The sequence below is a fragment of the Prunus avium genome, chromosome 1, assembly GCF_965620075.1.
Source record: "Prunus avium chromosome 1, drPruAviu1.hap1.1, whole genome shotgun sequence".
Classification (NCBI taxonomy): Eukaryota; Viridiplantae; Streptophyta; class Magnoliopsida; order Rosales; family Rosaceae; genus Prunus; species Prunus avium.
The window spans coordinates 37,268,174-37,339,603 of NC_142284.1; the positions used below are offsets into that span (position 1 = coordinate 37,268,174).

Consider the following 71,430-nt stretch of genomic DNA (forward strand, 5'->3'; position numbering starts at 1 on the left):
AACAATCTTTTAAGTTTTCTAATTACCTTGTTTTACAGAGTCAGTAAAACGTTTGTGGGTATCGTATCTGTTAAACCCTCAGGAGACACAACTCCTCCTACTAGGGATGCCTAGAGGTTTAAAGGCTTGTTGCATATGCTCAATGCAATCGAGTTACCTACGAAAGTGGTCTAGTTAACTTCTTGTTTGTTTTTATCTTTGTTTTCCTTTTGTTTTGCTCGAGGACTAGCAAAATCTAGGTTTGGGGGTATTTGATCGGTGCATATTTACATATCATTTTGTACCCTTCTAGCTTATGATTTGGTTATGTTTTTGAGTTAAACTTGTGCTTTTAATCCTTTTTGTGTTTATCTTTCAGTTCATTGAGCTTTAGGTAATAATGAGGGCTTTGGATAGTAAATGATGCAATCCATGGATGTTAGGGCCTAATTTGGATGAATGGATGAAGAGCTTAAAGACAAACTCAATTTTGGCTACAGTCCCCTGCCAGCCCAGTTTCGTAGGTCATATTGCAAGCTTTGTTTCAGCAACCTACATAGCTCGGATGAGGCCACATTCTTCATGAAAGTTGTTCCAATGGGTGTTTAATATAACATATCCAAAATTCAGCCCCATTGGATAAATATGGAGTCTGTTACCTAGCAAACACAGAGCCATGCTCAGGATGGATTTTATCAGCGCGCAAAATGAGTTAGCAATTTGTTTTGGCCTTAACTTCCTCCTCCGACCTTGGATTGGCCCAAATGATATATGGCTGGCAAGAAGACATTCTGAACTTCAAGTTTGAGTGCTTAAAGTCTTAATTTGCTTAAGGGAAGCCCAATTCGTAAGCCCTTGAAGTTGCTGGTCATGCTGACCTCAGGATGAGCTATTATTTCTGGTTGGAAGCTTGGTCATGGTGACATGAAGATGAGCTAGGGCTGCTGGTGGGATTTATTAGTGAAGTGCATCAACCATTTCAGATTTTATAATGGAAGTGTTGTATGCATTAGTGAAGTGCATCAACCATTTCAGATTTTATAAAACAAAGTGTTGTATGCATTAGCCATACTTAATTCAGATTTTCAGCTTCCTTAGGCCTATATATAGTGAGGTTTCCCAAGCTTGTAAACACACCCCAAGGGGGGGAGCTCTCAAACACTTCTCTAGAGCTCCCTTCCCTTCTCTCCCTCAAATTCTCTTAGTTTCTCTTTCTAGTTTTCAATTGTTGTAATGAAATCTTTTGTGTTGAAATTTTCCTTAAGTTTTTCCAAGTTCTACTTAATTTTCATTGTTATGTAAATTCTTTTCTTTAGTTTCAAGTTTGATTAGTTTCCAAGTTTCAATTATGATTTTTGTTCTTATTCATTATGCTTATAAGTTAATATGCTAGTTTGAATGATTGATCACCATTTAGGCTTGCATGTTAGCTATCTTGGTTTGAATTAAGAGTAGACACCATGCTTTAATTCGAATTGAACTATGAATAGGAAGAGTATGTATGGACATTCGACAACAGGGATTAGATACATGCTTGGTTGTTTAAATTGTTCTTCTATGCTTAATGGGTTCCTAATGCTTAATTTTAGGTTAGACAACAAATGATCAAATTAGGGAATTAGGAACACAAGGTTATGACCAAACACCATGGCTTAATCATACTTTAGCTAGAATCAATCCGTTAATCTAATTGAACTTGGGAACTTATTTGCTTGAGTTATTTCTTCCTTGTTTTATTTATTTCCTTTCTTTTTCATTTCTGTTTTGTGTAGGGAAACTAAATTGGATCATTCAATCACCAATCCTCGTGGGATCGACCTCGCACTTACATACGCTATACTACCGAACGGCTCGTGCACTTGCGAGTATCACAAGTTGAGGATGCAACTGAATCCATTTTGGTGCAGCTGTATCTACACAACACAGGCCACCAGCCTTCTTTCGATGCTCGCTCAATAGCCAGCGCCATTCGCAAAACCTCGCATGGATGTTCAAGGCCCGACGAACCTTAACCATGTCTAGCCCGAGATCCAGCTTTTTGCTGATATCCTTCTCTGCAAGCAGAAGACAGAAGTCAGTCAGCCACACATCAAAGAATTTAAATGAATTTGAAGCAGATCAATAGATTAAGACATACCATTGTAGTAGGTGATGGGAACAAGTAGACCGTCACCTACTTTGCTTCCCACTTTCCGCTTACCTCCAATACATCAGCATTCCACACATGGTCTCCTTTGCTAAGACTGTCAAATAACTTAGCATTGCTCACACAAAGTTGGGCATACTTCTTGCAACGTCTCACCTCGAAGAAGTAAAAGAACTCATGCACAGTTAAGCACAGCTAAAAAAAGCAATTCAGGTTATCAAAGCATATGATCGCCCGGTAGACATTTGGAGTACATTGGCTTGGGAAACACTCCATAGCATAAAATACCCTCCTGAAAAACTTTGACATGGGAAACATGAAGCCCAATGAGATGGAGAAGGGGCGGAATGTGATAATCCTAGCATCCAGATTGTTCAGGTCCACACGAGACATATCATCAGTATAAGGCTTCGCCAAGCTGACATGCACATCACCAAGTATAATAGAAGCAAAGGTAGCGCGCCACTTCTAAAATTGAACATCAGTTGTGATACGATGCAAGTTCACCACGAAACTTTTCTTGTACACCTTGGAACCTCCCCACAGGTACAAAGGCACTTGTGAACTGGGTGATCGGCTACCTTCGTCAGAAGACATTATGGTTGAACAACTATGAAAAGGGAAGAAAGTCGCAAAGTCAAATTGCAAGACAAAAAAGCTAACTTGCGATGCAAGGCAAAAACAACAATAGGGAGGAGCCATGTTGCATGAGCCGCATGTGCAACCCCTCGGCTTGAGCCGAGTGCAACACCCTAGCAGGTCACAGCGCAGCCTAAAAAAAACAAACAAACAATAGTCGCGCCCACTACAACGACAGTAACCTCCTCCTGCGACCTTGGTGCAACCAACATAGGCTGGTCCCGCGATCGGTCCAAGCCTAAGAGCCAACCAGCATGCCTCGGTTTAGCAAAAGTCGACCAGCTGGCCTACACCGAGAAGAAGAGGATCACGCAGCCATCTCAGCAGCTGCCCGACGATCCCCACTCCAACTGATCCTCGCGGTCACGGCCACATCTAGCTAGTCGCGTAAACTGGACCTTGTTGTGAAGAGCAAGAAAGAAAAAAAAAGTAAATCGTGGCAACAGTCGTCGTTAGTCACTCCAGCCTTTGTCGTCGTGTCATGGCAAGAAATGGCATGGCCCAACCAGCCAATCCTCGCCGCGAAGAACAAAAAAACCAAGTGTGACCTTGGTGTGCACGACAACTCCTCTCCTCGACAAGCAGTATGGTCTTCCAAGATCTCTCTCACAAGCTATAAAGTAGAGGAAAACAAGTTTGCAATTTGAAGATTAGTGAAAAGAAGCCTTGCATTTATAATGGTTGGGCATCCTAGGTCAAGAAGTAATCAAAGGCCTAATCCAATTAGGAGTCCAACTCCAAGAAGAAATTAAAAGCCTCCTCCAATTAGGAGCCCAATTCACAGAAGGAAGCCCAGATGCAGTTGGAAAACCAATCATGAGGTGCCACATGGACAATTGGAATATTCCTTAGTTCAACAGTTGTGTTCCATCTAATTGACCAATTGTTTAGACTTAAAAATAGAGATATCACCATGAATTATGGATTTGATTTTCATTAAATCTCCCTAATTTATCCAATCTATTCATTTAATGGAGAGAATAATTTCCTTCCATATGGGAATTATTCTCTGAAAAACCCTAGAAGGCAAGAGCTTTATAAATACATGGCTACACAACACACATGAGGTAATTTTAAACACACACACAAAAAACCCTAAGATCTCTCTCTCTCTCTCTCTCTCTCTCTCTCTCTCTCTCTCTCTCTCTCTCTCTCTCTCTCTCTCTCTCTCTCTCTCTCTCTCTCTCTCTCTCTCTCTCTCTCTCTCTCTCTCTCTCTCTCTCTCTCTCTCTCTCTCATATGGCTCCGCCACCCAGTTCCCTTTTACTGTAAAGAAAACTCTGATCTTCTCTATTATTTTTGTATCTTCCTCAAGATCATATAACTGACTTAGGCATCGAAGGACCTTTGGCCAACACCCCCCGGGTGTGGTTTATTTACTCCAACTTTTTTCACAGGAATCGAGGAAGAAGAGAGAAAAGGAAGCTTGAAAGGTGAAGAATCTCTTACGAATATGCTCCCATGAGAATTTTGCTAAAACAAACAGTTGTAGGTCCAATTAATAAGAAGAAAAAAAAATAAAAAATATGAAAGGAATAATTATGTGTCAAATAAGTTATCTGATCAATATCTTTTTATTCCATCCAAATATTGGGTTGAATAGAGTCCTGCTTGAGCAAACTAACAAAGGTTTTATCAGATTGAATTTTGTTGAAAATATCTATTTGAGGACTTGTGAATATACAACCCATAATGGAGCACAAAATGGAGGGAAAGTACATTATTACAAGCATTTTGTAGGGACTGACAGAAATTTTAAAAGAATTAAATTACAAAACCTACCCAATTCTTAATTATCAATTTAACACAAAATAGAAAAGAAATGTATAACAAAATTATGCTATGGGAAATTGCTTGACTTCCAAAAACGATTTGGGTCTTCGAAATAAATCTAGATGGTAGAGAAGACTCTGAATGCTACCACCATCTATCAAAATTCACCATGTGACAAATTTCAATCTGCAAATTCGTCAGGTGAATGTGGGAATTTCTTGGCTATATATAAATGTGGATCCAAACAAGAACCATTAAATTCTCTCACGTCCCAACCCTTTCAAGATTTTCAGAGACAGTTTTCATCCTGGGCCTAACCTCAGGATCTGTCTCAGTACATGCAAGCGCTACATGAAAGGCTGCTAGCACCTCTTTCTTGGCATGCACTTCTTGAAGCAACATAGGGTCTACCATATCTGACAAAGGGTTTTCGTCCTCAAACCCTTTCCTCACCCACCTCACCAAGTCTGGGACTTCGACGGAAGTTGATGTGGTCGGAGAGAGCTCGGGGGACTTTCCAGTGAGCAATTCAAGCAACACAACTCCAAACGAATACACGTCCCATTTTTGGGTGGGTTTGTTGCCCGGGACTCGGGCCTCCGGGGCACGGTAGTTGTTTGATCGCTCTGTTGGGACTGATTTTAGGTAAGGCAGAGCTCCACCCATGAAGCCACCTGAGGAGGGGTTGTTGCCTGTGATGGTTATCAGTTTGTTGAGTCCAAAATCGGAAATGTAGGCTTGAGATTCATTGTCAAGAAGAATATTGGAGGGTTTGATGTCTCCGTGCACAAACTTTCTTGGGCTGCATTCGTGGAGGTAGGCCAAGCCCCGGGCTGTTCCCTTGGCGATTTTTAGCCTCGTGGTCCATGAGAGGCATGATGATAACTGGCCATTTCTCCCTGCAAATTGAAGTACAGTTTCCAGTTTCATTAGCTTTCTTATTTAAAAAATTAAAGGAAGAAATTAATTAAAGAAACAGTTAATATTGTAGCCAAAAGTGACATACAAACAAAGTCTATAATATTGTAGCCAAAAGTAAAATATTAAAATGTACAAGAATTGCAATATTAAGCCCATGCCCATGGCCCATGGTAGTTGTAGTGGCTGTGGCTCCATGCCATCAAGGAAACGTAAAATGAAATGCAAAAAGTAGGATGATCATTTCAGGGCAGAAGAAGGACAAAAGAGAACAAAATCCGCCCTTTGGTTGTGAGAAAGGCCACAGAAAATAAGACTCATCGTCAGCATGAGGGAGGGATGATCATCCTGACCTACCATGTTGTGATTGAACCCTAAAAATGTGCAAGCCCCACAACACAGTTTAGTCACTCGTGTCCCATCGCAGCACTGATCCACTGTCCACATGCAAAGTGCTCTACCCGTGGGCCACTCTTCACATACTCTCACGCAACAGGCAAAGACACCTTGTTCCTAACTCAAACAATACAAGCTACAACTCTTACCCAGAATTGAAGAACCAATAAGAGATCATGTCTTTTTTTTAATGAGAAAAAGTTTACGGGGAGGGGAGGCTACCCATCGCTTGGCCAAGGGATACAAAGGTCTCTTTATGGACTTACATAGGGGGTCTTAGTCCCTTTTCGGGTTTTTACAGATTACCCACCAAGGGGGATTATCAGCAGAAGAACTCAAACCTAGGCCTCGATACTGAAAAGAACGATCGTTACGAACTCAACCAACCCTCGTTGGCAGATCATGTCATTTTTCTATTACTTGCAAAGTTGTCAAAGATTTATTAGTTTCAATTTGGTCTAATTTTATGAGCTATCTGGCCCATTAGGAAAAAGAAAATGATGGTTAAAAGAGACCAACAAACAATGATAAGAGTTGTCTCTCCAAACAAACAAAAAAAAAAAAAAAAAAAAAAAACAATGATAAGAGTTGAGAAACATAATACAAGATCATCATTCGTGCACTACGCGGGATAATAATTAGTTCCCGCTGCCCATTAACGATCGATCCAGGCCTAACCAATAACAACTAATTCAAGCTTCTACAATAGCCCAAATCTAGGCATAAATAAACTACCTAATCGTGGCCCAGCTGCATTATATGCGTTCAACAAAAACTATCAGTCAACTAAAAGACTCCAACCAAAACACGACACATCAGATTCTGACTCACAAACGACAAAACCACGTAATTCAATTCACGCAACTGCATACAAACAAAACAAAACAAACAGAGGAAGAAAAGAAAAAACTCACCGCGAAGAGCAGAGGCCAAGTTGCCATGAGAAATGAAATCACTGATCAGAAGCTTCTCATCCGGAGCCCAATAATAAGCTCTCAATTTCACAACATTCGGATGTTTCACTCTCCCAATCGCCTGAACCTCGGCCGCAAACTCCTTGTACCTCTGATCACCGCCCTCACCCAATCTCCTCACAGCCACAGGGATGCCATTGCCGAGCACCACTTTGTACACGATCCCCAACCCGCTCTTGCCCAGCACATAAGCCGAAGCTCTCAGAAGCTCGTCGAGCTCAAACGTGAACCCTTTATCAATGGCCACGAGATCTCCCTCCCCCTTTCCCCTCTCTGCTTTTTCTGGGTCGCCCTGTTCCGAATCCTCGTTCCCAAACCCGCCATTGATGCAAGCGCAAGAACAGAGATGAAGCTTCTCGTTCCCTCCAAATTTACTCTTCCCTGTACAGCTACAGCCGCTCGAATTATCTTTTCTTTTCCAATAGATGTAAACAACGACTAGCCCAATAAACGCCACTCCCGCAGCGTCAGCCACCGATATTAAGATAATCAAACCTGGACTCAAACCCTTTCTCGGACCGTTTTCGGATCCCGGTCCCGAATTCGGATTACCCGGGGAGCTCTGCCCCGGGTTCTTACAAGTTTTCTGAATCGGAAACCCGCATAGCAGAGGATTGTTCAGAAACGCAGTAGGCCCCTGATTCGAAAACGACCCTGTTTGGGGAATTTCCCCGCTCAAGTTATTGTTTCGGAGATCGAAACTCACCGTCACGGGTAAATTGCCGAGAGATTTCGGAATCTTGCCCGATAAGTGATTGTACGAGAGGTTGAGGGTACCGGACAGGGACTTCAACTCGCCGAAATCCTCCGGTACCGATCCGGTGAACTCGTTCGAGGAGAGGTCTAATTGGATTAGATTCTCCATATCGGACCAAATTCCCGCCGGAATATCGCCGCTGAATCTGTTCCTCGCGAGAATCAACCGCTGCAGTTGCTTGCAGTTCTTCAAGTACTCTGCTTGGAGCGAACCGGAGAGAGAGTTGTTGGAGAGGTCGAGGTTCTGGAGGCGGGGGAGGTTGCAGATCGAGGGAGGGAGCGAACCAGAGAGGTTGTTACCGTAGAGGAAGATGCTGTGGAGTGAGGTGGCGTTGAAGAGCTGGGAAGGGATAGAGCCGTGGAAGTTATTGCTGTGGAGGTTGAGCCGCCGGAGATAGACTAGGGTTCCGAGCTCGGACGGAATATACCCGCGGAGATTCTTGCCAGAGAGCGCGATTCCGACAACGCGGGGGTCCGGGAAGCCGGTGACGTTCATGCAGGAAATACCGGTCCAGCGGCAGGGGGTGTCGTCGGTGTCGAGCCAGTCGGAGAAAGCGGAGCCGTCGGATGGCTGTTCGACGGCTGATTTTAGAGAGAGGAGGGAGAGGCCGTCTGGGGTGAGAGAGAGAGTGAAGTCAATGAAGATAGAGATGAGGAGGAAGAAGAAAATGGAAGGTTCCATAATTTGGCAGAGAAAAATAAAAATGGTAGCGAAATTGTAAATCGAAATGTGGGTTCTAATTGAAATGCATGTTGTTGTTGTTGTTGTTGTTGTTGTTATGGAGAGAGAGAGAGAGAGAGAGAGTGGGAGAGAGTAGTTGGAGGTATGGGTGGGCTGGTGCCCGGCGGTATTTATGAGACAGAGACTTGGGATGGAGGAGATTTGATTGGTGAGGTCCACCTCCCGCCAAAAAGAGAGGGAGAGAGAGAGAGGACTGGCTAACAGAATAAGAGGGAGGGAGGCAAGGAGGGAGTAGAAGAAAAGCAAAGGCATTGAGAGTGGTGGCTTTTGCTATGTGTTTTTAAAGCATGAATTGAATATGATGCTGATGTTACATATACTATATGGTCAGGTCCAGTTATAAATAACATTCAATCATTTTCTGGACTCTTTGTTGGTTTTATCTAATTTCTTATCCTAGGTTAACTAATAAACCAGGCCTTGCTTGCAATATTTTTATGTTTAAGAGGAAAATGCTAGGGACGGTAATTCCGCGCCTCCCCGTCGTCGAAGAGTCTAGCAACATTGTGAGAGTCACATTCATCAACGACAGTCACGGTATAAGTGTACCAGATAAGTGTAAGTCACATTATAAAATACATATTCATCATCAATGTGCGACTATCATAACAAAACTCATATGTTTAATTAGCACCGGAATCAGTTGTTTATAATAAGAGAATCATTTGTTTGATAAGATTCTATGAGCATGCACGGGAATTTTTGGAACTTAAACTATCAGAATAAAGAAAATATATGCCCAGACACAGTCACACAGTCTATCTGTTGTGGCTTCATTGGTCCACAGAAACAGCAGCAACGAGCAAAGCGACTACAAATGAATGAAGCCAGTAATGGTCACTGGCAGGAAAAAGAATCTCCAACTAAAAGTCTGACTTATGTTGACCAAAGAAAAAGAGTCTCCAAATAAAATTACTCTAATGCACGGGATGTGACCATAAAACGCAGCCGCATAATTAATCGGAGGCCTTGCGAAATTGCAGGGTTTTTTTCCGAGATATTTTTGGCTAATCATGTAAACTAATTACATAATTGTTAAGTGGAAACTTGCATAATAATGATATCTTATTCTTAATGATGAAAACATGCTTCGAAGCTAATAAAGCAGGGCTAAATTGCTCGAGCTTTGTACTATCTTTTCATTATCCTCCTGTCTTCATTCGAGTAGTTGCCAGATTGGGATCTATCTACACATCATTTTCATTTCGGTGGAACAATGTATTCTACGGATTATTTTGTACTTTATTTTTTTAATGGACAATTAATAATTGTCCCTTAATTTAATGGCTATAAAAAGCAGACTCCCCTCGCTTTCTGTATTTGATTTTTTTATTCTGGGCTTAGAATATATTTGGTAGCAAGCATGTAGTGATGACATCGTGTGACAAAAGACAAACCCATAAATAGGCAAAAATAATAATATTATTATCCAATGCTTTGTACTTAAGGGATGTAATTGATTGGGCTTGAATCAAAAGTTAACTCAACCCCAACCCAATCAGCCTGCCTTTGGTTTGGTTTTGGTTTGGTTTGGTTGTTCAACATGCTCATGAGAAACGTGGGGCCCATTTATCGCAAAATTTGGTTCTCCTCGTTGACACATTTGATTTGAGTGACCTCACTGAGGCATGTTGGGGTGGTAGGTCTGACTCTGATTAAACCTAAAAAGAGTAGAACCAAAAAGTGGTAGAGAAAAGTCCAGTGTTTGCCTTGTATTGTAATCCACAACTTCTAATTTGCATATGTTTCACCTTTCTTAATGATTTGCAGACGTGCCCAGATCGACTACAAGGGCAAAGAAATTATGTTCAATTGTTGAATAAGCCGAGGAAGTTTAAATCAATGAATTTAAAGGAGATTTACTTATTTGAATCATGGTCGCTAAGTTCAAGATAAATAAATAAATAAATATAATGGATTAAAGGTATGAAGGAAAAAAAAAAGAGTTTCAAGGTGAAAACACAAAATTTCTTAATATCTAAATTAAAAAAAAACCTTAATTAGAATCTATTTGAAGCTAAGGCACATAGAGAAAATTGAAAGTAATGATTAAAATTAAACAGGAATATAGAAGCAGTTTGTAGTGTTGAAACTATCACAGGATGTTCCAATAAAAACTTGGTCTCAGTTGAACGGTTAGGTTGCACGCGACGTAGGAAAACCATCCATCAATCTTTTTCGTTCAGGCCCCGTTTGGTTCACGGAATGAATTTGATGGGAAACCATTTCCCATGTCATTTCCCTTCCCATGTTTGGTAATGCCGAGAAAGTGATCCGGAAATACCACTTTATTTCCTTTCCCATGTTTGTTTTAAGTAGGAATGGAAAACAAATTTTGTTTAGTTTCCCAATTGTACCCCTATTAAAATAATTAAAAAAATACCAATAATTGTTGGATAAAAATTGTAATTATGAATTGTTAGTAAGGACAAATTAGTCAAAAAAAAAGTTAGTCTTACTTTCCCATAGGAAGGGAAAGTGAAACCCAAGTAGGAAGGAAGGATTCACTTTCCCTCCTACTTTCCCATGTGCTAGGCAACGCTTTCCCATGCCTGACTTACCAAACATGGGAAAGCAATTGGTTTCCCATCCCCAAAATTCCTTTCCCATGAACCAAACGCCGCCTCAAAGCAATCGCCAGGTCGATACTGCAAGAGTGAGCAGCATTGGGAAGCACAGGTTCCTCAAACCCCATAGTCTTCCAGCCTTCAACAACTGCACTCTGAAAAATGGTGGTGTACTTGGGGTGTTGGTGAAATGCTGTCGGTCTATCAATCAAAGTGACAAGACCAAATCTCTGGTCTTGACAGTATGCAAAGACTTGGTTATCAATCAACTAAAACTGGTATTTCTGGCAAGGGTTTGTGAGGGAGATGTCGAGGGTAAGGTTATAGGAGAGAGTATGGTTGGTTTCGATGTAATTCAACTGGTTAAGATAAGCACTGCTGATACTGAATTCGGGTTTTTTGTATGACCTTGAAATGCTTGTTGTGAGGCAGACGACCAAGGTGCAAATACAAGCAACAAAAAGGAGCAATAGATTGCCTTGACCGCCGATACTCTGAGCTTTTGGTTGCAGACATGGCTAACAAGAAGCAAGCAAGAAATTGAAAGAGAGACTGCCCCACTCCAAAGCCTTATTAAAAGAGAGATTGAAAAATCAAGTACTTTGGGGGAGAGAAGAAAGAAATAGACGTATTGAACAACAAAACAAATAATTTCAATGTCAAGGACTCAAGATGTTGGAGCAGATGGAGATCCACCGCTGATACTGTAAAAGTGAGCAGCATTGGGAGGGTTGGATATTTTTCTTCGGTTCCCCTAGGACTGTTAATGATAGTATTGAACCGGAAAACAGCACTAATCAGTGGTTGCAAAATACAGCACTAAGGAAAGATGCTCTCATGTATGGTATGGGTAAACAATACATGTTTATGGCCCAAAATCCTCCACGAAACTGTTTTAACGTTCAATTGTTAAACAAGTGAGAGGAAGTTTAAATCAACGAAAGAAGCATGCAGCTATGACCAAACTATTTTGATCCAACTATATGGCACAAGATCTATCATCAAAATAGTAACTTATTTCATTTTACCACCCAATGCCCATGTCAACTATAAAAAAAACACTCGCCTTTTCCATTTTCTCCCATTGGATTTAGATTAGTATTATAAAATACGAACATGCCAGGAGTATGAGCATTGTGAAAAAATATAACCCAGTTTGACCAGGGTTTAACTAAAATGGAAGGGCATCACCAACAATCATTAAAATGTAATCCACAATGGAAAGATGATTATCAGAAAGTTGTATGACATCAAACTTAAAATCCCGATTCTAACAACATATCAACCAAACAGGTCATGAAATCCTAGTCTTGTGTCTCCATCTGCCATCAGATACATGAAGGGGGGAACAACACTTCAAACCTGGTCCAGGTTGTGCAAGATTCTTAGGCCGCAGCTACTTCAACCATTTCCTGTTCAACTGCACCTTGGACTACAGGATAGTAGTGATAGTGAAGCTCCCCAACATCGTCGCCAGAAAGCTTCTTCCATCCATTTGGTCCCACGTGATAAACTGATTAAAAACACCAGTTTGAAACCAATATAAGTAAAATGTGTGTTGTGTACTCTGTGTGTGTGTGTGTGTGAGAGAGAGAGAGAGAGAGAGAGAGTTACCGCTCGCAACTCCACCACTGGCTCCATCACGGAATGTTGCATGATATATAGCCCTTCTAGCCAACTCAGCAGCTTCTTCAACAGACATATCGTACCGGTACCTAGCATAAGCAACTACAGTCAGTAGAATGACGATGCACCAAAATATAAAAGTTTGCAGAAAACAAGCAAAACAAGCAATGCATCCATACAAATAAAACTCAAATATACTCAGAAAATTGTAGGGAACCAAAAATCAGAGAAAAACTTTATATATTTGATGCAACAAAGAAAAAGAAGGCCAATTTCTAATCTATTGAGGTAAAACAGAAAGCCATAATTAAAGTCATAATAAGATAACTTTGATGGGTAAAAAGCAGAATAGTTATAAAAACAAAATGTGGTTGTGCTGCAACCACAACATCAGAGCAAGGGGATTCAATCATTTCATAATACAGTTATCCCAGAGATCAATCGAACCTCTAACAGAACCAAAGGAAAAGAATAGCAGGAACATAAGTGAAAGAAATCTTATGTGGACAAAAAATTTCCCATTTTATTAAACTCCCTCACTTATCTTAATCCTTTTAATTGTTTTTTCATTTCCCCTTTTTCTTTTCCAGAGACAAGTTCCCATGACATTCAAAGTTTTGAAACGGGCGTTTTTTACACGTCCACTTGCTTGTAATGCCTTATCTATAACTAAATCTTATGCACTTGTAATTCTTGTGTTCAAGTGTTCAATGCTTAATAAAGGGAAGACACTGCAGAAACAATGGCTCAAAAAATACTGCACCAATAGACAAACAAAAAATTAAAGGAGTGAAAGTACACACCCATTATCGAGAACACCATAAGCATATGGTGAACCAGATCCAACTGAAAACCGCATGCCTTTCAATCTTCCTCCCTCACTGTCCACATAATATAGTCCAGGACCCTGCACCCAGAAACAGATGCAGATCATGTGAGTACAAGTGACTGCACCAAAAAAAAAAAATTCATGTGATAAGATTTGTATTTCATTACCGTTTCATCCCATCCAGCTATCATGGTCCCAACAGAGAGACCCATGCCACGGTAAGAGTACAGAATGTTTGCCAACAGCTTTGATGCCCCTGTAACTGAAATTCTGCGCTTGTTTGCCAATTCATGCAACCGGCACTGAGTTATTTCAAACAATTGATTGTTAGTAATCCATATAAGGAAAGATACAACAAATAATAATCTACTTTAACAGTATACTAAGCCAAAATAAAGAGCATAATAATCATGCCCTTAATAGGTTAACACAAATACGATGCCACTACTATGACTCATGATAAAGTTTCTCGAACATATTGACCTTCCTCGTCCTTGTAAAAACAACATGATAATAAGTATAGAACACCAAAAAAATATATTCACCCCTTCAAAGTTGATCATAGCTGACAATTCTAAAATTGTACACTACAAAATAAGAAACAAAGTACAAGGACTACCTTTATCCCCAGATTTCTATGCCAAAACTGGCAGTCAGCTGCTCCTCCAGCCATTGTACCAAGCATGTAAGGATTGATTTCAATAATTTTCTTCACAGATTGTGAGGCTGCAAAGATTAGCAAGAAGATTGTAAATGTGAACCCACGTTCCATAACCAAAGACAAGGTACATGATTAACATTAGCAAAGACACTCTAAGACACCTAAACTAACATGATAAGAATATGCCAACGCGATGAACAAAGCACTTAATCAAAATCACTCTAAAAAGTGAAGAAGCCACATCTTCATGGAAACTACTAAGTTTAAGCATCACTCTCAATTAACCCAATAAAAAGTTCATGGGACAAAGCATAGCACTATCAAATATTTGCAAACTATTTGAAGTAATAAAATATTACATATATATCCTCCCATGCTAGCTCGAGAATCAGCGGCAACCATGACGCCTTCTTTGAAGATAAAAGCAAGTGTGGTTGTCCCCTTGGCAGGCTTCACCATTTGAATAGCTTCTTTCTGAAAGCCATCAAACTGAAGCAGGAGAAATACTCATAATCAGAAAAATGTTACCACAAATAGTCTATGAGACACAGGAAGAAAGCATAACAAGCACATCACAACTCACATCATTGGTAGTAGGAACCTCGAACGATGGAGCATCTGCAAACCCATCGAGAAACCCACTGCTCGCGCCAACCAGCGGCGCAGATGATTCAAGACCGCTAGTATCAAGCTTCATCTCTCTTAAATTTCTGAGAAGAAAAGCATTGACCAAAAAACAAAATTAAATCATCGACAGCTTTATCAGGGTTCCAGATTGAACCCTAGAAATCGAAAGCTGGTTCAAAATGTTCAATTTCATGAACTCTGTAATGAAAATAGACAAAATTGGAACAAACTAGAGCTTGTGAAAATACCTGGACGACTGATAATCACGCAAAGGAAGAGGAGGTCGAAGAACGGTGACGAAGATCGAGCAGAGAAAATTAATGGAAGGAATGCTTATTTAGACAGAGTGGGTTTCTTGTGCTCGAGGAAAGTGTTAATAGTGATGGCTAGGAGGCTGCTTTGTCGACTTTGATTTTATTTTTGGGCCGAGATGGTAGGCCCAAGTTGGTCTGAAAACTGAAAATAAATTGGGCCTTTGTATTTGGTAAAGAAAATAAATTGCGCATAATTGATATATTTAAAAAAGAAAAAGCAAAATAAATACGATAGTTTGCTGGCTATGGGGTTCGAACCCATGCGCACTTATGTGCAGAAGATCTTAAGTCTTCCCCCTTAACCTCTCGGGCAAACCAGCAGATGGTGAGATATTGTAAACTTCACATATTTATACGTACAAATCAATAACATATTTTGTTTTACTTTTATTTTTTGGGGGGTATCCAATTAGTGTAGCCCTCATGGACTCTTTTAATTGTTAGAAGTAGATTTCATGGAGAGAACGTGGACAATATCGATCGACACTTTGAATATCACATGCAATCTATGACCCACAAATACAACCATATATATAGAGAGGGAGGTTTAGTTGAGAGATTCCTCAAATAAATATTTGAGGGACACTCTTGTAGGGCTCACTCCGTATTGTATTTCACGAATCCAAACTATCTATTTTGTAGATACTTATTCAAAGATTATCTCTACAAAAAATTACTTGAATCCGATATCATTTGACCACTCAATTGAATTATTGAAATTTTAATATTTTCTTGAAGCACTGTGTTCATTGATTTTGTAGAACAATTGGATATTGAAACGGTTTCCAATTTGTCTAATTTTTTGCAAGAATGATCCATGAATGTAAACTTTAAAAATAGATTATTTGGATTGTTGAAAAAAAATTCATAGGGATCCCCCAATATATATATGAAAGTTGGTTCCCTATATATGTAATCTAATTGATACAACCAAAATTATTAAAACAGAATTAGCTAGAACAGCTTTATGCAGTAAAATTACTTCCATACAATTAATTGTTTGATGAAGTAGCTCAAAACTTATAGTATATATGGGAAGCCACAATATATCTAACAATATAGGCGGCTGTGGGATTTTAAGGGCCGTTTGGCAAAATAGTAATGGGACCTCTGAAATCTAAGTCTTCAACAAAAACCTCAATTTGTCTCGGCGATATCAAAATGGACAGACCAAATTATTGCCTTTTAAGGCAGGCAGCAATAATTAGGGCAAAAATGAAAGTTCACACATGTACAGACGCCTAGCATCAACTAGTTTCAAGAGAAAAACGTCAGGAGGACCACCTCCAATGATGATGTACGGTCTACACTACACACATTCCTGCATTGTTGTGATGATTACTAATTTACGAAGGTTCTTGGAATTGCCAAGAATAACCTACAAGACATGGAAAGAGCTTCGAATTAATGCTTAGTTCATAGAAAATTTGTGTGTATGAACTTTGTGTGCCATATACTTACCACTTACCCTACCACCTAATGGCTACATGGGTGTCAAAAATAAAAAGTAAAATTTTACAAAAAACTCAAATTGTCAACTTGTTGACTACATCTGGTTGAAGCCACCAGAGTAAACAATCATCACCTTATACCATGTAAATTGTAATAATATCTATGTTTAATTTACTCAACCTTGGTTAATCACTAATATTTATTTGTGATAGGACATGTTTGTGTTGTGTGGCCGGCACTGAAACCACATCGGCAGCCCTAGAATGGACGATGTCCCAAGGGTGATGAAAAAACTTCAAAAAACTGAGGTAGGGGCAAAGGCGGGCAAGAAATATAGACATATTAACAGAGGATGATTTGGTCGAAATGCCCTACTTAAACGCAGTGATCAAGGAGACTCTTCATCTGCATCCTCCAATCCCTCTATTATTCCCTAGAATGTCTACCCCAGACATGAACATAGACGGCTACAACATCAAGGACAACACACAATTCATAGTGAATGCATGGCAGATCGGAAGAGACTAGGGCTGGAATCAGTTCAGTAACCGAACTGATGAGCCAATATCGCTGACCAACCGAGGGTAGTCGGTTTACCAAAAATTGAAACCGTCGCCGACTGATTTGCAGTCAGTTCCCCCAATGTCGGTAGTACTGCAAGTAGCGGTCGGGCCGGTTCAATGGTTGGCCTACCGAAACAAACAGATTGGTTTGTTTTGACCAAATTTTTTTAGCCCACTTCACATTTTTTGGACTGCAATTTGATATTTGAATGCAGTTTTTAATCCAATTTTATTGGGCAATGTTTTAAGGATTGTTTTTGGATAATCACTTGGGCAAACATGATAAAATAAGAAATTTAAGCCTAAAAGCTAAAACTACAATTAAACATGCTCAAAACATAAATTGAAGCCTAAAACTAAACAAAACATCCAAATCCAAAGTACGACATAGTTAAACTTAAACTTAAGTTACAACCCAATAAAAGAAGAAGTTTGAATTAGTTTACAACCCAAACAAAAGTAGGCACTTCACTTGAGCATTACAAATGTGATGGAATTGGAGGAAGCAAAATGCTTGTTGAAGCTGAAACTTGAGCCTTAGTGGCCACTACATGAAAAAAATAAAAAATAAGAATATGTACATAATTGTAGAAGCATTAAACCATCAAAGCATCAATAAAATCTAAAGATAAATAATTGAAAAACTTACTTGCTTGAATTTCTTCAAGTTCCTTATAAAAAGGAAATTCCTCATCCGTTGGTTTCTTGTATAAGTTAAATCATCTGCCCTAAGCCAATCATACACTAATGCCTCTACCATTTTTGGAGTCAAGGAGCTTCTAAAAGGATCCACAATCCTTTTGCCTAGGCTAAAAGCATTCTCACTAGCAACCATAAAGTAAGGGATTGCAAATATGTCATTGGCACCCTTGGAAAGGATTGGATATCTTGATTGATTCCCCTTCCACCAATCCAAAAGGTCAAATTTTTTGTTCCTTGGGTTTTCAAATGGATCGGCAAAATATTTATCAACTTCATTAAAGATCTCCATTTGTTGTTCCTTCTTCCTTTGAAGCAACATCTCCCTCAACATTTGAGAATGAGCATCATCACCAAGCTCATCTTCCAAACCTTCCTCATCCCCCTCATCTAGTGTTTGTAGAGGACCCAAGTTAGCAATCCCTTTATACTCATTATACAAAGTAAGTAAGGAACTTTTGACTTCATCCCCAATAGTTTCAACCTTTGAAGGTTCGGCTCCAAGATTGCGGAAGCTAATCTTGAGCAAGGCAAGCTTCCATCTAGGGTCTAACACATTCCCTATAAACACAAGTTTGTTGACACCCTCAAAGCTACCCCAATACTTATCCCACTTGAGCTTCATTGAAGAAGCCACCTTTGTAAAGTTTCATCCCCATTATCTTTAATTTTTCTTTCAATCTCAACTTGTAACCCAACCAATTCGGTAAACATGATATTGGATTTACAAGTTTTGGCGGCACTAAGCTTTAGGATGGTATCATAAAACTTTTAAAGAAAATGCACAAAGGCTTGTGCATTCTCCCAATCCGACTTGGTTGGTGGCCCAACTATCTTCACAAGGTTTTTTTTTTCATCCTTCTCAAGCTCATTAAAGTAAGCAACAAATGGAGCATTCTCGTCCACCATCCTAGCAAACACATTTTTATACTTAAATGCACCATCAAGCATCTTATAAGTGGCATTCCACCTTGTTGCCACATCCAAAGGAATGTTTGCCATATTATCCATGCTCTCTAAAGGGCAAAATCCCTAAACTTATCCAATCTTGATGTTGAAGAATGTATGTACTTCACACAATTTCTAATCCCCTCAATTGAGCTAGAAAACTCCTTCAACCCATCCTTAACAACAAAATTAAGAATGTGACAAGCACACCTCATATGCAAATATTTTCTGTCAAGCATAAGAGTGTTCAATGACTTAAACCTCTTGGCCATATACTCCACCGCCCTATCATTTGCACTAGCATTATCAACCGTAGTGCTAAACACATTCTTTATCCCCCAACTATTCAAACAAGCATCTAAACACCTCCCAATGTCATCACCCTTGTGACTAGTGATCTTAACAAAATTTATTATCCTCTTATGCAACTTCCATTCTTGATCCATGAAATGGGCGGCGACTACCATGTAGTTGATGTTTTGGATAGAGGTCCCACTACTACAAAAAGTGAAAAAGACGACTAGAAAAAAAAACGACGGTAAAATAAAATACCGTCGTTGTGTTTAGAAAGACAACGGTATGTGCCTTTGTGTATCTCAAAGACACAAAGACATGTACATCGTCAAGTTCTAAAGAATTGTCTCACTCACATTGGTGATTCGATTATGATGAGGAACAGAATTCCCAATGGTAAGATTTGATTCTAATTACGATTTTCGATATAAACCGTCGTATAAAGCAAATAAATACGGCGGTATTTTTAAGTTCACGACGTTGTAAAGTAAAATTATATGTCGTTAATTGAACAAACCTACGTGGTTAGTGAAACTTACCAGGACAGTAGAGTAATAGATACCGTCGTAGTACCCTTTGTACAAAATGTTGATAAATTTATCTTTACCGTCGTGGTACATTGACTTAGTACGGCGAAGTTTTGTAATATACCGACGTGGATTCCTTTGAAATTATACGACTAAGAAAATTTGGTCGTGTTTACTATTAAATGTCGTATTTATATAAAGACCGCCGTGGATTTTGAAGATATTTTGTATAAATTTTTGGCTTTTCATGCGTTCTTTCAGTTTCAGTTCCAACTTCTTCTAGCCATGTGCTCTCTCTCCAACTTATTTTGTGGACACTTTAGCTTCTTATCCATTTGAAATCTGAACAGTCACTTGTTGAACAATTTGAAGGGCGAATGAGATTACTCATAATACATTTCAGATTTAAAGTGGATAGAAGCTAAAGTGTCCACTAGAAACCATTTGAAGGGGAATTTGGGGCCTTCAACATCGTCTCCTAGAGCTGAACAGTCACTTTGGTGGTTCAATTATGATCAGGATCCAAAGATCTGATTGGTAAGATTTCATACATGTTGGGACTTCATTTTAATTTTCATGTGACGATAGTTTTCTATATAAACCGTCGTGATTTTTCTCAGTTCTTGTCATTTTGTTGATCTACCGTCATGTACAACATTAATACGTCTTGATATATAATAAATATGACGTGGATATTCTAATTTACATGTCGTTATCTACTCTTATGTTGTCGTGGTTCTCTACTACTCTATACGACAGTAGTGTTGTAGGTACTGTCGTAGTACACTCTCAAATAATAAGTCGATAAATTTAGTTTTTGCGTCGTGGTACATTGATATAACACAGCGTTTTTTTTGTAATATACCAACGTGGTTATTTCAAATTCAACGACTCCTTGTTTTAGTAGACCGTCGTGGTTAATTGAAAGTCAACGCGAAGGTTCACTGATATTGTCAATCGTATAAAATTAATATAGAAATAGACGTCGGCAAGTTACGACGTGGGAATCTTATTTTAACGTCGCTATAACTAAAAAACCGACGTGGTTATTGTCATAAATAGCCACCTTGGTTTTATACAATTAGACGACGGTATTTATATAAGGGCCGCCGTGATTTTTGAAGATTTTTTGTATAAATTTGACGCTTTCTTTCAGTTTCAGTTTTCATTTAGGGTTCCAACTTCTTTTGACCTCTCTGGAGGCTCGTCGCCCTCTCTCACAAACACACATACATCATCACTCTCTCTCACATCTCTGGAGGCAATAATTTGGGTGTTAACGATGTATGTGTTTTGGTGTATCTCAAAGACACCAAAACACACACATCGTGAACTTTCAAAACATTGTCTTTCTCAAAGTTTGTCATCGTCAGTTCAGTTCTGGTTTCGTTTAGAGGCAAATATTTTGGATTTTGATGCGTATATGCCTTTGTGTATCCCAAAGACACAAAGACACATTTGTCATCAATATTTAAAATATTGTCTTTCTCACTTTGGTGGTTCGATTATGATCAGGATCCAAAGATCTCACTGGTAAGATTTCATACCTCTTGGGATCTCATTTTAATTTTCATATGACGACGATTTTCTATATAAACTGTTGTGATTTTTCTCAGTTCTTGTCATTTTGTTGATCTATCTATTGTCGTAGGCTACCAAAATTTAAAATAAATAAATCTTAAAAAGCAATAAAAATTAAGACAGCGGTTTACAGAGAAGGCGTTGTTAAAAAGCAATAAATCGAATAAATACGACGGTAATTTTAACTTCAGGATGTGGTAAATAAATATTAGACGTCGCTGATTGAACAAACCGACGTGGTTATTACTATTTTACGACCGTCATCGTGTCAACATTAATACGTCTTGATATATAATAAATACGACGTGGATATTCTAATTTAGACGTCGTTATCTACCCTTATGCTGTCGTGGTTCTCTACTACTCTATACGACAGTAGTGTTGTAGGTACCGTCGTAGTACACACTCAAATAATAAGTCAATAAATTTATCTTTCGCGTCGTGGTACATTTATTTAACACGACTTTGTTTTGTAATATACCGATGTGGTTTCATTAATATTATACGACGCGGACTAAGAATAGTTGGTCGTGTTTATGTAAGAGTTAACATGGCGGCTGTTTTGTTGAACCGTCGTCTTTACTTTATACGTCGGTGGCTTCATACCTGCTGTCGTTGTTTTTGGGTCAGAATTTAACTCTGAAGAAAACATTTTTAATAAGACGACGCTTTTTTATTTGGATGCGTCGTTTTAAAAAAATATTCAATCGGACCTCCATTTTTTAGTTGTTTAAGTTACTTATCCATGATGGTTTTCTGTAAAAACCCTGAAAATACCAAGTAAGGGAGGGTATGCATCCCAGCAGTAATCCTAGTGGCCATTGTCTTCAAGGGCCAAAGTCAATGCCCCTTCGATCCCATGGAGCAAGTGCGAGTTGATCGTGCGGTTGTGGAGAGCTTCTTCTTGTTAAAAATGTCCAAATTTTCTATTTGTTTTCTATTGTTTTGGGAGTTATCTTTGGATTTTGGAGTTTGCTTTTGTTCTTTTGACCCTTGATTCCTTCACGGTTTTGTTTCATTTTGGTCTTGGAATGTCCCTTTAGTTCTGGCTTGTTATTTTTTTTGGGTTTAGGTTAATTTTTTCTTTGGGTTTCAATTTCATTTGATTTTATGAACAGAAAGGTTGAATAGGAGTGAGTTTATCTCCTCTAAATCGATTTCTTGATTTTTTTTTCTTTTTTTGGCTGAGAATCCTCCAAATTGATTTGAACACTCGTGTATCTGCCCTTTGTTTTCTCATAAATCAAACAACCTCTTCATCATTCTAGCATTTGTTTTACGTAAAATATGAGTTGGTTTCATTTGTGATTCAAATGTCTTGTTCTTATGGATTGTGATTCAGTCATGTCTCATATCTCTTTCATTTTGTGATGTATCTATATATATAAAGCAAAAGACAGAGAATGGTAAAACATTCAAAATATAAGAAAATGCCCTTGATTAATGCAAACATTAAGAATTGAAATTATTAATTAAATTAGGATAATATGGTGAATTCACATTTTTTTCATATTAAAAAAATTAAAATTAAAAGAAAAATCAGATAATATATCCTATTTTTATAGAATACAACTACCCATTATCTTTTTTAATTATAAAATAAATTTAAATTTTTTTTAAAAAAAGCCTCTGGCAGGCGCGGAAGCGCGTGTGGACAGGCTAGTTGGTTTTTAAGTTCACTGCACTTTTGTCTCAGGGATATTTTTTTATTTTTTAAGAATTTTTTAATAATAAAATAAAATAAGTACTATGTTAAGTTTTATGACACGTGTTAAATAATTAAAGAAATGACACAAAAAGGACATCAAATTAGGGACACCGGATCCACTTCCGATTCCCTCAAGTCTTGTACCTAGTAAAAATAAGGTGCGGTAACTTTAAACTCTTCTGAAGCATTTTAAGCATTTTAACCACTAGAATTTGATCATCCAGTATAAGCCTTGAACTGACTCACTGTCAGTGATGATGATGTGAGCGATCCAATAAATGTACGACATCTTTTTTGGTTTCTGTTTTTGTTTTTTGGTTTTGTTTTGGGTATGAGCTATCCAATTAGCACACCCCCTTATTGGCCTCTTTAATTGTTGAAGTAGTTTTCATGGAGAGAACGTGTCACACACTTTGAACATCACATGCAATCCATGACCCACTAATTTAATTGATACAACCAAATTATCACAAATATTTTCCTCAATCTTATAGCATGGACCAACAATATTATCCAAATCCACGGACCAAATTAATGAGAGCTTTCATTTCTTATACATGTTCATATGCCCGAAGTGTATCATCATCATTGTTCTCAACACTTATATACAAATTCAAAATAAAAAGTTAATTATGGTTATGTTCATGAACGCATAACAAGTACCGAGAAAAGTGATACAAATACACCTTAATGAGTAAAAATATTCCATATATCCGCCTAACATCAATCATAGCATGGCATGCATCGACTAGTTTTCAAAAGAAAGTGAACGTGGTCAACCCAATATCCGTGTAGTTTGGTTGGACCACCCCCAATGATGATGTGCTACAGACATGCATGGTTGTGATGATTCATAATAATTATTCTCTTAAGTCTCCTTACGAGGATGTAATAAATTCCACTTCCTCCAACCTACTTATCGTGTTTTTCCAAGTGGCGTTTGCCGACATGTTTTTTTTTTATTAAATTTTTTTCACTTTCGGCAATTGTTCGTTTTACCTCTTTAGGTAAAACACACAGCTTTAAAATCATGATTATTCATAGCCTTTCAAAAATGAAAACAATATTTGGTCAAAGTGAGTGAAGAGAAGAAAAGCTAATCACTTTCCGCGCCACTTTAGAATTTGTTTAATTCTAATAAATTCAGAATTTGACTTTGAGATGCGACATTTTTGTTGCTATTCATTCACATCCCCGGAAGCAAGGAGATGAGTTTTAGGCTTTCAGCTTGGGTCGTCGTCATTGCCCAACAGTTTTGGCCCCACCTTTTTCATCGCTTGGTCCAGTTTGCACCAACCTTCTTCTGCCTTCTTTGACTAATAATTCTTCAGTATTTTCCTCCATTTTCTTTATACAAATTTATTTTCTGCTATTAAATTAAAGTATTCAGCTCACCCCCGAAAAAAAATGTTTAATTCTTGTTTTTATTGGAAATTTGGACAATTGCTTGGCACGTCTAATTTAAGTTGCATTTGACTGAGATTATGTGACTAAGAAGAGGTTCAAATCTTAATAGGTGTCATAATATCTGATAAACAACTCTCATTAGAGATATCATTAATTAGCAGGTAAACAACATAAATTCCCAACACGATTCTTCAACTGACCTCTTTTCTTTTTTAATTTTGAGTGTTGCCCAACTCAAGCGATTCTATGTTTAATCATGAAAAGGACATACACACTATGAATTTGTAGTTTAATTGATTAAAAAAAATATTTTTTTTTTTATGAAGAAAAGTTTAGGAGGAGGGGAGGCTATCTCATCCCAAGTTTAGGGCATATTAAGGCATTTTTGAGGACTTACAAGGGGGTTATATCCCTTTTTTTGTTTTTACAGATTACACACCAAAAAGGATTGTCAGTAGTGGGACTCGAACTTAAACCGGATAGTGAAGAAAATAATCCTTATTAACTCAACCAATTCTCATTGACATTGAATAAAAATATTTACTCATGCATCGAAGTTCATAGATTTGATTTTTATTCCGTAATTATTTACTCTGAGTCTACAGCTTCATTGACCCTGAGGTTGGATCTGCACAGAAATGGACGATATATTAAACATGCACATGCACTAGTTTCAAACTGGCCATAATGATATAAACCCTTTTGGCATTACATCATGCCCAATTCACTGTGGCGAATCTGGACAAGTTGCTTCCAACCGTCCAAAAATTCAAAACTTTGGATTTTCCCAGAAAAATCAAGCCATGCGAGTACCAGCGTTCTGCCATGAGCAGAAATTGCGCATAACTATAATTATTGTCATGCAAATTGTCGCCACGTGTAATTTGCGCAAATCATTGACATGATGTACGTGTCAGTACTTCCCGCAAAAGCTTTTTCATCGCCATGAAACAATATATATAGAAAATAAATAGATCATTGCGCTAATTTTTCAACATGTATATATAATATACTAATGAGGTATTACAAGGACTTCGTTGCTCCTTTTGAAGATCTTTGTATACTAATTTATGTTTTTAATTGGTTAATATATACGTATAATATATAATTATTATGAACACACCTTTCTTCTTATCCCCCTTCTTCTTTATGCTTGTATTAATATATATATATATATATATATATATATATATATATTTTAAATGGGTTAAGGTGATCAAGAGAACACTAGGTCTAGATTGGTGTGATTTTCTAATTGGTTTTCGTATCACAAAATCAATAAGTTTGACTTCTAAGATACTCATATTTTGAGAGAAAATGTTCTAAAAGTATGTCATATTGATATTGACATGAAAACGTGACATCCTCTAATTTTCCCTCCCTCGTCTTTTTAATTTTTAATTTTTATTTGGAGAGGGGAAATCGAATTTGGAATCTCAGGTGTAAGGATAATTGCTCTTAATCACGTAAATTACAAAATTATGTAATAAAAATAAAAGATTTGATTTTAAAAAACTATTACATATTTTGATTACGAAACTATCTGGAAAGAAAGAAATTATTATTTTTTAAAACTGAGTAAATATCAAAATATTGATAATTCTGTAGACATATACATGGTAAGTTCATATGATGAAAGCGACGGTAAATTTTAACATTTTAACCAATTGCATCCTCTAGTTAATGCATTTTAACCACCGCGGTTGGGGGAGCAACAACAGCTGAATCCGTGATCTATGGATCTACGCGAGGTGGAGGAGGAGACTGTTAAAATGGGTGGTGAAAAACAGCACCACGTGGAGCGATGCTGAGCCAACGTTTTTATAATCACACAGAATTGAGGATTCCTGTTCCCGTACTCCCGCTTGGAGACATCCGCTGCAAATGGAATCAGTTTGAACATGGATTAACGTAACTACCCTCTCATTTTCCCCACCCCTAATTTAGTAGGTTATTGTTATATTTATATTATACATGTCAATCTTGAGAAACTAAAAACAAATGTCATTTGGCTAACAGGATATATCCAATTGGAAAAAATGTCTTTACTTGCAAATGAGTAGTCTAAGGTTCGAACTTTCATGACACCTTGGTATTGTATGAGAGAAATCCTTTTTCTTATAGTTTAAACTATCACTTGTATTAAAAAAATATATCATTTTGAATTTCAAGATATATAGATTATAGTGACCCTAGTAATTATTATCATTTTATATTTTTATATTTTTGGAATTCGAGGGACCCTATAAATAATTCACAACTTTTGGAAGTGACACAGTCAATCTAATACTAATGTGGTTATTCCTTCCTACACTTTTCCAAAAGAAAATGTCATTATTGGTAGTTGTCACTAGCCATGATATGATGCAATAGTACACCTTTTTGTTTGTTTTTCCTTCTTCTTCTTCCTTGAAAAAAGGTCTGATGAATGAAAGCCATGTGAATTTTCATTAGTTGGTTAGATACAATACTTTGTGAGCAAGGGAAATAATAGCTAATCTCAAAATTTGCACAATTAATAAGTTATCCTCTCAAGATCGAGAGAGGTCGTAAATTTGAATCTCTTGTTTCTCATTAATTAAAAAAGGTCATGCACAAATAAGTTTGTATTATCATATAAAGAAGATACTACTATCGTATATTATTGATTGTGAAAAGTACACAATCATAAATTTGCCGGTGCATATAATTGCCCAACTTTCTATTATTATTGCACATGAAATTGCCCAATACTCCTTTAATGATCTCCTTGAATATGGTTGCTAGCTACAAGGTAAGGTGTTTGACAACATGCCTCAAGAGGTTGAGGTATGGTAGAGAGTCAAATCTAACTAAGTAAAGTAGCGTGTCGGCTTATCTTTGTATTTAAGAAGAAAAATTTAATAACGTATACATTAGAAGAAGCATATAATTGAGGATAATAATATTTATTGATCCAAAAAAATATACGTATATTGCTTTAATTAAAGTATTGATATGATATATGGCAATGGATTAGATTATAAAAGGATGTAACTAAGTTTGGTCACAAAATATATGCATAATATTAATATAAATGTTATTGGAATGTCATAGAAATGCAATAGGAAATTAGGAACCAATAGTACCCGAGAGGAGTGAGTGCTTGTGCAGTACAAGTCACTCTACTCCACCAGAATTTTCAATTGACATGGCAATTTCGTCATTCGCGCACATTTATGACAGATCTGCAAACCGACAAACGAGGAGGTCGGCAACTGTCGGCCGGTGAACCAGGGAGACAAAAGCGGCGAAAATAAAACAAATAATACAGACATTAACAATTAAAAAAATCTAAAAAATAAAATAAAATAGAAACATATGTCCCAAACCAAAACTCTCCAAAGTCTCGAATTATTTTATTTTTTCAATTATTTCCAATATTCCCTACTATTTACGCCCACCCGCTCAGAATAACCAAAAATCCAATATATCTCCCTCCCGAAAAACTCCGAGAAATTCGGTTTCTCTATTTGAATCCACAGACCTAAGTGTAATGAAATGGGAATGTACAGATCATTGGAGAAACCCTAATTTTCTGTTTGGTTGCTGGGAATATCCTAAATGCTCTTTTATGAAGCCCCCTTAGTTCGTTTCGTTTTGGTTTTTTGGTACGCACCCAGCTCCAAACCCTAGCTGCTTATCTCCAGTCAAAGACTTGGTTTTTCTTTTTAGGCACATTGAGCTGTAAATTTCCAATTTGTCATCCGAAATTCCGTGTTTTGTGTGCTTCTGTTCCGCATCTGAATAGTAAGCAATTGGCGCGTTGTGGCTGTAACTTCATTTTTAGAGCTTACTCGCTTCTATAATTGCGGGGTTCTCACATTTCTTATCTCTGTGCGCGGAGGTTTGGAAATTTTGATTGGCCATGTTGATTTCCGGGAAGGTCATTTTCGATTTTGCTATGCCTCTTTTATTTGGGGTCTTGTCTGAAAGTTGGAGTTTTTGCGAAATGGGTGAAATGTCCCAATCAATCTGTGTGTTTTGCTAATCGACATTCTTCTCTCATATTTTGTATCTTTGGCCATTGAATGAAATGTCTAAATCAATTTGTTTTTTCTTTTTGATTTTGTTTTTTGAAAATATTTTTCATTCTTCTGAAGTATTGTCTGAATCAACTGTGCAGTCTTCTTTTTGGGTTTTTCCATTCTGTTTTTCAAGGCCTTATCCTCGTTTTTTCTTGTCAAATTTCCAATCCTCTGTTTGGTTTCTGAGAAAGTGAGTGTTCCAAATATGGGATTTACTTAATAAATATTCCAATCCCAAGGAATGAATGGGTGGGGATATTACAATTAATTGCCTCAGTGGAGGCTTCTTCTCTATTGCCACTTTTTGATTTTTCACTCAATCATTGAAAACCTGGAAAAATGAAGTACAAGTTAGATGCTTATGCTTATTTCTGTTTTCGTTTAATCCTCAGTTTCCAAAGAAATCCAACAGTGCACTGTGTTATTTTCACTGCCATGCCTATTTAGTCGATGCAGCCAAAATTTAAACTTAGTTGTAGAATTTTGGCTTATTTATGTTTAATGCTCTAGACATTTAATGAGAAGCTTCCTTTATGCCTTTGCTAATTCTGTTTTACTGTCTTTTTCGGCAATGCAGATGTATAAACTTTCATCATAGTTATCAAAGTGAGCTTGAATCATGGATCTTACTGAGGTTGAAGAAAGTTTATTTGCTGCCAGCGATGCCAAGGTATGAATGAGATATGGGTGGCAATACATTTAATGACTGGTATTGTTTTTTTTTTTTTTTTGCAAAATATTTCAAACTCAACATAACTTTGTTTTTTTCAACATTTATATTTGCTGACTTCCTATGTGTTTCCTGAAATTACGTGTGTGAACTGTTAATCACCCAAGTTCCTGGACTACGTAGGTAATGCTAGCTAGGAATTGTTAGTTAACTTAAGACAGTTATTTTAGTTTATGGGTTTTTCTTACATATACTCCGGGTCCATGCCATTCCTCGGGAGGGTGTAGTTGCATCTATCAAACTTATTTATTCGGTTATAAGATTGGTAAAAATTTGGAATCAGAGAAGTTTGAAGTCATTGTGAGAGTACAAGGTTTTGGTGAGAATTTGGTCGTGTGCTTATATACATATAGGTAGTTGTGTATATTCTTTTCGAAGCTGGCTTGCATATTCTTTTTGGAAAATTTACCAGCATGGATCCCCCATTTCTAACCTTTTGAAAGTCTGTATTCTGTCATATGGTTGTATCAGTGTATATAATTGATCACCTTTGTTTCCTTCTGCAGTTGCATGGAGAACTGTGCAAGGAACTCTCTGCGATTTATTGCAGAGTAATGTCAATTTTTCCTTCTTTGGAAGCAGCTCGACCTAGGAGCAAATCGGGCATCCAAGCTTTATGTTCATTGCATGTAGCACTTGAAAAGGCTAAGAATGTTCTTCAGCATTGCTCCGAATGTAGTAAACTTTACTTGGTAGGTTTTTCCTCAATATTGCGTTGGTAATTTATTCAGTAGTTGTTACTCCCATCCCCAGAAACGTCAAGTAGACTTTCCCCTTGTACCATAGAGGAATAGATTTCTCGTTTGTTGTCTAAATTTGTTTCCATTCTAGATGAGGTTGTGAATTAGTATATTGTGTGTATAACGGAGAACTTACTTTTTATCATTCAGGCTATAACTGGGGATTCTGTGCTCTTGAAATTTGAGAAGGCAAGATGTGCTCTCATGGATAGTCTTAGGCGTGTTGAAGATATTGTTCCACAATCTATTGGTTGTCAGGTAATTATTTTTTGAGGTGGTCGTTGGTAATTTCAGTTGAATGCTTTTTATATCATAATTCATTATTGTGCATGCCCTGGTGAAGATAGTTTCCACAACTTTGCTCTTAGCGAGTAGACGCAAGCACGGAGTTACCGTTATACTTATACATCTAGTTGTGATTGTTGAGTCAACTTGATAGGGTCTTGGAATGTCATGACTTGGCGTTTGAGGTCCATGAATCGCTTTTCTGGTTTCTGACCTTTTAACAAAGTCTTAAACTCCAAACTGCCTCATTTTTGAAATGCATAATAGGAAATTTACTTTGATTGCTGAACGTCTGACCAGTAATTTTCAGTAGAAGGTTACTGTGAATCCCAATGGTCCACCAAAGGGTTGAGGTATTATTAATGTGGTTTGTTTCTCCCCCATATTCTAACCTAGGAATTGACCGGAAGCTTTCTCTATTATTCAGTGTGGTTCTTATATGGTCATTCACTATTTTCCTGTGTTGGTTATCATGGACCTCATGGTTCATCCGTTCATGACCTACTAGAGGTTGAAGTCTAATCTGATTGCATGTGGTTCCCTACAATGAAACTTGGTCATGTCCAGCCTTTTGTTATCTTGGGCGAACTGGTTTAGTGCTGCACAATTGTATAACCCATTTACTGGTCCTGGTGCATGCCTATATTTGTTAATTTGGTGCTTTACAATACAAGGCATCTTTCTTTCCATATAACTTTATGTTTTCTTAATAGAAATTGTTTGAAATTAACTGGTGATGCTATAATTCCTTGGTGATCGTGTCTTGTGGTTTTCTCTTGCTATTACACTTGTGTATATCACTTATATGTGTTCTTAACATCATTTAGTGTTGAACTTGTTTCAGATTGAAGAGATTGTTAGTGAACTTGAGGGTACTGTCTTCTCACTTGATCCATCAGAGAAGCAAGTTGGTGATGAAATAATTGCACTCCTCCAACAAGGGAGAAAGTTTGACAACTGTAATGACAATAATGAGCTGGAATCTTTTCATCAGGCTGCTATCAAACTTGGTATTACCTCTTCTAGGGCAGCTCTTACTGAGAGAAGAGCTCTAAAGAAACTCATCCAAAGAGCCCGTGCTGAGGAAGACAAGCGGAAAGAATCAATTGTGGCTTATCTATTACATCTTATGAGAAAATACTCCAAGTTGTTTAGAAGTGAAATCTCAGACGACAATGATTCACAGGGTTCCGCACCTTGTTCTCCCACTATTCAGGGTTCAATTGAGGATGCTGCACCTGGGGGCAATGGTCATGCATTTGACCGACAACTGTCAAAACTTGGTTCTTTTAATTTCAAGAGTTCTTTTAATTCCAAGCCAAACAATCGGAGGTCAGGTCAGATGCCTCTTCCACCTGAAGAGTTGAGGTGTCCTATATCACTGCAGCTTATGTATGATCCGGTCATCATTGCTTCTGGTCAGACCTATGAAAGGATTTGCATTGAGAAATGGTTCAGCGATGGGCATAATACCTGCCCAAAGACTCAACAGAAGTTGTCTCATCTTTCTTTAACTCCCAATTACTGTGTCAAGGGTCTCATTGCTAGTTGGTGCGAACAGAATGGAATTTCTGTTCCTGATGGTCCCCCGGAGTCTCTTGACCTCAACTATTGGAGGCTTGCGTTGTCTGAGTCTGAGTCTACTAATTCAAAATCTATGGGTAGTGTTGGCTCTTGCAAGTTGAAAGGTGTCAAGGTGGTTCCTTTAGAGGAGAGTGGCACAATAGATGAAGCTGTTGGGAATGAAACAGAAGACGTGTCTCCGGTGGAGGAAGAGTCTGAGCTTGATGCTTTTGAAAGTTATCAGGGTCTTTTAACTGTCTTAAATGAAGGTGCAGACTTCAGGAAGAAGTGCAAGGTCGTGGAGCAATTAAGGTTCTTGCTGAAGGATGATGAGGAGGCCAGGATGTATATGGGTGCTAATGGGTTTGTTGAAGCACTTCTATGCTTTCTGAAATCAGCAGTGCGTGAAGCAAATGTTTTAGCTCAGGAAAGTGGAGCCATGGCTCTCTTCAATCTTGCTGTCAATAATAACAGGTATAGTTCAATAAAATTTCCAGATTTTATACGAATCCGATGTGACCACAGGCTATGTTTGATAATATTTTAATTTTGAATTAAATTGCGATTATGTGGTCTGCTAAATGTCTGGAAAAGGTCAGAGGTCTATTAAGAATCAAAATATGGCTCACTAATGTTAAGAAATTTTCTGGGAAATGGGTGCAACATAGCGATTAATTTTTATGTGTTGATATTTCCATTGCATCATGGGTCGAGAGGATAATGTGTTGTCTCTCAGCTCTTATTCTTGGACTAAAAACTTGGAAATTTATCGATTCTTTATTTTTTTCCTCCAGAAACAAAGAAACGATGTTAGCATCAGGAGTAATTTCATTGCTAGAGGAAATGATCTCCAATCCCAGTTCTCATGGACCTGCGACAGCCCTCTATCTGAATCTCTCCTGCCTTGAAGAAGCCAAGCACATAGTTGGCACAAGCCCTGCTGTCCCTTTCTTAACCCAGCTCCTTCAAGCCAATATTGAAATCCAATGCAAGCTGGATGCCCTCCATGCCCTATACAACCTTTCTGGCATTCCATCAAATATTCCAAATCTACTTTCAGCTGGTATTATCAGTGGTCTCCAAACCCTTCTTGCGAACTCTGGTGACCTTACATGGACAGAAAAATGTACAGCTGTTTTGATAAATTTGGCTTCGAGTAGCTCTGCAAGAGATGAAATGATATCAAATTCGGGTCTTATCAGTGCGCTAGCAACAATTTTGGAGGCTGATGAACCCATTGAGCAGGAGCAAGCTGTCTCATGTCTCTTTTTGTTGTGTAATGGGAATGATAAATGCAGTCAGATGGTCCTAAAGGAAGGGGTGATACCTGCATTGGTGTCGATTTCTGTGAATGGTACATCAAGAGGAAAAGAGAAGGCTCAAAAGCTTTTAATGCTATTCCGTGAGCAGAGACAAAGAGACCAACCGCCTGCAGAGGCGGAGGTGCATTTGTCTGTTGAAAATAGCGACAAGCCAATGTCTGTTCCAGAATCAAAGCCACTATGCAAATCAGTCTCAAGAAGAAAGATGAGCAAACCTTTTAGGTTTTTGTGGAAGAGCAAAAGCTATTCTGTTTACCAGTGTTAAGTCCCACGGTGCTGTAAATTTCTGTTGTATCATCTTTTCATTTCCTTTGTTCTCTTCTTATGGGCATTCCTAGTTATTCTTTTTTATTCTCTTTTCTCAAAGAGCAGAATGTACAGGCCCCTGTAATCTATGGATTTTGGTTTACTTTTCTCTTTCAGGTAGGAATACATGTATTATGTTTATCATAATTCAAGTGGTTAGTTTTAGTATAAAGCTCTTCTACTATTTTTATCATACTTGCTTGGTTGTTTTGCTCATAGGGACTGAGACCATACGAAAGATATGGAAAGTTGTAGTCTGCAATATATTTTAATGAAATCGGAACATAAATTATTTGAAGGAAAGGGAATTTCTCAAGTTATTCAACTGAAGGTGGAGATTATTTTCCATTTCTCTATATATTAGCTCCTTGTTTTCCAGGCATTATTTCTCTTGTTCATGGACTTCTTTTGTTTCTTCAACATTGACTCCTGCATTACTGTCCATCTGTTTCTTGTTCTTGAGGAATGCAACAAGTCCTCCAAGCACCGTATCGGTGTCTTCACTTTTCATGAGTTCTTCCGCAATCTCTGCGGGAGTCACCTCCACCTCCCTAATGGATGCTTCAATTTTGTCAAAGAAACGGTGAGTTTTTATTCCGAGGTAGTTTGAAGCAAGGATCTTGAATCCCCCTGGTGTACAGTAGGACATGTGAATGTGCATATCCATGCGGCCTGGTCTCAACAATGCCGGATCTAGTTGGTCCTTGTAGTTGGTCGTAAACACGATTATCCTCTCATCTCCACAGCTTGACCATAACCCATCAATGAAATTCAGCAACCCAGATAGAGTTAACTGTAAAAAGGAGAGCTTAATTAATATAAAATCAGTCAGAAATTACTTGCATGAAAAACTTGTTGCTCTTGGTCCTTACCTGGCTGTCATTGGGGTTGCCGCCTCCAAATTCTCTGTCCTTCAATTCGATGCTACAATCAATATCCTCAATTACCAGTATTGATCGGTTTGCAGTGGAGACTAACAGCCTCCTGAGCTCGGAGTTGCTACGCAGATGCGTAAGCTCCAAGTCATAGATGTCAAACTTGAGGTAATTAGCCATGGCTGCAATCAAGCTAGACTTCCCTGTACCAGGAGGGCCATACAACAGGTACCCACGTTTCCATGCCTTGCCTACTCTCCTGTAAAACTGTTTTCGCCTCACGAACCTGTCCAAGTCATCAATCAACTCCTCCTTAAGCTTTGGATCCATTGCCAATGTGTCAAAAGTAGATGGATGATCAAAGATGACCGATCCCCAGGGACCTGCATTATACTCTTCATTAAAGTTCCCCAGAGCATGAAGCTTAACCACTTTTCTTTCTTCTTGTATGGCGTTTGACCTGTCTACAACATATGGCAGATAAGTGCTCAACACCTTCTCTCTGTATGTCTTATGGAAGCTGAGCTGAATTGACCTGTGCTCAGACACTTCTGTTGAGGAAGAATAGTCTTCATAGTCATGATGTGTGCTCTTGGTTTCAGTACAACAGAATTCCCATCTCAACTTGATTCCTTCGAATTCATCGATAAGCTTTTCGCCTCTGTTGATGGTAACAGAGAAGTTGTTCTGGCTTGGAGCCTTGGAAACCTTAAGCTGTTCAATTGAAGGGGCGATCCTTGTGCTTAAGTAGATTTCTGAGGCCTGGTAAATCTCATTGACAGAGAGGCCACTGCGTTCATCAATGATAAGAGTCATTTGAGAGTTGGGAAGATTACCCAAAAGGCCTCCAATTGTGGCAAGGATTTTGTCTTGGAGTTTTTGGGGAATGAACTGGCTGGTTATGGTCTGGACCTCATTGATCACTGTCCTGAGCAGCATTGCTCCTGCAGCGAAGGTGGTGTAGGTTGATAGGACTGATGTTGTTGAAGGCATGCTTGTTAGAGAAAACATCTTCAATTGTGAAATAATTGTGAGGGAATTGTAATGAAAAGGAGGCTTTTTGTGATTGCTGGCTTGTTGAGTTGAGTTGGAAATTGAGGTAAAGGGATTTTATAGAACACAAAATGGGAAATCCAGCTTCCACTTGAAGCTGTTTGAGTAGATATACTAAGTTGATGCTTAAAATATTAGCAAGCTTTCCCCGAACTTTTCAAACCTGGTCAATGTTCCAGATGAGAGGAACAAGCTTCTCAAGCAATTTTCAAAAGAATATTACGTCTTTTATTTATTGTATGTACCTGGCCAAAGCCCCAATCTTTCTCTATGGGAACAGCCCAATCAGTTATGAATAAACTCTTGTTTTTTGAAGCCCAAGAATTCCAACCGGGTTAACCTATTTTTGGGTCCCTGAAGAAGAAACCCCCAAAATGAAACAAACTCTTAGTTCAATAGGCTTATGCAAATCGTCACTAACCTAACAACCTGAAGCAAGTCAAGACCTTTTTCTATTGAGATAAACTCATCGGCAACGATTTTTTATTATTCGAAAATTATTATTATTATTTATTTACAGTAGGCTTATACGTAGAAAAGACGAGGCTACTAGTCCCTCCAAATTCCAAGAGGAGTAGCGTCGTAGTTTGGCCACGACGAAAATGGTACAATCTGAGTGGCCAATTGAATTAATCTCATTGTTAGTGATTGCATTGGCCTTTATATAAAACAAATAGCTGCCTAATTAATCGACAAACAAAAAATTAAATTAAAATAGCTACCTAATTCACACTAGTTGAGGCAATTATCCAATGCCTTGTTGACACGTGCCTAACAGCAAACAATAATTGCTATAGAACTGAGTGGAACGTGAGAAAAGTACAGCAACCAGAGAGAGGAGTAATTTTTGGGTGTTCCGGGGTACACCAGGTGGCTGGTGTACCATCCTATAGATGGAGGACATATGAAATATTTCCAATGCAGCCCGCCACATGTAATAAAAAGAAATGCAGTAAGTTAAATAATAATTCCACATGTCTTATGTTTATTGAATAGTACACCAGCCACGTGGTGTACCTGGAACATATAAAGAGTAATTTTTGGGTGTTCCGGATACACCACGTGGCTGGTGTACTTCACGTTAACAATTATTTAGGACGTCGAAGGTGAAAAGGTTTATGCTCTCCCTTAACTTTTGTTTCTGTCTGCAATTACAACCAGAGAGAGAGAGAGAATGGATTTCTTGAGTTTTTGTATGGTCCTCCTAACCAGTCCTTTTTGTGTGTTCTTGTTCTCAGTTCAAGCCCTCAGAAGCAAAGCCAACCCCAAAAAGCATCTTCTTCCACCTGGACCAAAGCCACTTCCTTTCATTGGAAATCTCCTAGAGCTTGGAAACAAACTCCATCTCGATTTCACTAAGCTTTCTCAAATCTATGGCCCCATTATGACTCTGCAACTCGGCCAAGTAACAACGGTGGTTGTTTCTTCGTCAAACACAGCCAAACAAGTCCTCCGAACCCATGACCAATTCTTGTCCAACCGAACCGTGCCAGATGCAATCAAAGCCAGTGACCTTCGCGGAGACAGCCTGCCCTGGATACCAACTTCACCCAAATGGAGAAGCCTTCGAAAAATATGCAACTCTCACTTGTTCGCCCCCAAAATCCTCGACGCCAACCAACCCAGCCGCCGCATGAAAGTGCAAGAGCTCATATCTGATGTCAATGAAAGCTTGGTCAAAGGTGAGGCGGTAGATATTGGAAGGGCCGCTTTCAAAACGACGCTCAATCTGCTGTCGCGTACTATCTTCTCTGTGGATTTGGCTGACGCAAGTAGCGAGATGGCCAGAGAGTTCAAGGAGACTATGTGGGGTTCGATGGAAGAGGCAGGGAAGCCAAACTGGGCTGACTTTTTCCCTGTTCTTAGGAAAATTGACCCCCAGGGAATTAGGCGGCGCATGATCAAACATGTCCAGAAGATAGAACAGGTCTTTGACCGCATCATTAGCCAAAGATTGGAATCTAGAAAAGCCCATGATTATGTCACAACCAATGATATGTTGGATACTCTTTTGAACATCAGTGAAGTGAACAGTGAGGACATGGACATGACCAAACTTCAACATCTGCTTCTGGTTAGTTTTTACTTTTTTTTGGTTTTTACTTGCTCGGTCATTACAATTTGTTATACCATTAATTTTTGTGACTTATTATGTGAATAGATTCTATTTACTGCGGGCACAGATACAACCTCAGCCACGTTGGAATGGGCAATGGCTGAGCTGCTACGCAACCCTGAAAAGCTGTCAAAAGCTCAACAAGAGCTGGAGAAAATCATTGGCAAAGGAAAACCAGTAGAGGAAGGAGACATTGCTTGGCTTCCTTACTTCCTGTCTGCCGCGCAGATCTCACGGCCTGGAGTTCCGGGCTGAGGGGATGTGCGTTAACACGGGGTTTCCTGCTTTTTGGGTGCGGTGCGGTTGTGCGCGGGCGCGCCAGCACGGTCTACCGTGCGTTGATGTTTTGATGAGTGTTGGATGGATGAGTGGTGCGCCTGTTTGATCTGTCTTCCTAGTCAAACGATTGTAGCCGAGAGAGGAACTGGTCTCGGCTGTTAGGTTCACGGCCTGAACTACAAGGCCGTTGAGTGATGGTGTTGGTGGTGGGTTTTGGGCGGTGCTCCGGCGCGCTGCTCAGGGAGCGACGGTTGTGTGATATATGGGGTGAGTGAACGAACAACAAGGATGATGCTCCGGCGCCTTGAAAATCAAGGGTCGTATGATATATTGATGAATGGATTTTCCTTACAATCTAACACTACTCCTAGGAAAGCAAGTAAAGATATTGAAAGTGCATTACAGGAAAAAAATAAGTTGCTCCGTGGGAGGCTTTGTTTTGGTGTTGAACCCTTTGAATGTAGCTCGAGTCTTGTATTTATAGGAAGAGTCCCTGGATGAGTAATCGAGGCTGAATTTACGCGTAGTGGAGTCTGATTAGCGCAAGTGGGCAGTCCAATCGACATTTGGGATCGTGAAGCATGGTGGTGAGACCCCAGAAATCTCGGTGAATCTCGGCCGCCGCCCTTGATCGTGGGTTCTGAGCCTTTGGCCGTGGAGACGCATTTATGGCCTGGATAGCTGGTGAACCAACATCTCAGGCTGTCAGAATTCTTGTGAGAATGTTCACGTCTAATCACTCTGATCTTCATCACCAAATCTTGACTTCAGTCACTTCCCACCTTCCCTCATGCATTAGATGCTTCTTTGTGGCCAATGGGTTTGCTGCATTAAACAGGCACTACTTCATTAAATGAAGCCTGGGACCCTGCTGTCACGTGATGATTTGCCTTTAATGCCTTGGCCGCAATTTTGTTCGGCCTCGGCCTCGGCCTACGCTTGAGGCCGAGATGACCATGCCTTAGCATTTCTTCTTTTATTTTTAGGAAGGCGAAATACCCTGGCGAAACGCTGCGCTTCAGCTTCTGCGAACAAGTGCCAGGGCCGAGAGAAAGGGCTCATTCGGCCAGCTCATGGCCGTGATTTATCAGGCACAAACACTTCCAAGCAATAATCAAGGAGACCTTTCGGTTGCACCCAGCAACTCCATTGCTTCTCCCTCACAAAGCCGATTCAGACGTTGAAATCTGCGGGTATATTGTACCCAAGGGTGCACAAGTGTTTGTGAATGCATGGGCCATTGGCAGAGACCCCAGCATTTGGGACAACCCAAGCTCATTTGTGCCTGAGAGGTTCTTGGGATTGGATGACCAAATTGATGTTACTGGGAAAAACTTTGAGCTTATCCCATTTGGTGCTGGGAGGAGAATATGTCCTGGCTTGCCATGGACAATGCGAATTCTGCCCTTGATGTTGGGTTCACTCATTAACTCTTTTGAATGGAAGCTCGAAGATGGGGTTTTACCAGAGACCTTGAACATGGAAGAGAAGTTTGGCCTCACCTTGCAAATGGCTCACCCTCTTAGAGCTGTGCCCAAGTCATTTTGTGAAATTTAATGGACTCTATATTGTTGGATTTTATGCAAGAATTGGAGAAGAGAGACCGTGACATATATTTGTGATAGACTCTGTGATTTGTGTTTTCCATGTACCTCGATTGTGTTTCCTAGGTACTTAGAATTGTGGACTGCCTTGGCATTAGGGAGGCTTGTCTGCCGCCTTGCATTAGGGATCTTGTCTCCCTTGTTTGTATCTGTACTCGGTATTCTATAAATATAATGAAATCCCACAGCTCAAGTAACCAAGTGAGTGTGGCTTTGCTCATAATCTTTCAAATAACAAGTACTTGGGTTTCTGATAATTTTATGATATTTGATAACTTAGTTAAGAGGTTTTTTTTTCCTCTCTTTGATACATATAAATTAGTTGTGTAGTATACACTCTGTACAGTGTACACACACCAATCTTTACCACCTAAAGTAAAAGCTGGTAATATCCAAGCCTACAAATATCTAGCCTTACAAAATACCAGAAGTAACTTGGATTCCTAAAAGCAACTGCAGATAAAGTTTCTACCAAAGAGTTTCTCCACAAAGTTAGCCTTTGAGATTATCTTGCATGTACATTCATTGTAGTTAAATTTGTCATTTTATTTATGAAACAATCAATTTTTGGATGAACAATCGATGGAAAGTGGTTTTGTGAAAACAATTTGAAACCTCACGAGGTGTTCGTATAATTTCTAAAGCCTCATGGAGTTTGTGAAAACACCGAAAACCTCATGGAGTTTGTGAAAACATTGAAAATCTCATGGGGTGTTACTGTAAATTACTCTTTATAATTTCCGCTCTATCAAAGAATATATTGTTAAAATATGAAACATAGTTGTATTAACCTTTTAGTGTAATAACCATTCATTATATCAGCACGAAAAAATCTTTTTTCGTATCTTTATTTATGATTTCTTTTCTTCTTTTCTTTTTCTGATTCATTAAATCTTAATATGTGCTAAGTTCAAATCTCACGCACATAAGTTCGTTGTATTATTAGATACTAGTAATCTGGCAATAACAACTTCTATTGGATGTGAGGTAGTTATTACCAGAGAAGTTGAGAATAAATTGCCCTCATTACATTAACTTCTTTTTAGTCAGTGCAATTTAAATAAGAGGATAATTAGCACTTTTGACAAAGCTTGGATTGAAGACCTCAAGCCTTGGGCCTCAAGACAGTAAGCCCTACACACTTTTTCTTTTTGGTAATTAAATGAATTTATAACCAAGGAGGGCAAGCCCCAAGAACAAACAACAATAACGTCAAAAGACCAGCCCATAACAAACAAAAGATGACAGTCCATTGAAAAGACAGACACCTCCAAAAATAAAATAAAAAACAGAAAACCCTAAAGGCAGCTAGTTAATGGAAACATTCCAGTCCTCCACAAGGAAGGCATTGGCAAGAGAAGTTTTAAATCCTATAGAGCAAAGCCTACTCCTAACAGAATTCAAAACTAACTTGATTGTTACAGCAGGGGATAAAAAGAGTTTATGAAGATCCTACAATTTCTTTCCTTCCAAATGAAGTTGACAGAAGCAGCAAGACAAAGTCTCTTGACAACGGATCTCGCCGATTTTCCATTCCACGAAGAAGAGGCCCAAGGAATTAACAGATGCCAAGAATGAGGAATGCCCACCACTCTACACTTACAAATACCGCCAAATAGCTTCAGAGTAGGAACACTTAAAGAAAACATGATCAATGGACTCGGGAGGGCCATGATAGAGCGGACAAGACGTCACAACAAGAGGACGATAAGCAGCAATTCTTTCGAGGGTAGGTAACTTCCCCTTGATGGCCATCCACATAATAAAACTCATTCTAGGGTTGTTTTGGTTAAACCAAAGCAAGGACATTGAAATCCGGAGAAAATCCCAAGCAGAAGCAGCAAAAAAAAGGCCATTAGACGCAGGCACCCAGCGAACCACATCCAAATTAAAAGAATTCGCAGCATATTATGCATCATCACTCTAACATGAATTAACTCATCTGCACTCAAGAGAGGCCAAGCCCAATTAGAGTTACTCACAATAGAACTAACCAAAGCATCATTCTCTAACCCCAAAAGAGGAAATAGTCTCTTGATGTTGGATATTTGTGTTTAAAAATATAGTAAATTGAGCTTAGACCCATAAAATTCTTTTTAAATCACCTACAACCCTTTCCTTTAGTTTTCTATTTAAAATACCCAATTTTTTCAAATAATACCCGATGACTAGGATCCAACTAAGCAAGTTACCTAATATAACTAAAAATCTGATTTATTGTATTTTTCGAATTCCAAAACTACCCATATTTATGACTTAATGTGTTATTGGGGGTGTAATTAATGACACACGTTGAATTTGGAAAGATCACCAAATGGTTGTAATGGATGTAGGAATTAATTTGGAAACTTATTTGAAATTAAATATTAAATTCAACATTAACGTATTAGTAATGTATTTTACCACTAGTAATCTATTTTTGAATTAATGTTGTTTTCCTTTTATGAATTATGACTAGTAATCTATTTAACATATTAGTAATGTATTTTACGACTAGTAATCTATTTTTGAATTAATGTTGTTTTCCTTTTATGAATTACGACTAGTAATCTATTTAACGTATTAGTAATTTAAATTCAATGTTGAATTTAGAAATTAATGTTGTTTTCCTTTTATGAATTATACGACTAGTAATCCATTTTATTATAGTTTTATGAATAATAGTGTACATTTTAATTATGTTGAAAAATAATTTGATAATCTATTTATTGTTTGTTTTTTGAAAAACATTTTTTTTAAATGAACCTATTTTTTCTCTAAATAATGTACTCTTTTTTTCTCTAAATAAAGCACCTATTACTTGTTTTATGAAAAATAATTTGATCATCTTTTTATTGTTTGTTTTATGAAAACAATTTTTTTTAAAAAATGAACCTATTTTTTCTCTCCAAATAATGTATCTATTTTTTTTTTTCTCTAATAATGTACCTAGTAAAACAATTTACCTAGTATATAGAACCTATTTTTTCGCTAAATTTTGTATCTATTTTTTTCTCTAAATAATGTACCTATTTTTTTTCTCTCTAATAATGTATACCTAGTAAAACAATTTACCTGTATATAATGAACTTATTTTTTTTCTTCTAAATAATGTACCTATTTTTAATTTATAAAAAATGTGCATAAATTTCAATTATACAACGCAACTACCTAGTAAAACAATTTACCTAGTATAATGTACCTATTTTTAATTTATAAAAAAATGTGTATAAATTTCAATTATACAACGCACCTATTTTCTATAAATTATTGTGTATCTATTTTTAATTTATGAAAAATGTACGGAAATATCAATTACAAAGTAACCGACCTATTTTTTTTTTTAAAATTTGGTAAATAATATACCTATATATTTATATTTATATTTTTCATATGTACATTATTAGACATGTAATTTACATATATATATTTTTGGTTTGCAATTTTAGGGGGCGATATGTTAGAGGGAATGGCAACCAAAAGAAATGGGGTGATTGATATGCTATTAATAGGGAGTTTTAATTACAATTGTAGCAGTTAATGAAATGCTTGGAATTAATTATAAATAAAATATGAAATATGATGGCAATGATGTAAAAACATAGGAATACTACGACCTCTTATATCTTACTGGTCATTTAAGTTTGAAATTGGGTTTTACACATAGATTTATAGAATGATGGGTATATGTCTAGGAAATAGAAATTGTAGGGACCTATATTGGACAAGCCCTTAAAAATATTGTGGGAATGGCTTACAGAAGAAGTGTTTAAGAAGGAATGATAATGAGAGGATGAAAGATGCTTCAAGGTGTGTATGTATACACTCTTTTTCAGACTCTATTTGCCTTAATTACTTTTGTGCAAAGAGGTTAAGAAAATAAACCTTATGCCTAGCCTAATAGCTATATGTTGTCAATGTTTTGCACAACTAAAGACAATCCCAAACACACTCAAGAATATAACAAGGACACTCAAGAATATCTAGAAGCTATTGCTGCAGATTATAGTCTCTAGAAGGTTTTTACTTTGTAAAATATGATGGAGAGAAGTTATGATAGAAATAGGATTGAAAGTAAGTTCGTTTTGCAGAGAATTCTCCTCTATTTATAGAGATATATGTGTCCTTTCTGAATTGGTGTAACCCTTAATTCAGAAACCAGGTTTCTCTTGGATTGCACCTCTTAATCAAGAGGTACTACTTCAAAGAGATCACATCTCTTCATATAAGAGAGTGTCTTTATATTTGAATTGTGTATATGAAGTGTTTCTAACGTTCATATATCTAATCCAAACACTTAGGCACCAAGAGACTCATCTAAACACTCAAAAGGTACTTCAAAATTGCACCCCAGACATGAGGTGACCGGTCATTTTTTCTTCGGGCTACCAGTCATTTTATACAGGGATCAAAACTAGAACTTCCTGCCTAAAATGACCGGTCACTTTTTCTTTGTTTGAAAATTTCTAACAATCCTCCACCATTTTCAAAGAAATCAAAAACAAAACTTAAGTATAACTTTTAAAAGGTTTCGAAAACAAGTTTAGAAAGTTTCTTGAGTAATTCCTTTAAAGACTTTGTGAATAAACTATGATGTCTTGTGGACTTGAATCTTAGGTTAGTGAAAACATATCAAAGTTAATCAAGTAATGCTAAATATATAAATTTTGAACTTGCATTCTTATTGTGATTAGCCAGATACATCTTACACACAATTCTTTAATCCCCTTGTGTGTTTAATTGACTGACACGTGGATTGGCCTTGTGTCTATACCCACTTTCATGAGTGCTTTAGTGACAAGTCCTAAGTCGCATAGAAGGCGGCACCACCCTCTACACTTATATAGATAAACATGTAGTGCTTTGGTAAATAAGTACTTTCAATCATGTCTATTAAGAGTAAATACTCACCTTCTTTTTTATCATACAGGTACCAAGCACTTTTAACCTTGGATGGAAAAGATATTAATAGTGTTCTCATTTTTCTTAAAACATTTAGTGCTTGCAACCACTACATATGATGTACTTTACTCATTGAACTCAAGAACATGATGTTTCATCAAGTGTTGAGTTGAGTTTCCACTATTGGTGATTTAATAAATTGGACTTTAACACCATCTCATTGGTGTTCCACATCAAACCTTTGTAAGTTTAACTTACTTACAAAATCAAATTCTAATATATATGAAATTCTTGATAACTTCACATAGCTATGTCTTAATTTAATCTCCTTGCCATTTTTAAACACTCGGCAATATAACTTTTTGATAATTCATGTTATCAAAAATCTTTCTTTATTTAATCTCAAAGGATCCGTCTAGCAACATGACTTGGATTATACCATGACATTTCAACTAGTATATAATTTCATATTCATCTTTATTAGATGTCCTACTCATCTCGACCAAGATTGAGTACCTTTTCCAATCCAAGATTGAGTACCTTTTCCCAAACTTTTCACACATGGTCAATGTTCGGATGAGAGAAACAAGCTTCTCAAGCAATTTTCAAAAGGAATTTAGCTCTTTTATTTATGATAAAAAGTCACTTTTTTTTTATTCCTATGGTTTATCATTTTTACCATTAAGATCCTTATTGTTTCAATTTGATAATTTTTGTCCCTGTGGTTTCAATTTGAAGTAATTTATGAACAATCCTCAATTCATGTCAATTTTAATTTTTTAATTTTTATAACTTCACCTAGTTATGCAGGGGAAATTTGGTCCACAAAAAAAAAAAATCCCATTACTTTAAAAAAAAAAAAAAAAAGTTTTAACTACCAAAATACAACCATCACCACCACTTCTAGGTATTCATGCTACTACAACCATCACAGCCACTTCGTCAGTGGCGGTCCTACGTTTTGGAGGCCCTAGGCGAACAACCTAAGGGCCCGTTTGGTTCACGAATTGAACTTCTTGGGAATAAACTTCTCATTTCTATCCCACAAGATGGGAATGGAGAATGTTCATTCCTATGTTTGGGAAAGTTGAGAAATGAGGACTAGGAAATGCAATTATCTCTCATTCTCATGTTTGGTTACTGCAGTAATTAGGAATGAAAAGTTATCAAGGGTATGAAATTCCCCCTACATGCACTACTAGATTTTTGTATTTGCGCGACGAAGGAGTTTTGGTCGCGCAAAGTACATTTGTGTCGCACAAATAGTAATGCGACAGAATATTCGTCGCGCAAAATATGTCGCGCAAAGATTGTAAAGATCCACTTTGCGCGACGAACATATTAAAATTGTCGCGCAAAATGAGCGACGGTAAGCCTTCGTTGCACCCTATTTCGCGGGACGATGAGATTTTTCGTCGGTCAAAGTTTTGCGCGACGAATATAGGTTCGTTGCATTAACATAGCGCGAGGAATCATAAGCGTCGCGCTAAAGTACAGGGACGAGAGCATATTCGTGTCGAAAATATTTGCGCGACGAAATATAGTCGTTGTAAGGACACTGCGCGACGACTACCATGCGTGGCGCCGGTACTGTGCGACGAGTGTGTTCGTGATTAAAATATTTGCGCAACGAAATAGTTTTGTCGCATGTACTTAGAGAGACAACTTCTTTCGTCGCGCAAAATAAAATAAATTCTTTAAAATTTATTTTTACGGTTGTGTATTTTAAAAACAATTTGCGCGACGGAAACCGTCGTCGCGCTAAAGCAGAGGGACGAGAGTATATTCGTGTCTAGAATATTTGCGCGACGAAATATAGTCGTTGTAAGGACACTGCGCGACGAGTAACGTTCGTGGCGCAGGTATTGTGCGACGAGTGGATTCGTGTTTAAAATATTTGCGCGACGAAATATTTTTGTCGCATTTACTTAGAGAGACAAATTATTTCGTCGTGCAAAATAAAATAAATTCTTTAAAATTTATTTTTACGGTTGTGTATTTTCAAAAAAATTTTGCGCGACGGAAACTATCGTCGCGTAAAAAATAAATATATTATTTTTAATTTAAAATTAAATTGAATTATTTTGGTAAAAAAAATAAATTTGGTTATTTATTTATTTATTTTTAAAAAAAATAATGAAATGAAATTGCAATTAGAAAAAGGTAATAAAGAGAAATATGTAAAATGTTATAACATAATGTATTTAGTACAATAGAAATATTTAAAATGTAATTAAGAATGTTAAAATCTAATCAAACAACCCTCCAAGATCTACATTGTCGTCTGGCAAATGCAGCTCGGAGGTCTGGACATTGTTGACAGGGGGAGAGGTGTGGTTGCCATGCTCGGAGGTCGACGGGGGAGTAAAAGGCGGGATTGAAATGCCGGAGTGAGCGAGGGACTGTAGAATATGAGACAAATGACTCTTGAGGTCCGCCACCTCTGTCTTCAAAGCAGTCACCTCTTCATTTGACTCTGATGATTCACGGGGTCTAGGTGGCCGCTGCCTGGCATTCCCCATCCCTCGACAATATGTCCCTGAGCGCCTCCCGAGACTCTGATCCAAGGTTTCAGTCAGGATTTGAAACCCTGCATCCGATGGAGGAACCACGGACTCGAGCGGCGTATCGGGAGGAAGCTGGGAGGCGGACTCCTGAAGAACCAACTGGCTCCTCTCAATCATAGTCGTCTGTTGAACATAACATAAAATATGAATTAAAACATTCATATAATAACTATAAAAACTTGGAGGCTTACATAATAATTTAAATTAAAGGCTACTTACATGAAGGGACTCCGCCAACTCATTCCCAGGTCGAACATAAACGTCGCCAAATACGTCAATCTCTGGGAATTTGGACCCCCCCTTAAATTGAGCAGAAAAAAAAATGTTAGTACGAAAAAAATAAATTAATATTAATGACATATTAAAAAATAAATAAAAACGACTTTATTATTACCTGGCGCCGCGCCTCCATCCTATAAGAGAAGGGCATGGAACCTGAATGGTGGAGAAGAGTCTTCCTCTGCCTATTGCCCTTATTTGCTTTGGCCTTCTTCTGTTATACAAAAAATAAAAAATATTAGTTGAAAGTGAATTTATAAAAAATTAAATACACATTAGTAAGAAACATGTAATAAGTTTCAATTTAATATATAAAAATACCACATAATCGGCCTCTTGAAAATGACCGCAGAGCCACTGCCAACTATCCTCCCGGCCCTCAAGCTCCTTCGGGCAACCCTCTTGAAGAGCAACCTGCGTATCATCATATGCCTGAAAATGGTGATGCAGGTCGCTCTTCCACTGCTTGTACCTGTCAGCAAAGAGTCTGTTGATGTAGGCTAACAACTCTTCGCCGACGTTCTCCAAATTGTAGTTTGTCTAAAATAAATTCATTACATACATTAAATATTAGAAATAAAATTTGAAGGGAAAAACAATGAAAAGGTATAAAATACATACCGACAGGTGTCCTAACATCTCCATCCGCACCTGATCAGGCATGACCCTCCAGGACTTCCATTTGATCGGGCAATAAGTCCGAACGACGGATCCAATGTCATGGGCCAACGAGCTGTGCTGGTCAGCCGTTGGTGCAGCCCGATGTCGCGCGTCGTATGCGATGTTGATACGAATGTTGTTCACCCGGGTGACTTTGGCCGTCATCAACTGGCGACAGGGTCCTCGGGTGTTCTTCTTGGCTGCAAAGAAATATAAAATTAACATTAAATAACAAATCCTACTAACATTCTTGGTCTGAAACAACTAGAGTTGAAGGAAAATCTTTACCTGGTTGTGACCCCGACGCACTAGCAGCAGATGGCGACGTGGTGTCGGTCGTGCTGGGAGGGCGGTGACGCCACCTGGCACTAACTGGTTGCGCCACTGATGACTCTGATGACACCGGGGCCCGGGAGACGTGGGGAGAAACTGGCATGTCCTGCAACTGTGCTACACCAGTGGGAGCTGACACCGCAGTCGGGGGAGCTGAACTAGGTGAAGTCATCACCATCTTACGACGTCTGATAAGTTGTGACATCTGATAAGGTCTTACAATTAAAAAAACATCCTTGGGTAAAATTATTATTTTGTAAAAAAAAAAACCTCAAAGCCTAAAGAACAACAAATTCAATATTTAAAAAACAAACAGAAACATGTATTCTTTATATGGCAAAAAACAGAAGCACATTTTTTAAAGCAAACAAAATAGAAACATGTATGATATTACAAAAATCAGAAGCACATAATAAAGAAAAATCAAATTGCTGCCCAATTTTGAAATAGTTTGGTTAGTAGCACATAGTTTAAAGCCCCCGAAAATTAATCAAAATACAAAAAACAGCAGCAAATGCTCCAATCAAATCTGAAATCTAACAGCAATACACCTAAAAATTCACAAATCGTACACCACAATGCAATTTCAATACAAAAAAAAATCTGAAATAAAAAAAATACAAATCCAATAAAAAAACAAAATTGAAACAGCAATTTAAACACTTAATATGCCGCAATACAAATCCAATACAAATCCTAACCAACCATCAGACTAAGCAGCAATTTAAACAATTACAAAATAAATATACAAATTGAAACAGCAAAACAATTCCAAACTTAATCCGAAAATTTCTGAAATAAAACTTAAAAATTGAAAAAATATATATCGGGGAGCGTTGGGAAATTTACCAACTGGGTTTCGAGGGAGACCGGAGAGCACGACAGTTCGGCGGTGGCGAGCGAGACAGAGAGTGGGGGGCCGCCGTCTAACAGGGATGAGCGGAGACGGAGGAGGCGACAGACTGACAGGGGACGGAGGAGAGAGGGACTGAGAGGGATGCGAGGGGACGGAGAAGAGAGGGACTTAGAGGGATAAGTGGGGACGGAGGAGACTGAGAGGGATGAGTGGGGACGGAGGAGAGAGAGCGGGCCGGAGGAGCCACGATATGCGAGGGATGAGAGGGTTCCGGGGAGAGAGGGACTGAGAGGGATGAGTGGGGACGGAGGAGAGAGGGATAGAGAGGGATGAGATAGAGGGAAAGGAGAGAGAGCGGCTGCGAGTTAGGGTTCGAATCGGAAATGGAGGCTGCGATTTTGATGTCGAGACTGAGAGAGTGAGAGAGGTTGAAGACAGACCAAAACTGCGCGTTTCTTTCCCTAAATGTTTGCGTCTTTGCGCGACGAAAACACATCGGTCGCGCAAAGTTAAATTTCGTACTTTGCGCGACGGATAAATAAATGGCGTCGCGCAAGAAATTTTTAATACGCGGGATTATAACCGACAAAAATTTGAGAACTTGCGCGACGAAATGAACAAAATCGTCGCGCAATATAAAACCTAAACCCTAAACCCTAAACCCTAAACCCTGAGAAGTACATTGAGCGACGGCAATTTTATTACGTCGCGCTATCATTTATTGCGCGACGAATCAGACATATTCGTCGCGCAAACTACAAAAAGTAAACAATATAACATGTTAGTGAATATGTTGTTTTAATGGGGCTACGCATTGTACGATGGGTGTTTCACCGATCCAACCGTCAAACTTGTTTGTTTATACTTAGAGATCATGCACACCAAAAATTGAAAAAATGCAAGATTCACAGATGATGTTACGGGATCAAAATTTTCGACGGTTATAAACTAAAAATCACGATTTAACGGTTTTTTTAACTCCGATTTTGATGATTTTTTACGGGTGCACTCCTTTACTGTATATGAATACAATGATTGAATTGGATCGTCATTTAAAGATATTTACAATAGTGGATACCACAAAATTGTATGTTCTATTTAACAAACATCTACAAAATGTATTCATTTTTTTTAATATAGTGTTTTCATGACACACGGATTCTAGGAAAGTAGTTTCAACGATCCAACCGGTAGAGTTGTTGGTTTATACTCAGAGATCGTACATGCCAAAATTTAGAAAAAATATACACTCACACATGATGTAACGGGACCAACATTTTCGACGGTTACAAATGAAAAATCAAATTTGAACGATTAATTTAACTCCAAATTTGATTATTTTTTACGTCTACAAACCTTGACCCCCTATGAATATAGTAACTGAATTTGATGTTCATTTAAAAATATTTACAGTTTAATTTCGACTTTTTTTTTAAAACACACTAATAATAAATAATTTATATTGATTATTTTTTAAACGATTATTGCGACGAGGCCGTATACATCGTCGCACAAGGTTCTTTATGTTATTTCGCACTAAGTTGAGATTTTTAGGGACATGTCTTTTGCGCGACGTGTAAAGTTTGTCGTCGCACAAGATTATTTTCTATTATTTCAAAAATTTGTTGCATATTTGTAAACTGCCGCGACGAAATCCGTCGTCCAGCAAAACCTCCTCTTACGACGGGTAAATATTTTCGTGGCGCAAGATTATTTTCTATTAATCAAAGATTATTGCATATTTGTTAACTGTAGCGACGAAATTTTTCGTCCCGCAAAACCTCTTGCGCGACGCTATAATAGTATTCGTCGCGCAAAAATGAGACCGGTCAGAGACGGCCGGTCGTTTTTTTACAGATTCTTTGTTGCCTTTTTTGCAATTTCGACCTCTGTTCAGTTTTTAATCTATAACTTTCTGACCGTATGTTCAAATTTCGATTTCTTTATACGGTTGGATTCAGCACAGAAAAAAAAACAACACAACGCGGACCAAAAGTCAAAAACAGTTACGGATGAAGATTTCCGTCCCGCAAAAAAGACGACCGGTCGTTTTAGACAAAAGTACTTTTTTTTTTATAGTACAACTCAAGTACATGAGCATTGAGATTCTTTCTCAATTTGAGATGTCGCTGACCAATTGGGAAGACGTGCAACTTTTCAGACAAGAGATTCATTTCCTAACCGTAATAATTTGCATTTACGCCATAATTAAATGTAAAATAATTTAATTACAAAAGTATGAATGACTTGAGTTCATTGCTTTTTACATTAATCTTCTCAGTAAGTATATCCAAATTTTTTAAACTTCGTTTTATTTTTCCACATACATATATAATTGGAAATTAGATATAACAAGTACATATATTCAACAAAAGTAGAGTTGCCAATATATTTACACTAACGTAATTACATTACAAGAAATTACCAATACTAAAACATATTAAGCAACAAATAAATTGCATTATTCATCATCCGAACTATAATAACCTTCGTTGTCTTCGCTATCATCACTTTCAGTCTCCCAATCATCCTCATCCTCCTCCTCCTCCTCCTCCTCCTCCTCCATAACTACATCGTATCCAGGAAGATCACCGAGGTCAATTGTAATGGATTGAATTGGTATTTCTCTTGAAGACACTCCTTCGAGCTGAAATGGTTCCTGAACAACATTTGTATCGCGAAGCGTTTCCGCATCATTTTCCATGCAAGATTCTGACCGTTGGTCAGCGACATCGACGTCAGATGGGTCTAGTTCTGGTATAGCATATACGTTCCTGTGATCCATCTGCTGAACAACTTTCCACCCGCTCCCTGCTTTAGGGTCATCTACATAGACAATTTGTTTTGCCATGTTTGCCAAAATGTATGGGTCGTCATCGTACCAAGTTCTGTTCATGTTCACAGATAGTAACCCTTGATCGATTTTAACACTTCCCTGCCTATTTGGGTTTGTATCAAACCATCGACACTTAAACATGATGACTTGGTATCGGTCTTTGTAAAGCAATTGCACGACAGTTGTGAGTTTGCCATAGAAATCAATGTCCGTACTTTCCCCTCCACCTGGAACATGGACACCGCTGTTTTGCGTACACAACTTGTCATCTCGTGCAGTCCCTAAAAACTTGACGCCATTAACATGACAACCCGAGAATAATTCAGCTCGAATTGGGCCGAATGCCAAGTTATACAACTCTTCACTGTAAGTGGGGGAATTATCTGATTTCAACTTATTCACCTAATATTATACAACAACATTCACATGTTAGTTTGAGAAAATGAAATACTACAATATATATGTCAATTACAAAACACTTATAACTTACATATTCCAAAAACCATTTTGGAAACAATTCACGGTGTTTCTTGGAATACAAATGCGATGGATGTTCTCGCTTCATCATCTCTTCATGCTCATCTAAATATGGCATTATCTCATCACAATTGTTCAATACGAACCAATGCGCCACCTCCATGTCATTTTTGGAAAAGTACTCTCCTTGTACAGGATCTCCAAAGGGTCGTTGATCGGTTCATAATTGTATATCATTTTGTACCCTTCTAGCTTATGATTTGGTTATGTTTTTGAGTTAAACTTGTGCTTTTAATCCTTTTTGTGTTTATCTTTCAGTTCATTGAGCTTTAGGTAATAATGAGGGCTTTGGATAGTAAATGATGCAATCCATGCATGTTAGGGCCTAATTTGGATGAATGGATGAAGAGCTTAAAGACAAACTCAATTTTGGCTACAGTCCCCTGCCAGCCCAGTTTCGTAGGTCATATTGCAAGCTTTGTTTCAGCAACCTACATAGCTCGGATGAGGCCACATTCTTCATGAAAGTTGTTCCAATGGGTGTATACTATAACATATCCGAAATTCAGCCCCATTGGATAATTGTGGAGTCTGTTACCTAGCAAACACAGAGCCATGCTCAGGATGGATTTTATCAGCGCGCAAAATGAGTTAGCAATTTGTTTTGGCCTTAACTTCCTCCTCCGACCTTGGATTGGCCCAAATGATATATGGCTGGAAAGAAGACATTCTGAACTTCAAGTTTTAGTGCTTAAAGTCTTAATTTGCTTAAGGGAAGCCCAATTCGTAAGCCCTTGAAGTTGCTGGTCATGCTGACCTCAGGATGAGCTATTATTTCTGGTTGGAAGCTTGGTCATGGTGACATGAAGATGAGCTAGGGCTGCTGGTGGGATTTATTAGTGAAGTGCATCAACCATTTCAGATTTTATAATGGAAGTGTTGTATGCATTAGTGAAGTGCATCAACCATTTCAGATTTTATAAAACAAAGTGTTGTATGCATTAGCCATACTTAATTCAGATTTTCAGCTTCCTTAGGCCTATATATAGTGAGGTTTCCCAAGCTTGTAAACACACCCCAAGGGGGGGAGCTCTCAAACACTTCTCTAGAGCTCCCTTCCCTTCTCTCCCTCAAATTCTCTTAGTTTCTCTTTCTAGTTTTCAATTGTTGTAATGAAATCTTTTGTGCTGAAATTTTCTTTAAGTCTTTCCAAGTTCTACTTTACTTTTCATTATGTAAATTCTTTTCTTTAGTTTCAAGTTTGATTAGTTTCCAAGTTTCAATTATGGTTCATGTTCTTATTCATTATGCTTATAAGTTAATATGCTAGTTTGAATGATTGATCACCATTTAGGCTTGCATGTTAGCTATCTTGGTTTGAATTAAGAGTACACACCATGCTTTAATTCGAATTGAACTATGAATAGGAAGAGTATGTATGGACATTCGACAACAGGGATTAGATACATGCTTGGTTGTTTAAATTGTTCTTCTATGCTTAATGGGTTCCTAATGCTTAATTTTAGGTTAGACAACAAATGATCAAATTAGGGAATTAGGAACACAAGGTTATGACCACACACCATGGCTTAATCATACATTAGCTAGAATCAATCCGTTAATCTAATTGAACTTGGGAACTTATCTGCTTGAGTTAGTTATTTTCTTTCTTCCTTGTTTTATTTATTTCCCTTCTTTTTCATTTCTGTTTTGTGTAGGGAAAATGAATTGAATCATTCAATCACCAATCCTCGTGGGATCGACCTCGCACTTACATATGCTATACTACCAAACGGCTCGTGCACTTGCGAGTATCACAAGTTGAGGATGCAACTGAATCCATTTTGGTGCAGCTGTATCTACACAACAAGTTTTTGGCGCCGTTGCCGGGGATCGGTAACATTGTTTGATTCTATTTGGCTTTCCTACTTTATTTTTTTTTCTTAACTGGACAGTTTCATGTTTTAAAGTTAATGACGTTAATGGACAAGTTGTGTTTGTAGTCCAACAGAAAAGGACAATTGCCCAACAAGCAAGAGAACTGGGTTTAAGTCCCAGCTTACACAACCCATTGGTGCTTGTTGCTTTGAAGCATGGAATTGGATGTGTGTTGATTTTCCTTTTCATTTTAGTTTTTATTTCCTCATCCTTTTAATTCTATTTCAAGTTTTCTATGTTTGTTTTAGAAATTTATTATAGCTCAATAATAAATGGAGAGAGATGGCAACCTCAATCATAAGAATGGGAAGTGTGGAGCAGTGGGAGAAGTCGCGACCTCCAAGTGCATCCATGCTCGACCTAATCGCTTCAAGGGGGAGCATTTCAATCCTTTCTCTTCTTTGAATTCTGTTTATTTCCGTAGTTGTTTTTGCCTTTTGGTCCGCGTTGAGTTCTTTGTTGTTCTATGCTGAATCCAACCATATAAAGAACGTAAAATTTGGACTTACGGTTGGAAAGTTATAGCCTAAAAACTGAACAGAGGTCGAAGCTGAAAAACATAGAAACGAATCTGTCCAAATGGTGATAAACGGGTGATAGAAAGTGCTGTTTGTTTTTTTTTTCTTTGGTTTCTTGGTTTGTTTCTTTTAGTACAACAATTTATGTTGTTTGTTTGAATTTGTTTACAGTAATTAGTTCATTTTTGTTTATGGTTTGTTGTTTCATTTTATCTTAATTTGTTTTTATTTCTTATCTTAAAAATTTTAAAATTTAAAAAAAAAAAGATTTTTCATATGAGCCGACTTATGGTAACCCCAGTGAGCACTTCCGTTAATACAGTGTCTAGGAGTTCTTTAGGCGACACCTTCGGTGTCTAAGAAGTTTGGGTTTTAAGCGGGACCATTGTGACCCCTCCAACCTTCCCGGATCCCCTGGCTGTGTTTTCTGAGGCCCTTAACTGGTCATCCGTGAGTTGCTTGTATATTATGTGTTTTTAAATTAAGTTTATTTTATTTTATTTTATTTTCTTTGTTTTCTTTTCTGTTGAGTCTTTGTTTTTGTTTTGTTTCAGTTTTTGTGTTGTTATGTTAGTTTATTTATTTATTTACGTGGTATGGTTAGTTAGTTTATTTCTGAGTGTTAAAACACATTTTTATTTCAAACATTGCATTAAAAACAAAAAAAAAAACAAAAAAAAAAAAAAAAAAAAACATTTAAAAAAAAAACAAAAAAAAAAACATCATCATCATCATCATCTTCTTCATCTTCTTCATCTCCATCATCATCATGGCTTGCCTCTATTTTCTCGCACTTGTAGAATCTGCAGCAGCTCCACATGGTCCTCATTTTTTCTCTGCAGTGCTTCCACGTGTTGATTGGCACAGTAGAGCCGCTTCTGCAAGTCCGCCACCATAGCCTTCAAGGAAGCTATTTCCTCGCTCATCGCGGCACACTCCCTTGTCCTCGCCAGTAATCGCATGCCCAAATTGGTAGCGGAGACCGCGTGGAGCACAGTTAAATTGTGGGACTCCTCTACCGCTGCCTTATCAGACCTCTGTGCCACATGCAGATGATCTGTCGGAGTGAGCTTGCTGCTAATCATGCCTCCTAGCAGCACTGCTTTGTTCGACAGTGCCTCAGAAAAGTTCGGTATTGCCTCAGCAAAGTTTGAGGCCGTGCCGTGATGATATGAAGAGTTTGGAAAGACAGTGTTTGGAGGAGCCCTTGTCTGGGCATTCGGTGGTGCAAGTGAGAGCTCAAGGTTGAGATCATCAAGGTGAGTGCATGAGGATGCCATTTGTTTTGCTTCTGAATTTTTTGATGTTTTTCCTTGAGTTTGCAGGAAGAAATGCTGGGTATCATCCGCTTGCAGAGGTGTGGTTTAAATAGACATATGCTGATGAGAGAGAGCCAACACCATTTCAGATTTCCCGGGCATGCTCGACCTAATCGCTTCAAGGGGGAGCACCTTTACTTTACTTTACTTTTTTTCCTCCGTGTTTTCTGGTGTTTAATATTTTTGCCCGTTACTTTCATTTTCTAGAGCTTTGTGTTTTTGCTTTTCCCTTTCGGCTATCATCTTTAGTTTATTTTAGTTAGGGAAATGTGTTTTCTTTTCCGTTTGTCGTCTTTGTTTTATTTTAGTTGGGAAGTGTGTTTTCTTTTTCTTTTTCTTTTTCTTTCTGCAACCTTACTCTTTTATTTCCGAAACAAAATAACGAAAATACAAAAACAACAAATTAAAATAAAAACAACAATAATGCAGTAGGAAATCATTTCTTCTCGGTGCTTGGTGTCTCGACCATTGGAGCTTTGAGTTTGGCCCTCTGGCTGTCCTCTTCCGGGGCTTCACGCACAGCTTCTTGGGGCTCATCACTTGAGCTCCCAAAGATCGCAATCTTAGCTTGAGCGTAACTACTCTCGCGATCTGCTTGTTTGCGTTTACCCGGTCTGTCTAGGTCTTCCAGCTGTTTTCGCATGTCGCGAGAGTACAACTCTACCATCTTTGATAGGTTTCTATTCTCGTCCCGCAATACTTCTAGCTGGTGTCGATTCACCTCCACTATCCTTGACCTCTCCCTTTTCAAGTTTTTTATAGCAGTCTGACACTCCTCAACCATACTTCGCTCCGCCGCCAACTGACCTTTCAGCACCTCTACCTCATGGGACTTCGCAAGTAGGCGATGACCCAAACTTGCGACTGTTGCCGTACTCTGCACGCTCAGTGCCAGGGCATCGCTCACGACCCGGTTGTCATCCCTTGTCCCCAGAACACGTATATCTTTAGGAGTCACTAAATTTCTAGCCACTCCAATGGCAACATCGTTGTCCAGGAGTATTGAGTCAGTTACTGTCACAGGCCCCCGTGCGGAAGCAAAGTAGGGCATCCATACTGGTGCCGCTGCTTGGCCTCGTGTCTGAGTCGGTGGAGCTAGGTTGAGATCCAACGAAAATGGGTAGTTAGAGGCCATTTGATTTCTCACTCTCTTTTCTTCTTTCTTTCTTTTCTCTTTTGTGTGTTTCTGAGTTTGTTTTTTTTTACCCTTTCTTTTTACCTTTTATAGACTTAGTCTGCTAAACCCTAGCCGCTGCGGTTCTGAGTTCTGTGCGGCCCTTACCGCTTATCTCTATATGTCGCCGCACCCGTTTCCCAACCCCCTTAATTGCATTTTCACCTTTCACCACCTTCTAGTGAAAAAGTCGTCCCGCTTCACCCAAGAAGCCAATAATTCTGGCTTGGGGGATGTGACTGCTGCCTCTGCACGCCGACACGTCCCTCACCCCTTTCACCCGTGACTCCCCAGGAACCAAGGCATCAGGGACCACGCTCTTCCCTTTCAGAAATCACACTCTTTGCGCTCCCAATGCACACTTTTTTTTTAAATTAAAAAAAATAAAAATAAAAAATAAAAAATAAACGTCTGGGCTTCGGATTTTATTGTGGGTCGGGTTTTCACCGTTGTTTAGGTTTCAAGGTGGGTTAACTTTCTTTTGGGTTGGGCTTTTAATTGTTTGGGTTTTGGTTTGCGTAAGACTGTCTGTTTAGGGCTTTTTGTTTCGACTGTTTTACTGTTTCATTTCTTTTTATTTGTTTGTTTGTTTTGTAATTTTTATTTTGTAATTATTTTATTTTATTTTATTTTTATTTTTTGTTTTATTTATTTATTTATTTGCTTTAATACCTTCAATTGTTATGTTTGACATTGCTTGTGCCTAAATTTTAAACATTGAGGACAATGTTCATTTCTAGGTTTGGGGGTATTGGAGTTTAGCATGTAAATTTGGTTTTTCCTTAATTTATTTTTTTATTTTTTTATTTGCTTGTTTTTATTTTTATTTTATTTTGTTAAGTCTTGCTTTTATTTTGATTTTGATTTTGATTTTGATTTTATTCACTTTCCGAACACATTTGATGAGATTGTGATAAATGTTTGCATGACTTAAATGAAAATTGAATTTTATTTATTATTTATTTTTTTTCCTTGTAAATTTTTATTGTAAAAAATAATAATTAATTAATTAATTAATTTGGCATCGTTCTAGCATGACATGTTCGAAACCTTCTTTGCACTTGCCATTTGTTTCATAATTTTTCAATTAAAGGATTTGCATGATCTAAAGAATTGTATGAATCATAAATTAGACTTATTTAACCAACTATACAATGTGAGCTTTTGAGCCTTGTGCTTCATTTCATGAGTGTTATATACATACTCTTATTTTCTTGTCATCAAAGTTGTTGTTTGATCTCATTATTCATTGATTTGGTTGAACACTTAAAAGTCATTCATTCTTATGCAATTTGACTTCATGACATTTTAAGAAGTGATATTAAGGCCTTCTTTGGATCGTTTGTGCCTTTCAAGCTAACCTTATGCATGCTTAAGCATGATTTTCCATTGTTAACCATTTTGAGCCTACATGTAAACCTTTTCTTTCATTTTACCAATTGTATTTCCTCGCCTTAGCCCGAAAAACAAATATTTACCTTTCTAAGGAACTCATGAGCTCTAATTCGGATGTGTTTTTCATGCTAAGTTTGGGAAGGGATATTACATAGAAGAAAAAAAAGAAAAAAAAGAAAATCACACAATTGGTGAAAGAAAAGAAAAGAAAAAAGTTATGATTAAATGGTAGTTGAATGAAATTTTGTTTTTGGGTTTCATTGGTGTTTGGAAAGGAGTTTAAATCATTGTAAATGAAGGTATAAGGAGTTTTGATCGTGTAAAAGAAAAAATCTAATCGTGATGATTCGAAGTCTTGTAAACAATTGTTTTATGCTCTTATACTTTGAGTTTCTTGGACTTTGTTTTATCCATACCCTTCATTTCTTACTCACCTTACACCCTTGGCCCCATTACAACCTATGTTAAAGACCTAAATTGATCTTAAATGTCATGTGGTTGAATTGCATTCATTTTTCTACTTTTAAGTGTTTGGCATCCTTCTTGAGATCATATTAATGCAAGTTCTTCATCTTTCTATTTCGAGTTAAGTCTTTATGGTTGAACTCTAATCTCATGTTTATAACTGAGTGTTGCATTATAGCCCTCTTCTGAGTGATTCATTTGTGAGAGGACAACTTCGGTGAGATTTGAAGTAGCATTTGTGCTTGGTATGATTTTTGAAATTGTGTGAAAACTAAGATTGGGGAATTTGTTGCATTTGGCTATCACACTAATACACTTTGAACATGTTATGTTTTGAACTTTGCCGCCTTGTAAATAATGTCTAAAATTGAGCTTTTAAACTTTTGAGTCATGTGCATGAGTCATTTATCTTCATAAAATGTTCGGAAAGATTGTTTTGAGTTTTTATTTATTTATTTTTATTTTTATTTTTGTTTTGTTTTTGTAATTATTTTTGTTTTTGTTTTTTATTTTGCTTACGGACTAACAATCTTTTAAGTTTTCTAATTACCTTGTTTTACAGAGTCAGTAAAACGTTTGTGGGTATCGTATCTGTTAAACCCTCAGGAGACACAACTCCTCCTACTAGGGATGCCTAGAGGTTTAAAGGCTTGTTGCATATGCTCAATGCAATCGAGTTACCTACGAAAGTGGTCTAGTTAACTTCTTGTTTGTTTTTATCTTTGTTTTCCTTTTGTTTTGCTCGAGGACTAGCAAAATCTAGGTTTGGGGGTATTTGATCGGTTCATAATTGTATATCATTTTGTACCCTTCTAGCTTATGATTTGGTTATGTTTTTGAGTTAAACTTGTGCTTTTAATCCTTTTTGTGTTTATCTTTCAGTTCATTGAGCTTTAGGTAATAATGAGGGCTTTGGATAGTAAATGATGCAATCCATGCATGTTAGGGCCTAATTTGGATGAATGGATGAAGAGCTTAAAGACAAACTCAATTTTGGCTACAGTCCCCTGCCAGCCCAGTTTCGTAGGTCATATTGCAAGCTTTGTTTCAGCAACCTACATAGCTCGGATGAGGCCACATTCTTCATGAAAGTTGTTCCAATGGGTGTATACTATAACATATCCGAAATTCAGCCCCATTGGATAATTGTGGAGTCTGTTACCTAGCAAACACAGAGCCATGCTCAGGATGGATTTTATCAGCGCGCAAAATGAGTTAGCAATTTGTTTTGGCCTTAACTTCCTCCTCCGACCTTGGATTGGCCCAAATGATATATGGCTGGAAAGAAGACATTCTGAACTTCAAGTTTTAGTGCTTAAAGTCTTAATTTGCTTAAGGGAAGCCCAATTCGTAAGCCCTTGAAGTTGCTGGTCATGCTGACCTCAGGATGAGCTATTATTTCTGGTTGGAAGCTTGGTCATGGTGACATGAAGATGAGCTAGGGCTGCTGGTGGGATTTATTAGTGAAGTGCATCAACCATTTCAGATTTTATAATGGAAGTGTTGTATGCATTAGTGAAGTGCATCAACCATTTCAGATTTTATAAAACAAAGTGTTGTATGCATTAGCCATACTTAATTCAGATTTTCAGCTTCCTTAGGCCTATATATAGTGAGGTTTCCCAAGCTTGTAAACACACCCCAAGGGGGGGAGCTCTCAAACACTTCTCTAGAGCTCCCTTCCCTTCTCTCCCTCAAATTCTCTTAGTTTCTCTTTCTAGTTTTCAATTGTTGTAATGAAATCTTTTGTGCTGAAATTTTCTTTAAGTCTTTCCAAGTTCTACTTTACTTTTCATTATGTAAATTCTTTTCTTTAGTTTCAAGTTTGATTAGTTTCCAAGTTTCAATTATGGTTCATGTTCTTATTCATTATGCTTATAAGTTAATATGCTAGTTTGAATGATTGATCACCATTTAGGCTTGCATGTTAGCTATCTTGGTTTGAATTAAGAGTACACACCATGCTTTAATTCGAATTGAACTATGAATAGGAAGAGTATGTATGGACATTCGACAACAGGGATTAGATACATGCTTGGTTGTTTAAATTGTTCTTCTATGCTTAATGGGTTCCTAATGCTTAATTTTAGGTTAGACAACAAATGATCAAATTAGGGAATTAGGAACACAAGGTTATGACCACACACCATGGCTTAATCATACATTAGCTAGAATCAATCCGTTAATCTAATTGAACTTGGGAACTTATCTGCTTGAGTTAGTTATTTTCTTTCTTCCTTGTTTTATTTATTTCCCTTCTTTTTCATTTCTGTTTTGTGTAGGGAAAATGAATTGAATCATTCAATCACCAATCCTCGTGGGATCGACCTCGCACTTACATATGCTATACTACCAAACGGCTCGTGCACTTGCGAGTATCACAAGTTGAGGATGCAACTGAATCCATTTTGGTGCAGCTGTATCTACACAACAGTCGTGCACTTTGGGCAAAAACAGAAAGTTGCTCATTTCTCACACCTCCGTCATTATTGCGCTGAGGTCGATTGAAAGCCGTGTCCACGTCTTTTAAATACATTCCACAAAAAGTAAGCGCCTCATATTGAACCCAAGCCTCTACAATTGATCCTTCGGGCTTCGCTCTGTTGCGTACGCTTTTTTTTCAGCTCTCCGAGTAGCCTGCCAAAATAAAATGAAAAGATGCAAATTAGCAAGTAGGAAGCATGAGATAATGATGCTTACACGAATGATGATGATTATATACCTTTCTATTGGATACATCCAACGATAGTTGACTGGACCAGCAAGCAATGCCTCTTCTGGTAAGTGAACCATCACATGAATCATACTCGTGAAGAAAGCCGAAGGAAATATCATTTCAAACTTGCATAAGACTTGGACAATGTCATGGCGCAACTGATCAATGTCTGTCTTTCGCAACGTTTTTGCCGTCAGTTGGGAAAAAAATCTGGACAACAATATGATTGGCTTCACTACATCTTCCGGCAATAGGTGTCGAATCCCCACAGGAAGTAGGCGTTGCATAAACACATGACAGTCATGGCTCTTGAGTCCAGTAAATTTACCCCCGTCAACATTCACGCAACGTACGATATTAGAAGCATATCCGTCAGGAAACTTAACAGACGAGACAAACTGTAGAAACTCTTTTCTGTCATTTGGTTTCATTGAAAAAAATGCAAGATCTCTTATAGCTTTATCAGTGCCCCTTTTCAGCCACAAACCCCTTCGTATGCCCATTCTTTCCAAATCAAGACGAGCTTTTATCGTGTCCTTTGTCTTCTCCTTGATATCTAGAATCGTTCCTATCAATGTGTCAAACACATTTTTCTCAACATGCATAACGTCGAAATTGTGCCTCAATTTTAGTTTCGACCAATATGGAAGCTCAAAAAACATAGACTTGTGCGTCCAGTTCATATGTGTAGCAGGTCTGGTCCGACTAACTGTTTTCCCAAACGGAGCAAAATCCAAACCATTAAGCTGTTCCAAGATTTGATCACCGGACGATTCTCTAGGTCTTGCGCGACGCTCTTTGTTCCCGTCGAACTCTTTATACTTTTCCCGCCACTCGTGGTCCCATGGAAACCATCTTCGATGCCCAAGGTAACACACTTTTCCAGCGTGCCAACCAGAAGTTACATCTTCCTTGCATACAGGGCATGCCATATAACCCTTTGTGCTCCACCCCGACACCATTGCATATGCGGGAAAATCATTCACAGTCCACATAACTGCCGCCCGCAAAGTGAACATCTTCCCAGTGGATTTATCGTACGTACGCACACCGTTTGTCCATAAATCCTTGAGCTCATCAACCAACGGCCTTAAGTACACATCGATTGACCTGCCAGGATCCTCAGTTATCAAAACAGTCATCATCATGTACTCCTTTTTCATGCACTTCCAGGGTGGCAAATTATATGGGAATACGAAAATCGGCCAAGTGCTGTGGTGTTGGTTTAGAACCCCGTACGGATTGAATCCGTCAGTGGCAAGTCCCAACCTAACATTTCGGGGATCAGCAGCAAACTCGGGGAACGTTCGATCGAACTCTTTCCATGCCTCCCCATCTGCAGGATGCCGCATCACATCGTCGTCTACCCGTTTTTCCTTATGCCATCTCATGTCTGTGGCAGTATGCGTCGACATATACAATCGCTGCAATCTTGGCTTCAGGGGCAAATAACGCATGACTTTTTGTGGAACCTTAGTCATTCTATTCTGAGACGTCTGTTTGAACCTCGACTCATTGCATATAGGGCATGTATCCAATGTTTCATACTCTTTGTAGAATAACATGCAATTGTTTTTGCAAGCGTGGATTTTTTCATAACCCAATCCAAGACCACTCAACATCTTCTGTGCATGTCTGTGGTCTTTCGGCAAACAATTGTCCGTCGGAAGCATTCTCTTGAAAACCCCCAAAAAGTAATCGAAACACAGGTTCGACATACGATACTTTATTTTTCCGTGCATTAGCTCCACAATCGCAGTAAGAACGGAAAAGCTCTCGCACCCCGGATATAACTCTTGGTTGGCATTTCTTAACAGTTCTTCATACTGTTCAAACTCTGCACTATCCATTGGTGTAGGCACGTCATCTTCCCCTTCCTGATTGCTGCTGGTTGATGCAAATGGAAAAGCATCATGTATAATATCCATGACTTGTTCATTAGCATCCACAATAGGTTCAACATTGTCCACTCTTGTGGCCCTTGAAGACGAACCAATGTCTAATTGTTCCCCGTGATGGTTCCACCTGCTGTATGTCTCAATCATTCCATTCCATGTCTCAATCATCCCATTCGGAAATGCATAGTCATGCCACGTAATTTACAGCTACATGAGATTAGATTTCGACGTGGATGAATTTCGGCAGCATCTCTCTACAGTTCTTGAGGTGTACAGTAGATATCAAATACCTACGTACCACCCGAAGAACGTACCGAGATGACACCGAAATCTCCACAATCGAAACCTAATCTTGTAGCTGTAAACTACGTGACACGACTATACATTTCCAAACTGTCCAAAATATGGGACAATTCAAGAATTAATTGGACCGTAGTCGTGGTTTACCCACCCATGCGCGGTCCAACTAACCTCGAACGGGAACTAAGCTTTACAATAAAAAATGTATGAAGTTAATTTCAATTAACTTCGTACATTGCCGTGCATAATTTAACAACAGAATACAAATATAATTTCACAAAAACAATATATAAAGAAATTAAATTGATATTTTAAATAAATACAAAACAAATAAAATACCTTCTTCAATATGTCCTGAACTGATTTGCAGCTGAGAAAATGGAGAGAACGGAGAGAGAGAGGGGCAGAAGCAGAGGCAAAACTGATTTTTCAGTTTGCCTCTGCAATGGCTGAAATGAATCTGTTATAGAAGACGGCTTTGCGCGACGAAGGCTTAATTCGTCGCGCAAATAAATAAGTCGCGCAAATTCCATTTCAGCGACGCGCAAAGTCCTGCCGACATCACATCTTTGCGCGACGAAAACAGATATTCGTCGCACAAAACAAATTTCGTCGTGCAAAATCGACATGCTTGGCGCGCAAAGACGTGCCGACATCACACCTTTACGCGACGCCAAAATCGTTTCGTCGCACATGATATTAGTCACGCAATAGAGAATTTCCGTCGCGCAAAAGTCCAGTTTGACACGCACGCAGCCACGCTAGCCTCCTTGCGCGACTACTTTATTTTCGTCGCGCAAAGTTGTGGCGCGAAACACCTGGAACACTGTTTGTTTTCCCGCAATTTATTTTGCGCGACGTATGGATTTTTTGGTCGCGCAAAACATCATATGGCGACGAATAACTAGTCGTCGCGCAAACAGTTGTCGTGCAAACGTGTTGATTTATAACATTTGAATATTTTGTCCCATTTCTAGATCTCTGAATATTTGTTATTTGCGATTTTTGGGGTATACAATCTCACAGTATATACAAACACGTTTAACGGTTGGATCGTTGAAATTAGTTTTCCAGAGTTAAATGAACACTTTTTAGTTTCAAAACATATGGAGGTTGATAACCCTACAAAAAGATTCGTACGTAAATTGATAACCCTGAAATTTATTCGTATGGAGGTTGATAACCATACAAAAAGATTCTCCTCTACCATTCCCATAATTAAAAGGGTATGAATGATGATCTTCACTAAAATCAATGAAAAATATATGATTTAGATGGCAAAATTAAAATTAAGGCTTAGGATTAATGGTTTTGTATATCGTACTTTGCGCGACGGACAATTTTTGTCGCGCAAAGATGTCATTTGCGACAAGTTTAGTCGTCGCGCAAAACATCCTAGCGCGACGAATACGTCGTCGTCGTGCAAACAGTTGTCGCGCAAACGTGTTCATTTATACATTTGAATATTTTGTCCCATTTCTAGATCTCTGAATATTTGTTATTTGCGATTTTTGGGGTATACAATCTCACAGTATATACAAACACGTTTAACGGTTGGATCGTTGAAATTAGTTTTGTAGAGTTGAATGAACACTTTTTAGTTTCAAAACATATTTCGCGCTGTTCTCTTCGTAGGGAAATTGATAACCCTAAAATTTATTCGTATGGAGGTTGATAACCATACAAAAAGATTCTCCTCTACCATTCCCATAATTAAAAGGGTATGAATGATGATCTTCACTAAAATCAATGAAAAATATATGATTTAGATGGCAAAATTAAAATTTAGGCTTAGGATAAATGGTTTTGTATATCGTACCTTGCGCGACGGATAGTGTTTTGTCTCGCAAAGATGTCATTTGCGACAAGTTTAGTCGTCGCGTAAGAATTAGGCGCCAGAATATTTGTTTGCGGTTTTTTCCCCTTGTTTTGCGCGACGGTCGTTTGTTCTGTCGTGCAAAGTTGTTTTTCGCGACGAAATTTATTGGTCGCTCTATTTTGCGCTACGCATATGATTGTCCGTCGCGCGATGATCTTTTATACGACGAAATTTCTTCGTCGCGCTAGTCTACGCTACACATATTATTGTCCGTCGCGCGATGATCTTTTATGCGACGAAAGTTCTTCGTCGCTCTTGTTTGTGCTACGCATATGATTATCCGTCGCGCGATGATCTTTTATGTGACGATTTGTTCTTCGTTGCGCAAACTATCGTCGCGCAAATAGAAAAATGTAGTAGTGATGGGAAGTCCATACCCATGAGTCCATAATTATATTCCCAAGTATGCATTTACCAAAGATAGGAATGCAATTTGAAACCCATTCTCAAGCTCCAAAACCTTGAAACCCATTAAATTTATGAAGAACAATCAAGAACCAAGAGGTGTCTTAGCTTAAACCCCGGCTTTAACAACAACTCATTCATTCATAGACAATCCAAAAAGACCTATAATGGCAAATTACAAGTATCAAGATCACAATTATAATAATGAATGAAACAAGGAATATGAATTCATTAAAAATAAGATATTAACGTAATAACATAGAATCATCATGTTAGGTTACATCGGATCCCTAGCAAAGAATTTAGTTACCCAAAGCCATCGTAGAAACAAACAATATACTAATGAAAATAGAATACAAAGTTTGAATTCAGATAGAAAAACCCTTAGATGAATCCACTGTAGTTGAACTCCTCCTTCAACAAATCTTGAAAGCTATGAACGGCTAAGAAAGTGAGTATGTGAATTGGGTGATTTGAGATATTGAACAATACGCTAGCGTTCTCCTAAAAAAATATAGTCTAAAAGATGTATTTATAGGCCCTACTTGTCTCTAATTATACAAGGATTAGGAAAATTTAAACTCCCAAAAACCCTAGAAAAACTAACCAAAAATGCCAAAAATTCAGTGCTGGATTTGTGCTGTCCGCTTGAGCGCCTGCACTTCCGCTCGAGCGACAGAACGTAGTTACACAGTTTGCAGCCTGAACCACTTGTACAAAAATTGATGTAACTTCCTCTAGAAAACTCGAAATCATAAACTGTAAACTTCTTTAGAAACTAGACTTCTAGAGCTTTCCAACGATATATGGCATGTTATCTGATTCTTCCCGAGCACATACAGGTAAATCCGTAAAGTTGACCTATGTGCATAGGTAGTTTCTTGACTTGCAAGTTGCTAATTCCCAATTTCTATCTTCTTTACTCATTGTCACCATATTTTGCTCCTTGTAGCCCCAACTCATGCCTAGGGATGACTTACTACAAAACTCACACTAAACACATCAAAACAACCAATTTCACAGAAGAAACTAATGCAAATCATTGGAATGGGGCATAGGGCATAAGAAATACGCACAAATTTGAAGTCCATAATTATATTCCCAAGTATGCATTTACCAAACATAGGAATGCAATTTGAAACCCAATCTCAAGCTCCTAAACCTTGAACCATGTGTGCCATGGATTTAATTTGATTTTCTCATTCTATCTAAGATCAACTTTGACAATATTTTTCTTTGTTTACTTTTCCAATATTTTTACATTGATAGAATTTGGGTTATGCTTACTTAAGATACCAAATTTGTAATATTGAAATTTAATAATTATAATAAATTCTCAAATATATCGTAGTGTTATTTAAAGTTGGCACTCCTTGATAGAATTCTCAAGTATATCAAAGAATTATTTAAAGTTGACAATCCTTGATAGAATTCCTATCTCCGCCCTTGACAAGAAACTTGGAGTCCATTGTATTCAAGACCTCGAGCCTTAGGCCTCAAGAGAATAAAGCTGTACACGCCCATGTGTACCTAAAAGTCCAATACCTTCATGTTGGCTAAGTTGTGGGCAAATTCAGGTCCTCCATACTCTTCCTTCGTAAAAGTTCTAAAGGGAGTTCAAGATATTTTTGATTTAAAAAAAAAGAAAAAGAGGAGTTTTACCTACAAGTAGTGGCGGATATAGTACGAAGCCAGTGAAGGCACTAGCCCCACTCAGTTTTGTCTACACCTATGAAGTGTCAAGTTTTCATGATATTTTCTGTTGAATGAGGTCAAATTGTTTGATAAAAAGCCTCAAAGAAGGCTAAAGCAGGGTAATAAGGCCTTCTCCAACCATGGGAGCTAAACCTAAAAAATCCCAATTTTGGGGGGTAGTATTTGGCCCAGCTTTCCAGGTCGGGTGGAAAATTTGTGGGCCCCAAATTAAGGGCAACTTGCAGCACATGAAGGAAAGCAAGAAAAACTGAGGAGGTGGGCCAGCCATGTTGGCTACTTGAAGAGAAAGTTGCTGACGCATGGCGCAAGATGGGCTTGTAGTTGTTGCCATTTAATGGCTGCAATTCAAACAACCAAATTGATTTTTTATTTATTTCAAATGTGATGGCTAGTTTAAACCAACGACTGTGATTAAAAAGTGACTTGATCAACAAAAAAACAAATGATCCAACGGTTAAAATTAAAATCCAACAGCTAAAATAAATAAATAAAATATTCTAAATCAGATCTAACCCCAAAACACATCCCAAACTCTATAAATCCTCATTAAAGTCTATGAAATAAAATGTTGTTGTATTTGTTTTTTTAAAGTGAAATTATATTATATTTTGAATTTTGGATTTTTTTAGGTTAAAATCTTTAGAAAATTAATTCACCAAGGTCGAAACAAAAATAATGTCAAGAAAAATTAAGGAGAAAAAAAAAAGGAGTTAAGCTTTTAAAAAAAATTTAATAAAGTTGCGTACTCAAATTATGAGTCTGTATGGTTGGAGGAAAAAACTGTTTGAGTTCGGGCAATACATGACTAGTTGTAGATGGCCTAATAAGAGCACTTCCAGCAGTGAACCCTTTGCCATGGCAAAAAGGGAGGGGGGGGGGGGGGGGCTAGGGCAGCTACTATTCACGTGAATAGTGGCTGCCCTTGCAAAAGATTGTGGTGTTTCCACCAATTGCTGTGGCAACAACTATTCACATAAGATATGAGGAGATAAATTTGTATAGGGTTTTGATGTGGGAAGTGAAAAATATGACTAAGTATTTATTTAAAAAAAAAATTTGAATTTTCTTAGGTTAAATTTTTTGTTGTTGTTGCTGATGTCAGCAAACCCAGGCTTGAACTCAGGCTGAACTCCCCCTCGGGGCAGCCCAGTCTGTTGGGGTCCACCCCCTGCCCGGGCCTGCCTGCGTTGCTGGAAACCATTTTTTCACCCAAACCCCCTAGCCCGAGCCCAGCCTCCACTACTGGACTTGCTCTAAGAGCACTTCCAGCAGTGAAACCCTTGCCATGGCAAGGGGGGGACTAGGGCAGCTACTATTCATGTGAATAGTAGCTGCCCTTGCAAAAAGCATTGTGTCTTTCTAGCAGTTGCCATGGCAAAGGGCAAATACTATTCACTTTTTTATTTTTTGCACAAATTTTTTTACCTAAACAATTAATTTGGACAATATTTTCGGATAAGATTTTTGGGTTCGTATGTGTCAATATTTATTATAAAATGTTCGGTTTCAAATTTCAGATAAATTTCAAAATTCAAAATTGAGATAAATTTCAAAATTCGGATTTCAGATAAATTTCAAAATTCGAATTTCAGATAAATTTCAAATTTCAAACTTCAGATAAATTTCATTTGAATTTCAAATTTCAGATAAATTTCATATGAATTTCAAATTTCAGATAAGATTTTCACCCTCTAAAATTGCGCCACGTGTCATCTCTAGTGGCCTAAATTTTTCTATAAAACCCGAGGCTCAGCTCATACCTCTCACAACAGATCTTCTCTATATTTTCATTTATCAGATTTTAGAATTCATACTCCATTCTCAATTACAGACATGAACGAGGTCTTGGAGAGGCAAGAGCGAGAAACTAGAGATAGAAGGCGTAGACGAGCTGCAGGGAAAATGGCGCAGAGAGAACTAGATCAGCAAATTGTCACAGCATTGGCTTTGTTTGATGAAGAAAACCAGAGCCGCTGTGGTTCATGAGAAGGTCATGGCCCGAATGTTGACAGACATAGACATTCTCGGGGTAAGAATCTTCTGGAAGATTATTTTATCCCAACTTCTTTGTACTCTAATGTTCATTTTCAAGCGCGAAATAGAATGCAACCCCATTTGTTCAATAAAGTCATGCATGATATTTGCAATTATGATGAATACTTTGTTTAAAAGAAAAATTGTGTTGGAAATTTGGGACTTCTTCCTAAGCAAAAGTTCACAGCCGTTATACGAATGTTGGCGTATGAGTCATCTGCTGATCAAGTGGATGAGATTGCCTAGATGGGGAAGTCCACTGCTTTGGAGAGCTTGGTGAGATTTTGTGATGCAGTTGAAACTCTGTACACCAGGGACTACCTGCGCAGACCTACGCCTAGGGACCTGTAATGGCTTCTACAAAAAGCCGAAGCTCGAGGATTTCCAGGAATAGTTGGTAGCATCGATTGCATGAACTGGCAGTGGAAGAATTGCCCAACTGCTTGACAAGGAGATTATGGGAATTGAAAAGGGCAAAAAAGTATCATCCTTGAGGCCGTTGCTGGATTTGATACATGGGTTTGACATGCTTTCTTCAGAGTTGCCGGATCTCAAAACGACTTGAACGTCCTAGGTCAATCCCTGGCGTTCAACGATGTTTTGAGAGGTGAAGCCCTGAATGTCACCTATGAAATGAACAATACCGTCTACCAGAATGGGGATTATCTAGCTGACGGCATCTACCCGAGATGAACCACATTTGTGAAATCAATTCCGCATCCCCGATTGCAGAAGCAAATTTTTTTTGCTACCTATCAAGAGGGTTACAGAAAAGATGTGGAGAGGTGCTTTAGTATCCTCCAAGCCCGGTGGGCTATTATTAGGGGTGCGGCACATCTGTTTGATGAGGAGGTGCTGATGAGCATAATGATGACATGCATCATCCTCCATAACATGATTGTGGAGGATGAGTATGATTACAAATCTTCAGACTTGTACGAACCGGATCCAATGAACACGACCTTGACAAGAATTTATGAAAAACCCATGGGGCCAAATGGAGAACCAGTGCAGCATGAACCGTTGCTTAGGGACGGTCGTGTAATGGCCCTTATGATTGATTGATATACAGAGATGCAATCGTCTTATATTCATGAACGACGTTAAGTTGACTTGATAGAGCATTTATTGGCGGTGAAAGGCAATGACAACGAATGAAGTGAAGTGAAGAAGTTTATTTATATTTATTATGTTTATGTTTTATTTTTAGTTATGCTTTGTTTTTTTAATACTTTGGTTGTGGTTTGTTTATTTTTAATGCTTTGGATGTGGTTTGTTTTTTATGTATGGAATGTCATGAATAAAAAGGTATTTTATTGAATGCTTTCTTTATTCACTCAAATAAAACCAATACTACTAATGAAATAAAATACATGAATTACAACTACTTTTGAAAACAAAACATTAAAATACAATGAAATAAAAATACAATTTGGAAGTGAATAAAATGTTGAGTAAAAAGTGAATAATAGTAGAAGTAGAAGAAAATGTATGAGGATTTGGTGTTGAAAGTGAAGAGTTTTGGTAGGTATTTATAGAAAAAAAATTTCAGAATTTTTGGGTATTTTTTTAAAAAAATTTTGATTTTTTTTGATTTTTTGATTGCACAAAAATTGGATGCCGTTGGATTGGAGGAAAAATTCTGATCGGAGAGCCCTGGACACGACACGTGGCAGAGAGCCGTTGGCGGCACTGTATCGGCATGTTCACCTCTTTTGTGTGCATCTTCACCTCTTTTG

General features: G+C 38.0%; 5 protein-coding genes, 1 non-coding gene and 1 pseudogene across 12 annotated transcripts; 2 read left to right on the forward strand and 5 right to left on the reverse strand.

Moving 5' to 3' along the window:
- Positions 1-4,443: 4,443 nt before the first annotated feature.
- LOC110769729 (Leucine-rich repeat protein kinase family protein) lies at positions 4,444-8,614 on the reverse strand. The gene is made up of 2 exons (XM_021973761.2): positions 6,766-8,614; positions 4,444-5,436 (listed from the first exon to the last, which is right to left on the reverse strand). The coding sequence occupies exons 1-2, from the start codon at positions 8,573-8,575 to the stop codon at positions 4,802-4,804; spliced, it is 2,445 nt and encodes an 814-aa protein (XP_021829453.2). The 5' UTR covers positions 8,576-8,614; the 3' UTR covers positions 4,444-4,801.
- Positions 8,615-12,024: 3,410 nt separating this feature from the next.
- LOC110769703 (proteasome subunit beta type-5) lies at positions 12,025-15,033 on the reverse strand. Its single transcript, XM_021973738.2, has 8 exons — positions 14,882-15,033; positions 14,590-14,716; positions 14,366-14,495; positions 13,965-14,071; positions 13,513-13,647; positions 13,320-13,423; positions 12,505-12,605; positions 12,025-12,403 (listed from the first exon to the last, which is right to left on the reverse strand). The coding sequence occupies exons 2-8, from the start codon at positions 14,701-14,703 to the stop codon at positions 12,276-12,278; spliced, it is 819 nt and encodes a 272-aa protein (XP_021829430.1). The 5' UTR covers positions 14,704-14,716; positions 14,882-15,033; the 3' UTR covers positions 12,025-12,275.
- Positions 15,034-15,184: 151 nt separating this feature from the next.
- TRNAL-UAA (transfer RNA leucine (anticodon UAA)) lies at positions 15,185-15,267 on the reverse strand. Its single transcript has one exon. It is a non-coding gene; the product is annotated as a tRNA-Leu (tRNA).
- Positions 15,268-27,476: 12,209 nt separating this feature from the next.
- On the forward strand, positions 27,477-33,290 carry LOC110769555 (U-box domain-containing protein 6). Of its 7 annotated transcripts, none has more exons than XM_088246482.1 (6): positions 27,477-28,030; positions 28,750-28,842; positions 29,409-29,594; positions 29,793-29,900; positions 30,772-31,964; positions 32,285-33,290. In XM_088246482.1, exons 2-6 carry the CDS (start codon positions 28,792-28,794, stop codon positions 33,075-33,077), a joined length of 2,331 nt encoding a protein of 776 aa, XP_088102608.1. In that variant the 5' UTR covers positions 27,477-28,030; positions 28,750-28,791; the 3' UTR covers positions 33,078-33,290. The 7 variants fall into 7 exon arrangements, with proteins under 7 accessions (XP_088102608.1, XP_088102609.1, XP_088102610.1 ...); XM_088246483.1 differs by having other exon boundaries at positions 27,477-27,894; XM_088246484.1 differs by having other exon boundaries at positions 27,477-27,755.
- On the reverse strand, positions 32,773-35,130 carry LOC110769576 (AAA-ATPase At3g50940-like). The gene is made up of 2 exons (XM_021973588.2): positions 33,991-35,130; positions 32,773-33,911 (listed from the first exon to the last, which is right to left on the reverse strand). The coding sequence occupies exons 1-2, from the start codon at positions 35,002-35,004 to the stop codon at positions 33,501-33,503; spliced, it is 1,425 nt and encodes a 474-aa protein (XP_021829280.2). The 5' UTR covers positions 35,005-35,130; the 3' UTR covers positions 32,773-33,500.
- A 1,090-nt stretch (positions 35,131-36,220) lies between these two features.
- LOC110769670 (geraniol 8-hydroxylase pseudogene) lies at positions 36,221-38,998 on the forward strand (annotated as a pseudogene).
- A 1,499-nt stretch (positions 38,999-40,497) lies between these two features.
- Positions 40,498-47,970, reverse strand: LOC148297762 (uncharacterized). Its single transcript, XM_088248158.1, has 5 exons — positions 47,721-47,970; positions 47,394-47,632; positions 47,187-47,312; positions 46,888-46,953; positions 40,498-40,638 (listed from the first exon to the last, which is right to left on the reverse strand). Exons 1-5 carry the CDS (start codon positions 47,968-47,970, stop codon positions 40,498-40,500), a joined length of 822 nt encoding a protein of 273 aa, XP_088104284.1.
- Between the last annotated feature and the right edge of the window lie 23,460 nt (positions 47,971-71,430).

Coding starts and splice junctions, on each gene's coding strand:
- LOC110769729 (XM_021973761.2), bottom strand. CDS start 8,575: ATGCCTTTGCTTTTCTTCTACTCCCTCCTTGCCTCCCTCCCTCTTATT. Junction 5,437..6,765: donor CTTGGCCTCTGCTCTTCGCG/GTGAGTTTTTTC, acceptor TTCAATTTGCAG/GGAGAAATGGCCAGTTATCA.
- LOC148297762 (XM_088248158.1), bottom strand. CDS start 47,970: ATGTCACAACTTATCAGACGTCGTAAGATGGTGATGACTTCACCTAGT. Junction 47,633..47,720: donor TGCGTCGGGGTCACAACCAG/GTAAAGATTTTC, acceptor ATTTCTTTGCAG/CCAAGAAGAACACCCGAGGA. Junction 46,954..47,186: donor AGGCATATGATGATACGCAG/GTTGCTCTTCAA, acceptor GGCAATAGGCAG/AGGAAGACTCTTCTCCACCA.
- LOC110769703 (XM_021973738.2), bottom strand. CDS start 14,703: ATGAAGCTTGATACTAGCGGTCTTGAATCATCTGCGCCGCTGGTTGGC. Junction 12,606..13,319: donor TATGGTGTTCTCGATAATGG/GTGTGTACTTTC, acceptor TGCTTATGCTAG/GTACCGGTACGATATGTCTG. Junction 12,404..12,504: donor CAGTGGTGGAGTTGCGAGCG/GTAACTCTCTCT, acceptor GTTTTTAATCAG/TTTATCACGTGGGACCAAAT.
- LOC110769576 (XM_021973588.2), bottom strand. CDS start 35,004: ATGTTTTCTCTAACAAGCATGCCTTCAACAACATCAGTCCTATCAACC. Junction 33,912..33,990: donor GCAACCCCAATGACAGCCAG/GTAAGGACCAAG, acceptor TCCTTTTTACAG/TTAACTCTATCTGGGTTGCT.
- LOC110769555 (XM_088246482.1), top strand. CDS start 28,792: ATGGATCTTACTGAGGTTGAAGAAAGTTTATTTGCTGCCAGCGATGCC. Junction 29,595..29,792: donor AATGTAGTAAACTTTACTTG/GTAGGTTTTTCC, acceptor TTTATCATTCAG/GCTATAACTGGGGATTCTGT. Junction 29,901..30,771: donor CACAATCTATTGGTTGTCAG/GTAATTATTTTT, acceptor AACTTGTTTCAG/ATTGAAGAGATTGTTAGTGA.